At 39.5% G+C, this 72089-nt stretch overlaps 1 protein-coding gene across 1 annotated transcript; it reads right to left on the reverse strand.

Annotated features, from left to right (window-relative positions):
• Nucleotides 1-7071: 7071 nt before the first annotated feature.
• Nucleotides 7072-34853, reverse strand: LOC119865318 (beta-mannosyltransferase 2-like). The gene is made up of 3 exons (XM_038570200.1): nucleotides 34602-34853; nucleotides 17966-18098; nucleotides 7072-7235 (listed from the first exon to the last, which is right to left on the reverse strand). Exons 1-3 carry the CDS (start codon nucleotides 34677-34679, stop codon nucleotides 7111-7113), a joined length of 336 nt encoding a protein of 111 aa, XP_038426128.1. The 5' UTR covers nucleotides 34680-34853; the 3' UTR covers nucleotides 7072-7110.
• Between the last annotated feature and the right edge of the window lie 37236 nt (nucleotides 34854-72089).

A 72089-nucleotide genomic window follows, 5' to 3' on the forward strand; every position in this document is an offset into this window, starting at 1 on the left:
TTGCTTCCAGATCTGATGAATTCCAGGGCTTGTGAAAAATGCAGAAGTGAAAATCATTAACTAGCATCTGCAAAATTCATTATATATGAATGGATGAAAATTTTGTGTCAGTTCTCATTGGGTTCCAACCAAATTCTAGTTCTTAATGTGTAGTTTTTTACATTTATTTTGCACTTTTGCTTTGGGTTTCGTTCAGTTCTTCTGTTGACATTGGTGAGTTCCCTACAGCCTCATGAACAAACTTGTTCACATTGTACATTGAGAATGAAAAGTCGATTATGAAAGGACAAATAGGGCCTCAATTAGAAAAAGCTATTGTATGACTATTGTTTGTGATTAGTTGATTTTTGAAAGCTGCAAAAGATACCCTGTACATTCCTGTACATTGTTCCCTCAGTTCCAAAATAAACACATGATTCTCATCACAAGAAAAAATTGCCTAACTATGTATGGTGATGGATGTTAACTACACTCACTGTGATCATTTTGCAATATATACAAATATCAAATTATTGTGTTGTGCACCTGAAACTAATACATGTTGCAAGTCAACTATATCTAAATTTTAAAAATAAATTAACACATGAAAGCAAAATTCAAATATATAAAACATGCTCCAACAAGCCCTCAGTATGGAATATATAAAGGCATGAAGTCACTGGGCAGAATTTATAGGAAAATTTCACTACGAAAAATTTCATATTTATCCCCAAATTTGAAGCCTAAAGTTGAACTGAATACTTACTATAAGTGAAATTCAGTTTCACTATTGAATTCATTTACCAGTTTTTTGGGGGGTCACTTTGATAGGCTATGTTGAAAAAGCTGAGGCGACATAGACAAAAGCCATCAGCTTTCTTCTTGAGGCACAAATTAACTTTATAGCATGAGCCATGTTTCCTATCTATAATTTAATAAACTGGGAGAGTAATAAAAGATGTTTAAAGGGAAGAGACGTAATACATTAGCTAGCATTGTTCAAATTAAGTAAGCTGAAAGAAGATACTACCAGATAAAAGACAAAATAAGAAACCAGAATAAAAATAAACACATGGAGTGAAAACGAAAGTTATGAAAGAAAACTAAATGAACTGCATAAGTGAAGAGAAAATTAGATTAAAACAATTGTATATGTTAATAGGAAAAGATAGTGTAGATTTTGAATGATTAAACTGGAGGCTAAAAGATTTAAACAAATCAATACTATTAAGATATAATCAGTAATTTAATAGAGTAGGGTATGAGGAGACTCTAAACCCAATAGGGGAGTGTGTGTGTGTGTGTGTGTGCGCGCGCGTGTGTGTGTGTGTGTTTTATGTTTGCAACATTAAATTGATACAAATTCAAATGCTTATTGTAGTTACATGAAGCCATTTGCAGTTCTGGAAGTGAAAAAGCCATGAGGCTCAGCATTCGTTCTCTTTTCTACCGCTCTGTGCATGGTGTTGCTTCATGGGTCCCATGGCTTATAGGTCCCTTGGCCGGAGAGCTGAGGGGCTGCCAGAGGACACCCAGGCTGCTCCTCTGTGCTTCCCTTAACTGTCGCCTATCACTGCTGTTCTGGCCAGGAGACACCTTTGTCAGGGGAAAACACACTCCTCAATGGATATGGAGCCAAGAATTCCACTGCTTGGAATCCATGTGGATGGCGTGAGAGAGTCCTATGCTAAGTTAAATCAGTCGGTGAAAGATAAACACCATATCATTTCACTCATATGTGGAATTTAACAACAAAAACAAATGAATATAATGGGGATAAAAAAAAAAAGACAGTTAAACCAAGAAACAGACCCTTAACTCTAGAGAACAAACTGATGGTCACCAGAGAGGAGGGGTGGGGGGATGGGTGAAGGAGGGGATGGGGATTAGGAGGGCACTTGGGATGAGCATGGGGAGTTGTATGCAAGTGCTGAATCACTGTACTATACACCCGAAATTAATATTACACTGTGTGTTAACTGACTGGAATTTAAATAAAGACCCAGAAAAGAAAAGATCCATTGCTTTAGCCCCGTCCAGCAGGGACAAGCATAGTATGTGGCATAACTGATTTTACATCCTTTTGGCAGCAGACGCCAGTCATCACATTGATAAAGAAATTCATTATACAGACTCTATTACACCTGATTTGGACAAACCTTTTCTGTCTAATCATAGTCAAAGCCGTATTTTTTCCCCAAATCGTGTGGTTGCAAAGCCTTTGGAAAATGTTTACCTATCAGTTATTGATGATAAGAGTTAAAGTGTTCAAAGCTGTGTTAGACACGGTTCTTTTAACTCTACTTTGGAAGTCAGAATTAGCATCCAATAGCTCCTTAATTCCCATAAAAATATCAATGTTATCATTGATTAAAAACAGTTCTAACACACAGTAGTATATTGCAAGTATTTGTAGTTTAATTATGAAATCAATTGTGTTTTCATATTCTTCAGCCTGAAAATGTCTCATCATGTTATAACTCTAATCCAAATAAATTCTTGTTTCGACTTAATGTCTTTTTATTCTTTTATAATTGTAAATGTTTCTTACTTTTAACTGAATGAATGTTAGGGGATACTTGAAATTTCAAAACTCTAATTACGTATCACTATTTCAATGTGTTTTCGTTACCAGACACCTCAACATTCTTTCCGCATCTGAAATATCTCACCTTAAACCACTTATCTAGAAAGCTTTCAATTTCCTATGGTCTCTGGGGTGCAATCAGTTACTAGGGAGGGTGCCTCTCTACCTTTTTATTTTCCTTTAGATATTGCGATGTTACTAGGCCTCCCTTTAAAAATATTGCAATAGTTTGGTTTGGAAGAAAATGATATCATTTGTAGCTATTACTGGAAAAGTTTGTCATCACCTCAGTAATATTCCTCCTGGTTATTTCATATCTTGGCCGTGGTAATGCCCTTGAAAAAAAACATAATAAAGTAATGGAATTCAACTCTCCCCAAGTATCCCTCAAGAACCTTTTTGTCCTGAAGACCTTCTTCCATAAATTTTTTTCTTCCTTAGTTCAAAAACCCAATCTTGCCTATATTCTATCACAGATACACAGAAAATGTTTTCATAGTGCAAATGTATTTAAAGGTGATCATTGGTGTGGGAGAAACAGTTAAGGGTCTCACAGAGAAACACTCATCAGCTACTGTGCCCTAGGAGGATGACCCTGTAGAAATCACTGGAATACACAATATTGGAGAGATTTACAGCCAGTTCACCCACAGGATGTGTTGGACATCTAGCCAGAAACTAGGCACTTCCCCTGATTTGGAAAGTAGAATTCCATAACAATCATTCATAGGCAACAGTCTGAGGAGAAAACACCACCTCTTCCTAAGGAACTTAGATTTCTATGACTGGAGGTTTCATTCTCGAACTTGTATGAGAAAAAAAAAATGTTTGTGATATTTAAAGAGAGTCTCTCTAGTATCTCCTGACATTGCAGAACTTTAAAATGTATTATGGTAGTTCCATAGATGCTGATCTTTCCTAACAAAACTGTGATTTTTTTTTTTTTTAACTAACTGTCCTAGCACACAGAATGACTGCGCAAAATGCAAGTCAAGATACAAGGAAATAATTCAAAGTATATCAAGGGAAAAGATAAAACTGAATTCAAAGCTATGTAATAGTAAACATTTACATAGCATTTACTGTGAGTCAGCTACTGCTTTCAACACTTCATATATTTTAACACGTTTAATCTTCCCAAGAAGACTGTGAGCTGAGTTTTACTATAAATTCCATTTCTCAGATGTGGAAACCCAAATGTGGAAACGAGCTTACAGTTGGAGAGAATAGTCACTTCAACCCAAGGGAGTCCGACTCTGGAGCTAGACTCACAAGCACTAAGCTATAGTGTCTCTTAATTATCTTTGCTGTGTTTCCATGTTCAAGAGCACAAGATTCAGGGCTGAGATCTCCGAGTGGAGCTAAAACAAGACATTTCTTGTATCAATACTGATTCACTGGATGTACCAAAGCAAACAAGTAGAATTAATAAGCAGTGTTGGGGTGGGTAAAAAAAAATCAAAAGACAATGAGCATGACATCCTATTAAAATAAAAAGATGACAATTAAAATCAAAATATAATTTTTAAAAGTTTCATTGGGAACTAAACATTTAAATAAAGCCAGGAAAAAAAAAATACCCAACAAAATATTAAAATGTAATTCTTAGGGGACAAATATCACTGGAGAAAAAAAATGGTTTTAGCTCTTTTTTTTTTTTTTCTTTTTGGTTTTAGCTTTCTGAAGAAGGCCTGGGAAGCCAGAGTCCTTATCCCACATTTAAAAAATAAATAATTTACTAAAGGTGCCAATTGATGGGCTTTGTTTTTTTTTTTTTAATTTTTTATTTATTTATGATAGTCACACAGAGAGAGAGAGAGAGAGGCAGAGACACAGGCAGAGGGAGAAGCAGGCTCCATGCACCGGGAGCCCGACATGGGATTCGATCCCAGGTCTCCAGGATCGCGCCCTGGGCCAAAGGCAGGCGCTAAACCGCTGCGCCACCCAGGGATCCCGGATGGGCTTTGTTTAAAGATAGATTTTAAATATTTGACTTAGGCCTTCAGCACACAGACTCAATATCCTTCAGTCATTAGAGATATGTCTGTCCTAGCAAAAACATAATTTTCTGGCACATAAGATATACCTTAACAATAATATGCTTTAAAATATGTCAGGTTAGCAATGATACCAGCATAATAATTCTTATGTTTACTCATTGTATCCCTAAGTCCAATGCTGTCAGTTCCAACAGCAAAGATTGTTATAATAACTTGCTTTTATTCATGCAGCATGAGGTATTCTACTAAACACGGCCTTAGTCAAAATGTTGAACAAATGTATTTTTAAAAATCAACACATGAAGCCCATCTCACTCTATCTTAGCAGATTCGTTCTTAGGTAATCAATCCCCAAGGGAGTAGCTTCAGAGTTGGGAATCCAGCTCCCCTGAAAATGATTGATACACACAGTAGGTATTTGACCAATATTTCTTACATGAATGAATAAATAAATACATCTTGCCATATAAGCAAAAAAGCAGAGTGTGTTTCTTTGAATACGATAACATAAAAACTTGAATTTCTCTTTCAATTTCCTATTAAGGATAAAACATTATGCCACCCAAAATATGCCACTCTGGCATACAGATTATTGTGAGCTGAAGGCAATTGAAAAGAAGCAGATAGAAGAAAAGCTCTCTGTCCTCTTCCATTTGCCTAAAAGCAGAACATAAATTTGCAAAGATGCCCCTCTCCTGTCTGCCAGAGGATGGAAAGTTAATCCCCAAAGACTAGCTCTAGATGCTTATCAGCCCAGAGAGGGCACCAGAGGAACCTACATAAGGAATCCTACTAACTAGCCCTATTTTCCATTAGTTCTCTACACGTTTACCTTCCCACATGTGCCATTGTGAAAATACAGTCCTTTTCCTTTGTCATGTCATTTCTCTAAAAATTTATTTTTCTTTTGCTAAGAGGGTGTATGAGCTCAAATTCTAAGCACCCCTTTAAGTCACTCACTCACCCCTGAGTATTCCCATGTGTATGTGCAATGTACGTGTTCATCAGCCTCTGTTTTTCTCTTGTTTATCTGTCTTTTATCAGTCTTATTTGCTAGGCCTTGGTCAATGAATCTAAGATGGGTCAAGGGGAAGAAAGGTTTCTTCCCAATGCTATTAAAGTGAAATATAAAAATAATACAGGGCAGAGATCACATTCAGACCAGAAAATAAAAGTAAAATAAAATAAAATTTAATTTAAAAGGCCAATCATTTGCAAGAAACTAGTGTTTCTTACTCAGTTGAGGAATTGAGCTGATAAAAACACATGATGCATTCTGCTGCTGGCACATTCAACCCCTTGAACCAGGCTGAGACCCCTCCAGTTGTCCTCAACTCAGGGAAAACAGAAACACGTTGATTTGGAGGAAGGAAATAAATTGGCACTGTTGAAACCTTCATTCCTCAAATGTCTTTTTGCCTCTAACACCATGAGGCATCTGAATTGTACCTTCCATGGTCTGGGGCCATGGAGCTTCCTCCCAAAGTGGAGAGTGAAGCCAGGCTGAGGGTAGAAGCAGGAGGAAAGAGTGTGCTCTGGATGCTCCCAGTGGTGGACAGACGATGCATCTGAACAGAGGTAATTCCCTAAAGGGTCACAGTCTTTCCAACTCAAAAATTTTGAAATCTGGATGCCAGAACTTTCAATATCCTCCTAATGATATAGCAAACCTTAGAACATTTCTTATTCAAGATCCATTTGCCCTTTACAGCATGTGGTGATGCCAGGGTAGGAGAATTTTCTCATGGGCCTAGAACATGGGTTGGCCTTGGCCTTTTTACATTTTCTAAAGCAGGTATTTTCAAAAAGCGGTAGTACTGCTTCTTTGGGGACCAGTGAGGATGTGTGGAAACTTTGGAGGTTGTCACAGGTTATCAGAGGGGCACCATTGTTATTTTGTATGCTAAACGTCCTGCTGTGTGTAGAGCGGTCCATCATAATAAAAAATAATCTACCCAAAATACTGTTAAGGTAAGTGCTTCTATTGAGACCGTCCATGGAGCAGAAGTCATTAACTGAAATGTCACGCAGAGGATCAAAATGTAAAATGGATGAAAGCAAAATCACATGACGGATAAAATGACAAAATTTTGGCAGAATGCCCGTAAAAACCACAAAGAAAATGGGAGGTTCGCTATCACCCGTTTTTACTCAATGTTGTTCCTGAAATTCTTACTGTGCACAAGGATAGGAAACAGAAAAAAAGAATTCCTTAAAAATTATTATAAATAAATAACTAAGCAATTCAAATGCCTAGATACAGATATATACTCAGCTAATAATAACCCCATATGTTAATAATAGGAAAATCAAATAACAATATAATTTATAATAATAATAAAAATACAAAATGCCTTGATTAGAAAAGTCAGATCTATTTGAGGAAACGATTGGAGAAAAAAACTATCAGAGAGCGTGGCATAGAGACATCATTTTTCCGGTTGGAAAAATAAATAATTGGAAAGTCATGTATTCTTTATCAAGTTATTTATTAGTTTATTACAATGCCAATCTATAGTCTTTTCTTCCTTCTTCCCTTTCTTTCTATATTATTTTCTCCTCCTCCCCCTCCTTCCTCTTTTTCTTCTTCTTCTTCTTCTCCTTCTCCTCCTCCTCCTTCTTCTTCTTCTTTCTCTTCTTCTGCCTTACAAAATTATTGCAGTACGTATCTGGGAAAATAAGTAAGAAACTGTTATATAATGAAGAATTTATCTGATCTTTGATTCCTAGGAGAGAGCTGTAAATCCCTTGGAGTTTCCTGAGTGATAAAAATGTCTTTGTTATTCATGATGGACTCCGGATGACACTTGAGTTATGCAAAACAAGTGACTCAAGGAGGACTCCCTAGTTAGCTTCAGGATGGGAGCTGGTCATGCCAGAAAGACCAACCATGTAATTAGAGGGTTGGGGCTCTGAGCCACATGATACCAACTCAATCTGCCAACCTCTGAGAAAGGAGGAGTGATGGGTGATTCAATCAACCATTTTTGTCTAATGAAAACCCAGTAAAAAACAACTCTGGTCACCTGAAGCTTGGGTAAACATCCCTGGTTGGTTATTGTACACTGATGTGTCAAAAGAGTGACGTGTTCTAAAGACATGGAAGCTTCACATTTAGGAACCTGCCAGACTTTGCCCTATGCACTGCTCCCTTCGGCTGGTACTCATTTATATACTTTATCATAAAGCTGTAATCATAAGTATAGTGCTTGACTGTGTTCTGTGAGTCATTCTATTGAATTACTGCACTTGAGGGGACTGTGGGAACCCAGGAATTTGTAGTAGGTCAGAAGTGCAGGTAACCTAAGGACACTGGAGCCTGTGCCTGGTATGTAAATGAGGAGAGAACCATGGAGAACTCTGTCCTTAACCTGGGAATTCCATACTAACTCTGGGTAGTCAGTGTCAGAATTGCATTGCAAAAATAACAGCAAATAACATTTTCATTCAGGCAGTAAAAACCAACTCGATCCTTCCATAGGGAAGAATCTGTTTTTGTCCCATTGATCTGTCTGTTTATTCTATAAGACTTGATTTCTTTTTTTTTTTTTTTTTTTTTTTTAAGACTTGATTTCAAAGAAGAAATTTCAAACCAATATTCTCCCTGTTAAAGACAATTCACGGTCTCTCATGATTTTATACTCCCGTAAGCAAAGGTTTCCTTGGTTCTAGACTATCATGGATATATTTTTTTAATATTTTAGTTATTTATTTAAGAGAGACAGACAGAGTGCTTGAGGGAGAGAGCAGGAGTTGGGGACAGGGTTCCAGAGGGAGAGGGAATGAGAAGCAGACTCCCCACTGAGCAGGGAACCTGACACAGGGCTGGATCCCAGGACTCTGAGATCCTGACCTGAGCCGAAGGCAGACACTTAACCGACTGAGCTACCCAGGTGCCCTATCGTGGATATTTGCAGAGCAAATAGCCTTGGAAGATAGGGATAGTTTCCCTGTAGAGTTAAAAACAGGCATGCTTATTGCCCATTATATACGGTTTCTCTAAGCTCAAGATTTTTCTCGGACAATGCAATCCACTATGTGTGCAGTATCACTTGACCTTCTTCAAGTTATCCTGTGGGAATCGGGGCTCAGAGGACTGGCACAAAATAATTTTGATACTCTGGCTTCTGATACTACTGTAATAAAATCTTTTGTCTCAGACTTAGGAGTCTTGTGTCTTCTACTAGCATTTATGAAACTGTGAAGACTAATTTTTTACTTTGCAGGTGATAAAATCTTTGACCCTTCATTGTTTTTGACACCTTAGTCTTCTTGTATCTGCCTTAACAAAAAGATTTCTGGCAAAGCATTATAGCTACTCCAGCCTTATGCTCACCTCAAGAATAAATATGAACATGCTCTCAGGCGTATTAACTGGTCACATTTCAGGAAGCTAAAAGTAGTTAAGGATATTTCCTAAAGAGTGACACAGAAAACACTTCAAAAATTTAGTGAGAATTGAGTAAATGTAAACATGATTGGAAATGTTGGATTAATTTGTATTTCTAAACTGAGATTAAAAGGAACAGGGTATAAGTTATGTGATGTCGTGGTTTGGAGAAGTAAGAAATATTAAACAACTTGAGTTAACTTTACCATAAAAAATTTAAAAATGTATGAATGAATGAAGCGTTGATTAATATGTAGGCATTTCAGATAGATAGGGAGAGAGAAGTTTGAGAGATAATAGATATTTAGATGCATAGATAGATACACGGTTACATAGATATTGTATTTTAAAACCAAAGGGCAGCAATGTGAAGAGTCTTTTTCTCCACCCTTCTCAATACTGGCTTTCTCTACTCCATTCACATAACATACTGTGACCATGATACAGTTCCAGCCTCACACAGAGACTAACTGTCCCTCCTAGAACCTAATTCCTAACTCTCATAAGAAATGGACAAGTCCAGGGACGCCTGGGTGGCTCAGCGGTTGAGCAACTGCCTTTGGCTCAGGTTGTGACCCTGGGGTCCTGGGATCGAGTCCCACATCGGACTCCCTGTGGGGGGCCTGCTTCTCCCTCTGCCTGTGTCTCTGCCTCTCTCTCTCTCTCTGTGTGTGTGTGTGTGTGTGTGTCTTTCATGAATAAATAAATCTTAAAAAAAAAAAAAAAAGAAAAGAAAAGAAAAGAAAGAAAGAAATGGACAAGTCCAGGTTGGGTCAGATGCTCCCTTCTGATCTAATCAACTCTGCTAGAAATTACCATCATGTAGAACAAATGTAACTAGTAGGCACCTGCTGCTGCTGTGAGCATGAGTTCTAGGAAAAAAAGGCATTAGGCAGAAATTTCAAGAGATGTGTGGTAGAGTGAGTAATCTGACATATTGAAGGAGATGACTAATTATTCCAACAGACAGAACACAGGTGAAGCACATGCCATACACTGGAAAGCCCTGCACTAACTTATCCACATATTTCCCATGTGTTCAGGTTAGGATAAAAGGGAATTAATTACTGGTATTTATTTGATAAGAAATAAATAATCCAATAAATATGCTAGCTCAGGGTTTCCCACAGCTAGCCCTGTAAAATACTGAACTTAGGGCACATAGAGTTGTAGCCTATACTCACTGAGATATTTCAAAAATGCCAAGTTAAATAAATGCTTTTTAAAACAAGCTTCCTTTTATGCAGACATCTAAAATTCTTAATGTATAAATATTCACTAAGAATCTCCAAGAAAGATACTTAGTATGAAAAATTTCCCAAATATATTTAAGCATTTTTCAGTGGAGCAACTCAGGCTATATGAGCACTAACTACATGCTATCTGCAGAGGAACCTTCCACATAAAATATGAACATAAATGTATAAATCTCTGGACAATCGTGAATAAAATCCTGTTTTTTTGACATAATGGGTTGGGTCCTTCCCTTGTTCTATTTTTAACACCTCTGACCTCATGCAGAGGGGGAAATGCATGTCTCATATATTACAGTGCAGTGTCTATATACTAAAGATAGCTCAAATAAATTGGTGTAAACCCAGTTTCTTTTTTAGCATGAGTCATTATGTTAGGATTTTTAATGTAGTAGTTTGATAGGTACATGAGTTGAATCAGAAAACTATTCATATAAATGCAGAAGAACTGATTGTTAATGCTAAATTGAGAGCAAAAATGTCTAAATGTGTCAACTGATGTTGATGATAAATTTTAATGTATTCATAAATATTTTGGTTGTTACTAGGAGGTCTTTGTTTATGGGCTAGAGGTTATAGCTAGAAAACTAAAATTATGCCTAGAAAATCCAAAATGGTCACTTTATTATAATTCTTATCTATTCAATTTGTAAATATGCGTGCAAGCCTTGGTATGAATGCACATAACATTAATTTGGAACACCTAGAGCTAGAAAGGAATACTATTTCTAAAACTGGAAATTGAGGACATAATACAAGTGTCAATATTTCAGACTTCTGTCTTCCTCTCATGAAATTAATTTGGTAAGAGACCCAAGGGGGTCTAATATAGCCCATATTGTTACTAATAACACATCTTCATCTGCATGTGAAGAATGTTTCGGCCAAATGAGTGTCACAATCCCTGCTGGAAAGTTAGTCTCATTGCTTTTGAACAATTATAAGAATCATGAAAACCAAAAACTAGACCACGATTTTTGAAATTGCAATTTTTTCCCTCCAAAGCTCAATGCTCCTATTTGGAATGTGTATCTTTTGCTGGGGTTAGAGTTTAGGAAATTGGACTTTCTGGTACAACTCCTGACCTTGTTAATAAATTACTCTCACTTTCCCAAAGTTAATATATGTGCAGTTCAGTGTATTATTTAGTCCCTTGTTAATCAAGTCTTTTAAAAACACCTACAAAACTGAGAGGGGCAGAGAGCATAGGAGAGGATTGGTGCAGAGGGTATAAACAGTACAAATTACTCATTTTTCTCAAATAGCATTCATCAAATAGGCAAGATAAGACCATGAACAATAAAAAGCTGTACTATATAATTAAGAACAAAAAATTTTGATAGTCCAACAGCTGTAAAAAAAAGATTGTAAAGGGCACCTGGGTGGCTTAGTTGGTTAAGCATCCAACGCCTGATTTTGGCTCAGATCATGATCTCAAGGTCTTGAAATTGAGCCCTGCATTGGTCTTCATGCTCACTGAGGAGTCTCCTTGAGATTCTCTCTCTCTCTTTCCTTCTGTCCCTACCCCTTCATTTGTGCACACTTTTTCTCTCTCAAATAAATAAATCTTTAAAAAATATGTTGTGATAAAAAATAAATCAAAATAACTAGCAAAAAAAGGCTTCTTGGGGAAGGTAAGCCAAAGGTAAACTTTAGGTTTTTTTTTAAGAGAGTATGTGTGTATGTGCATGCACACATACATGTGCATGTGAGCAAGGGGGAAGGGCAAAGGAAGAGGGATTCTTTTTTTTAAGGAGGAGACTTTAAAATATGTTTATATAATTTATTTATTCATGAGAGCTACACAGAGAGGCAGAGACATAGACAGGAGGAGAAGTAGGCTCTCCACACGGAGTCTTATGCAGGACTTGATCCCAACATCCTGGGATCATGACCTGAGCCAAAGGCAGACACTCATCACTGAGCCACCCAGGTGCCCCCAAGAGGGAGAGAATCTTAAGCAGGCCCCATGCCCAACATGGAGCGCAATGCAAGGCTTGATCTCATGACCCTGAGATCATGACCTGAGCTGAAATCAAGAGTTAAACACTTAACCAACTGAGCCACCCAAGCACCCCAACTTTAAGCTTTTAATAGAACTTGAAGAATGATAAAGACAGAAACTTAAAATGGGCGTAATATGACAGAAAAGAGGAGGAGAATAAACATTGGACAAAGAAGGAAAATAGCATGCCTGGATTTGAAGATTATTTTTAAGCAATAGTGGGACAATCAATTAAGTTCATAAGATGAGCCTTAAAATTTAAGCATGGAAATTTGAATTGAAAAAAAAAAGAAGAAAATTTGAATTGGTGTGGTAGGAATTAAGAAGACACTATAGACTATAGAGAGTGAACTTTTTAAAAATCTGCCAATTTAAATTTTTTTACCCAAGAAAAATATCTTTCAAAACAAAAGTAAAATAAAGACTTTTTCAGACTTAAAAAGATGAAAGAATTTATTGCTAGTAGACTTTCTACTCTAAGACTATATTAAAAGTAGTCTTTTAAGTAGAAAGAAAATGACACCAGATGAAAATATGAGTCCATGCAAAGAAATGAAAAACACTAGAAAGAGTAAAAACAGAAAAAGTAATTGGAAAGACTTTCTATCTTATTATTTAAATGTCTTTAAAAGATAACAAACTATTCTTTTTAAGATTTTTTTTTCTTTTTAAGATTTTAATCATTTGAGGGAGAGTATGAGTATGTGGGGAGGAGCAGAGCGAGAAGAAGAAGCAGGTTCCCCCCTGAGCAGAGAGCCCAATGCAGGGCTCCAACCCAGGACCCTGGGATCATGATCTGAGCTGAAGGCAGATGCTTACCCGGATGAGTGTAAGTATCCCAATAACATGGGACTGCTTAAAGAAAGCTTAAGAAAAAATAATAGTGTATTGTGTGGGGTATATAACATATGTAGAAATAAACTGTATGACAACAATATCACAAAGGCCAGGAGGAGAGATATGAAAATATACTGTTGTGAGGCTCTTATAGTATATATGAAGTAGTATATAACTTAGGGCAAACTGTGGTAAGTTAAATATGTATACTTTGAACCTTAAACAACCCTAAATATGTATACATACACACATGCATACACACCAGAGTTATACCTAGCAAACCAATAAAAAAAAGGTAAAATGAAATAATAAAAAATACTAATCTGAAAGAAGTCAGAAAAGGCAATTAAGAAGAACAAAGAACATATGGGAATATAGAAAACAAATGACAAGATGGTAGTTACACTCAACAATATCAATAACCACATTAATTATTAGTTATCTGATATCTAATATCTATATCTATCTAATATCTAATAGTTAATTATTAGATATCTAATTAAAGGATAGAAATTGGATTTAAGAAAAATCTAGACACAAATATATGCTTCTTAGAAGACAACCACTTTAAATATAAAAACAGAACTAGACCAAAAGTTAAAAGATGGGAAAAAATATATACCAGCTTAGCACTGATCACTAAAATTAAATAATATCAGCTAATATAGGTTTTAGAGCAAAGAAGTTTACCAGGGATAAGAAGTGTTATTTAATAAATGATAAGGGACTCCATTCATTCAAAGAACCTTGAATTCTAATTTTTTTGCATCTCATAAAAGCTTTAAGTTACATGAAACAAGACTGATAAATATGCAAAGAAAAATAAACAAATCCACAATTATAGTTGGAGATCTCAACATATCAACCATAATAGTTGATATAATGAGAAGACATAAAACCAATAAGGATGCAGGAGATGAATAACACTATCAACCAATTTGATCTAATTGGAAATTATAGAACATTCCACCTATAAACAACAAAATGCACATTTTTCAAGTGCAAATTAAACATTTGCTAAAATAAACTATAGTCAAAGCCATAAAACAAGCTTTATTTATCCTGAAGAGATTCATGTTATACCAAAAAATGTTGTATAACCTTGATGGGATTAAATTAGATCAGTGTTAGTGTTAGTAGTAGTAGTAGTAGCAGTAGTAGAATTAGAAAGATATATTAAAAAATCCCAAATATTTGGAAAATAAATAATATACTTCTGGATAACCCAAGAGTCAAAGAAGAAATTTTGAAATCAGAAAATATTTTGAACTGAATGAAAATATGGGATACAGTACTTAGGGAAAAAATATAGCAGCAATGACTATATTTGAAAAGAAAAAAAGGCCTCAAATTAATAATTTCAATTTATACATTAAGAAACAAACAAACAAACAAAAAACTAGAAAAAAGCAAAGTAACTCAACTTAATCAAAATAAAGGAAATGATCAAAGCAAACATGGATAAAACGAACAACAGAAAAACAGTAGAGAAAATCAATGAAATTAAAAAAAAAACTAATTCTTTAAGAAGATCAACAAAACTGAAAAATTTGTAGCCAGACTAACTGATCAAGAGAAGCAAAGTGAAGACATCAGAAATGAGAGAGAGTGATCAAGAGAAGCAAAGTGAAGACATCAGAAATGAGAGAGAGTGATATCACTACACATCCTACAGACACTAAAAGGATAAAAAAGGAATATTATAAACAACTTTATGCCAATAAATTCACCTTAGATGAAAAAAATCATGAAATGTTTACTAACCCTCGCTCAAGAAGTAAATCACTAGAATAGCCCAATATCTATTTAAGATTAAATTTATAGTTAAAAACTTTCTCACAAAATGGAATTCTAACAAATATTGAAGGAAGGAATATTATCAATACCAAAGTCTCTGAGAAAGTTGAAGAGAAAGAAACACTCCTCAATTCATTATACGATGTCAGCACGACCCTCAAACCAAATTCTGAAAAGACACTCCGGAAAATTGCATACTAATATCCCTCATGAACACTGATGCAAAATTTCCAAGCAATATGAAGTCCTAGCCAATATATCCTTGATGGTTAAAAGTAATTGCTCTCTGTGTTCTCTTTATAGTCAAAATTGGTATATATACAAAGTTAGCCTTAATCTGCTCTTAGAACTTGTAAAGGGATACATTTTCCAGGTTTGAGGCCATTTTTTATTAATTTTTTAATGAAATTTACCAAAGATAAAGTAAGCTGTTCACACAGCTCAATAAATTCTCATGCACTAAACACACCCATGTACCCAAACCCAGATCAAGAAACAAAATCTCACCAGCACTAGAAGCCCCTCTTGCACCTTTCACTACCTACCCCCTCTAAGAGTGACCACTATTCTAAGTTCAAATAACAAAAATTAGTTTTAACATATTTGGTTTTACCAGTCAACTTTTTAAAATTAGTTTTAACATATTTGGTTTTACCAGTCAACTTTTTAAAAATAATCACTCCATTTGACAGTTATTTGGAATTATTCTCCAGACTTTTTGGAATAACCATCCATTTCATTAAAATATATTTTGTATGTATCCCCACTATTTATTTACAGACTATAGAAGTAATTTTTTAAAATCATGAATTATTATTTCCCAGCCTATATATACTTAGGGCAAGATTCATCATTAACGTAAATTCATTTTACAAATAGACTTCCTGATAATCGAACTTCTACAACAGGCTGGTTATATCTAATTGGATCAGGAAAAACAGAACCAACAGGATATAGATGTGTGTATGTGTGTGTGTCAGTGTGTGTACATGTGTAAATATCTAGCACATTAGCCTAGCCAAAAAAACACATAAAATTAACCATCATAGGGTGGAATTCATCCTTTGGGAAGAAAACGTCTCCCAACCTTAATACCTTGACCAAGTGAGGACTCAGACCAATAAAGTTTTCAAAAATTAATAAAGGGTAATGTCTTAATTTTTTATTTAAACATGATACATAATATGTATATATAAATTTAATTTGAATATTTTAAAATACAAATAAAAGTTGTAATATTATCTCTTAGCCAAAGTGGATAGTTTTCTAATTTCCCACTGTGTTGTTTTCTAAATGATACACGATTTAAAAAAAAAAAAAAAAAAGTAGTACCAACGTAAGTGAATTTGTGTCTTAGTTTAAACAAATTGGTAAAATAAAATCTTTGGTATTGATTTATGTCATCATTCCAATTTTTTAAATTCATTTTTAATTCAATTTTATTAATCTATACTTAGCCATTGCCTACCTTATCAAGTTTCTTGGAACCCAACCTCCTAATCAAACAATGATCTGGAAAGCCATTTAACTCATGGGAATCCAAATTTTCTGTGAAATATAACTGCTTCCTTTTAAAACATGTAAAATCCCTGTTGTTTAATTATGTTTATACACTGTATTTCTTAAATAAACACCTTCAGAGAAGTCTAAAATTCATTCATATTTAGCCAATGGATATTTTTATATGCTGTATTTTGGGTAAGGAAAAGTTTATTATTTAAATCCTCCAACAGGAGGAAATGGGTCTACTTCGACAACTGAGTTTTAACAAACTCAGTTTCGTTTTTATTAGAATTTCATCCTGAGAAATAGCTGGTATCATTACCTGCTTTGTTCTCCTTGGTGATTCAGTTTCACCTTTGTATTTACAATAGTGGAGAAACACTATAGCCTGAATAGTTTTGGCTTACATTGGGTCTCCTATAATTTCATTGTAATAGTTTTGCTTGGCATCCAAATTCTATGTAAGTCCCAGTTTATATTCCCCTTCAACTGAATAATTACTAGTCACCACATTTCCATAGTCTCTGCCAACATTTTTTCCTTCCAGTGGTACTGGAAAGTAGTTTTTGTTCTGATTGTGTTTGTTTGCCAAAGGCATTTATTAAGATTTGATAAAGGCTCTAAATGGACTACATTTTCTTCAACCGGTTCCACACATATTCAAGACCTTGTCAAGCGAGCCCAGTTGGTTGGTTTGTTTAAATTTAGAGTTGTTGTTTTTTCCCCCCCATTATGTGCTTTCAAGATCTGGAAAGTTTTAAGGGATTGTTTTGCGTGTTTTTTTTTTTTTTTTTTTTTTAATCAACTACAGGCTCTTTTGAGAACTACAGATATAGCCGAAATAACTTCACCTGTTGAGGTGTACAGTGTAATTTAAGAAAACCTCAGGCTTTGGACCTTTGAGCCAAATATACTACCTGTTTGAGTCCTGGCCCCACAATCTGCTTACCTGTCTGTGCCCTTGTTGACTATTCTTACAGAAAAGTGTAGCTGGGGAATGGGGAAACCAATACTTACCTAACTTCAAAGGTTGCTATGATTAATACCATACACACAATTAAGTGCTGAATGTTTGTTATGGAGTGCTAGACACACTCCATCTCTGGAGTAAATAACTCAGTAAACTAAACCACTTAGATATTTAGTAAACTCTGTAGTTGGCCAGTTGAAGTAGTCAATGGAATGTTGCAGTTGACATACAGATACTCCTTTAAATTCAAAGAATTTAATTTAGATGAGTTAAATATGCTTAGAGCTTCCCCTAGGAATATTAATTAGGAATTTATGTGTCTTTAAGTTATTCAGGTAAAATAACAGATCATTCTTAACAGTTATTAATTCCGAATTACCATATTTCATCAATTTAAAGACACATTGTTTTCACATCTTATCTTCTATGATATTAGGATGCATTTTACAATATATGACCATAAACCACAGTCAAGTCAGCCAGGTCTCCCCTGAGCATCTAGGGCTCAGCTTCAGCTTTCATATTCTCATCACTTCAGTTGACCTACATGCCTGGTTGATACCATATATGTTCAGTTTAACTGTCTTTTTGAATGTCTTTTAAAAGATTACAGTATAGCTCAGCATTAAAACCCCCAAGGTTACCGTGTGTACAGGAAGGCATGGAGACACAGCAGTTGAATATACATTTGGTACTAAAGAGGCAAATGTTCATCTTTGAAGGGATATTCACGATTCCATTTTTTCTTGCAATGCAACAATCAAATGCTTTATAAACCTAAGAAAAGATGACACAAGTATGAATCGTTATGATGGTTCCTTCCTGAAATACATGCAACTGTCTATTGACACTTTCTAATAAGATCAGTAGTTTAGGCATTTTTAAGAAAACCCTACCAAAAAAAAAAACCCTACAAATTATATTTTAAAAATCTTTAAAGAAATTCCATGTCCTCAACATTTCTGAAAACCCAGAGGGCAATATGGTGTAGAAAAACACAGACATCAGTAACTCTAAGTTGAAGAGTGAGTCAGAAACATTGGACTCTGAATGTGAAGAAGTTAAAAAAAATCTTCATTAATTTATTGCATTCATATTTTCCTTTTTATACCTAAATTAGAGTCATAAATGATTTTTTAAATTATGTTAAAAGTCTTAAAGAGATCTTCCAATAAATATAAAATAAAAAATCTAAGTGATCTAGAAAAATTGTGTACAGCTTAATTGGCTGCATTGTTTTCTTCTTTTGTGAGCTATAAAATAATAGCATGAATTAAATTGATGAAAATATGATAAGCATCAGTAACAGCAGAAACCAGTACTTCTTAAACTATCTGTGGCAAAGGGCCTAATTTTACTAATTTCTAAGCCATTATAAGTATTTTGTAAAGTTCAAAAAAATGAAATTAAGAAGAAAAAAATATAAACTAATTCTTTTATTTTTTTAAAGATTTTATTTATTTACTCATGAGAGACACAGAGAGAGAGGTAGAGACATAGGTAGAGGGAGAAGCAGGCTCCCCGTGGGGAGCCCGATGTGGGACTCAATTCCAGGACACCAGGATCATGATCTGAGCAAAAGGCAGATGCTCAACCACTGAGCCACCCATGTTCCCCTAAGCCTATTCTTTAAGTTATTAAATACAACAAATCGAAAATTACTTTGTCAAATGCTTTAAATGTTTCCCGGTGCTTACTGTCACTTTCTATAACTTTCTGAACTTATCTTGCCCTGGACCAGTAGCAGCTTGTGGACCAGCAGAGTTCATAAACCATGCTTTGAGTGTTACTGACCTTTCCTACTCTAAAAGTGATTTCATCATTGAACTGTCAAATACTCTCAGTGATGCCAGGTGGAGTTCAGAAAAAGATGAACTTAAGTTTTCTTTCTTAAACCCAACAATATGATGTCTTATAACTGACTGAACCTTATGTACAATTTATAAAACATTGGCACCAAGGAATGCTTCATTCCAGCCAAGTTGGCTGCATAATTTCAGGCTTTGGTGCACACTCTCTACTCCGAACACATACGCATATTGGTAACAGAGACAACAACAACAAAAACATAGCCCATCTCCAAAACAAGATAAGCATTTTTATTGGACAGAAAAATAAAGCAAAAAAGCAGGGACAAAGCCAACAGGCAACAGCAGCCATGGGTTTAGCCATGCTGAGAAGGGGGGCCCAACAATATTTCATGCAAGAAGCCAATGGAAATTCTCACTTCTCAAAGCCAGAGGCTGGAATGAGGCTCCTGCTCTCGTGAAAAGAGATAGAAATGGTTCAGACTCAAATTCCAAAAGAAGCTGTGAGTGTGACAAGGCAAGGGTGCAAAGGCAAGGGTGCAAAGACTCCATGTTCTTGCCAAGGCCTGGACCGTGCCTCCTGCTGGTTCCTCAGTGGAACTGCGATGTCCTCTGCTATGGAAGTGCTTCTGTGTCCATGCTCTCTCGGGAAACCTCTCCATTGACCTGAAAGGGAGCTGGGCGCACGCTATTACTCTTATTTGACAAATGAGAACACTGAGGCTTGGAGAAGTTACCAAGGATGGCGCAGCATTCAAGCAAGCATCAAAAGCAGAACCAGGACTCCTACCTGTGCTATATCCAACCTACAGTGCTTCTGGAAAACACAGCGTGAGATGTAGAGCATGGCTGGAGTTAGAACTGCTAGTAGAAAATGTCCTTTCTTTGCCAATTCCAGTATTTTTAAATTAGAACTGAACCAGACATTACAATTTGTGGCTGTGGGGATATTTCTCTCTCTCATACCAAAGGATGTCAGTATTTCCAATAAAGTTTCAATAATAGAGGGAGCGGATACACTTTGCCTGCTAGGTTCCTATATTGGTTCCTGGTTGATACTATCAAACTCTAAAAGGAGAGAAGGGACCTTCAAGAAAGGGAAGGAAGGATCTTCATATACCGTTAGGTGGAGAGAACCAGCAACGACATGATCGGAAGCCTGGACGAGAATTGTCAAAGGGTTGAGATAACATTTCACAAAATTTCCAGACGTCCTGGAATTTTCAAAATAGTCCCAACTTCATATAACCTTATTTCTTCTCATTGACATTGCTCGCCAGATTACGAATGAATGTGATTTAACACCGATGCTCTGTGTAAATCAAGTCACACACACACACACACACACACACACGTGCATACAAACCTGTCAGGTCTTTTGGCCTAATTTTTCTTTTAATTTAGAAGCCCTGGGAGAGCTCCGAAACCAGACTACTAAGTAAAGGTGATTTGTGCATCAGCGTTGAGCAGATACGCAAGTTAGCACAGGAAACCCAGGCCTATCCCAACATGGGAATCCTGTGCACTAAAACACCACTCTCACCTTGCCCAAGTTTCTAACAAAACTCCCTTTGAACTCTACCTCCAGCAAACTGTGAAGAACTTCAACAAAATATGGTTATGCTTTTTAATTTAAAAAGTAAATAAATAAATATATATTTTTATATAGAGAGAGTTGTTTTATTATTCAGTGTTTCTTCATTCCTGTTCTGACTAGACATTAAAAGCCATGTTGTATGAACTGTGAAACTTTATGTGTGTTTATTTTTTTTAAAGATTGTTATTTATTTATTTTTCAGAAAGAGAGAGAGAGAGAGTACTAGCAAGGGGAGAGGTAGAGGGAGAAGCAGGCTCCCCACTGAGCAGGGAGCCCGATGTGGGGCTCCATCCCAGGACCCTGGGATCATGACCTGAGGTGAAGGTAGACATTTAACCAACGGAGCCACCCAGGCGCCCTAATTATGTTTAAATGTACACGCTTCTTGCATATACGTACTACTTCACATGGCCTTATATGGCACTTGGCATATAATTCCTTGTTTGCACTTCAAGGGTAAGAGAGGCTATGTGGTTATTTCAGTGCAAAGAGTAGAAGGGTTGGAACTGAGCACGTCTTGATTCCCTGAACTGTGGATAAAACACTAGAAATGCTTATTGCCTCTTCTACAAGAGATCTGGAGCATCACCCTTAACCCTAAAATCCATTAAGGCAAAGATTCCACACATATCAACCCAACTAAAAATGCTCTGGGACAATCTGTTTCTTTCAAGGTTATAAACTAGGGTAAATAGTGAAGAGACTATTGAAATGTCCTAGTTTACATCTTAGCAATTAAAGAGTATCAAAAACAAACCATAAAATGCTTAGGAGACTTACATGTTTAGCCAAGCACTTATAAATTGAGGGGGTTTTTCTTTTTTTGATTTCTAAAATAGGAATTCCTCACATCATTTGAGAGATGGGAAAATGGTTTTATTTTTAAATTATAAATTTAAAATTTATATTCCTCTACTTGTGTGGCTTTTCACAGAATCTTGGTGAGTGGAGCCCCTTTTCAAATTCCATTTGCCTAGACTAGACTCTGGCAAGAAAAAAAGAAAAGGCAAGTTATAACACAGGCTTATTCCCAACTAATGGCTGACATTAATGTGTTTCTAACTATTTAAATATCCAAGTGATGCTTAAAATCCCTCTCCACGAAATAAAATAAAATAAATATATAAAAATATAAAATAAAATAGATAAATAAAATCCATCTCTACATGAAAAAGAAACCTCCCAGAACTCACTCAATATTAGTCCTTTCCTGAAAATGATGTCTCCATTCTTGCAGATTATCCAGCTCCAAATAAGCCATCAACTGCAGCATGCAGATACACAGTTCTCGTTTGGGAGTTGGCATACAAATTTAGATTCAGGATTCCTACTGCTTTGAAAACCATTGAGCAGTACCTGCCAGCTGACGTTTATAGGTATATCAGCTGGAGAGCTCAGGGTGTTTCACTGTGACGTGAGCACAAGAATTATGTCCAGTGACCTATGAAGCTGCAGAAGTGAGCATGACCGGAGTAGGGGGTCTTGTATCAGATTTTGGTGAACTCTGAAACCGAGCAGAATGGTGGTTGCTAGGGGCTGGAGGATGAGAGAATTAGGGAAGAATGGGTCAAAGAGTACAAACTTTCAGTTATTAGATGAATCAGTTCTGGGAATCTAATACGTGGCGCGGCGACTATAGTTAACGTACCGTGTTGGATACATGAAAGTTGCTGAGAAGCAGATCTTAGATGTTATCACCACACCCACACACAAAGAGGTAATCAGGTGAGGTGATGGAGGTGACAACTAACCTTCATTGTGGTAATCATATTGCAATGTACATGTGTGTCAGATCACTGGTTATTTTTCAAAATTAATCTTTTATTAATTGACAGTGATACATACATAGAGTTTCCATGAAATTTCTTTTGACAAGATATTGAAGTCATGATCAAAAGCTGAAGTTAAAGCTCCTTTCCTGATGCTAAACGTGGTCATTTCCTAACAAATTAAGATGTATTTTGTATTTTAAATGTGAAAGTAGAATTCAATCAACTGGAAATGAGTCTACACTGTTTATACCTTTCGTGTATGTGAATGTCTTTTGTTGGTACTTCTTTTGATTGGTTAAGCTTATTATTTTCTTTTTTATTGACCAAAATTGGAAAATAAAATTCACAATGTAATACCAAAAAAAAAAAAAATACTGTACACCTGACAAACACTGTTATATGTTAATAAAGTGTTAAAAACTTCAATTGGTAAAGGGCAGCGTTTGATAGTGTCTAAAAGAATAGGGACACCATCAGATTCGAATTTTACAGCTAACTGGAGGCAGCTTGAGAACAAACTTGGGAAGGGGTGGGGAGGGTAGATAAAGGATGGACTATTTAGCAAATCTAAGTGAGAGGTGGTGAAAATCTTGTAAAGAAACACACAGAGAGATTTTTAAGGAGACAGAATCTAAAAACTCGATCATAGATTAAACGAATTGTTGGATGGAGGAGGGAGGGATCAATGCTTTGCTGATTCATTCCCTAAACCCCATCATTATCAATGAAACCAATTTGCAGATGAAACACCTGAATTTGCAAGTGGATGCCTACAGGGAGGGGTAATATTTCTAAAATTTAACAACCCCAGATTGCACAGCCCAGGCACTCATTCTGGTTTCTGTACACCGAGCCAGAGCCAGGGATACCTTCGCTTTGCCAGGTACTAACCCCTTCACTGTTGGATCATTGAGAGATCCAGGGGATTCCTGGGGAAAAACTGGGGTTGCCCGGGTTGTGGTGGCAAAGGGTTAGGGGGTTCAGGACAGTCTCTACTAAACAAGCAAGAGGCCTTCCAGCACTTTAACAACCGATGTGGCTAAACATTAGCTTTGGCTACGGCAAAGAGCAACACTGGCAAGCCCGGAGAGAGGTTTATCCCATTTCTAAGGAAATCGATAAGCACACAAATTCACGGGAATTCTCATCTGTGCATCAACCCAGCATTTTCTACCAGTTGGAGTCACGGTGAAAAAGAAAAAAAAAAAAAAAAAAAGGGTTGAGCGCTGAGAGACCCAGGTTGGAGTTCTGGCTCTCCCCTTTAGTATTGTATGACCTCAGGCAAATATTTAACATTTCTGAACTTCATTATTTTCTTTTATAAAATGGAACTAAGAGCATTTACCCTGGTACCTCCCAGGGATGGAGCGTGGATCGAGTAACGTAATATATACAAAAGAGCTTTGTCAATCGTGAAGCTCTCAGTAGAAGCTGGTTATTGTTTCAATATTAATGCTGTAACCTGAGTTTCCCTGGGCTGGCGGGGGCTTAATGACATGGGAATGACATTCACTGAAGCTGCGATGGGTAGTCCTTGCTCCCACCTGCTCACTCAGGATCTCAGGCCCTGGAACATTCTCCTGCGGGCCCAGCTGAGCTCTGAAGCCAGTCTGGCCCTCACCTCCCCTGCTGCATGACAGCCCCTGGCTGCGATCTTGGGGGGCATGGCTATTGCTTCCCTTGATTCAAACCAACCCCTTCCCAGGACAGTGCAGTCACCAGAGACTATGCACATCGGTGCCTCCATCCTGTCCCCTCGGCCACTGCGGTGTCCCACCAGGCCCTGGGCTGGGAACCGCAGCCGCTTCCTGCTGGGAACATCCACTGAAGCCCACACAAGGAGAGGGGAGCTGCCCTGGGTCTCGGGTGGTAATTCTCACCCCCAGCTGTACACTGACTTCTCCTGGGAAGATTTATTTTGTCTTATTTATTGGACAGTGGCTTGTTTCTCCATTTCCTAAACCAGTTCTTTCTTATATACATTGTTTGTGTAAACTATGCTTCTCTTGACATCTTTTTTTTTAAGGTTTTATTTATTTATGAGACAGAGAGAAAGAGAGAGAGAGAGAGCCCACATGAGTGGAGGGGAGGGGCAGAGGGAGAAGGAGAAGCTGGGAGTCCCATGAGATGTGGGGATCCATCCCAGGACCCTGAGATCATGACCTCAACCGAAGGCAGAGGCTTAATGGACTGAGCCACCCACAGGCCCCTTTCTCTTACCTTCCTAACCATAAAGTAACTAGAAAGTTGTCTTTTTTTTATTTTCCCCTAATTGAAATATAGTTGACATGCAGCGTTACATTAGTTTCAGGTGCACTGCATAGTGATTCAACAACTCCAGACATACAAAAATCCTGGGGATATTTTTAAATAGCAAAACCTAGTCCTTTCCCCCATTAAACTAATTGAAGCCAAATCCCCAGAATTAGAACCAGGGTATCAGTATTTTTAAAAAACACACAAGGGACTCTGATTCGAGTGAGTGTGGAGGGCCCCCCTTTGGGTGGGGGAGCGCCTACCTGCCCCTGCCATGTTTCACCCGTTAAGCCACAAAAGCTGGGCAATGTGTGCCACCCCCCACCCCAACCTGCCTCGAGGGGCTTTCTGGAACTGTGCCAGAACTTCTACACTAAATTTCTCTTAACTTTTCCAATCTATAGTAATTGCATTCACTCAACTTTAAGAAAATGCTGTTTTATGTGTATATCATACTTTCACCTTACTTTATATGTATATTTTATAATGTACGTAAAGAAATAAATGTATAGTAATCCTGTGGGCTCAAAATATTTTATTGATTTGGGGTATGGGATCCAAATTTTGTAGACCTTCATCTTTCTGGTATCCGTGACACACCATAGTTTCTTAGTGTAGAGTTGACTTAATTTTTTCTAATCTAAAAAGAAAACTTAAAAAAAAAAAGAAAAAGAAAACCTACAACTCGATTAATAAATTAATAAATGGCTTCATATACAGATTTTTAAAATTCATAAAAGAGTTAAAGTTCCTACATAACAAAAGTACTGGTGAAAGCCACAAGCTTAAAAGGGATTTTGTTTGCTTGTTTGTTTGGGGGTTTTTTTGTTTGTTTTTGTTTTTTGTTTTTTTTCAAACTGGTCTCCTGATTCCAAGACCAAGGGTTTGTAACAAATATTTAAATAGGTTATATTTAAATATGAAATATTAATACACATATGTAGAAGACTTTTTAAAATTTCGCCTGTGAAATAAAGATAATAACTTTAAAAGTACACAGAGAGACTTTCTCAGACGTTTTCCAATATGGTAGTAAAATGCCAATGTGTGTTTTGCTAAGTGAAAGGTCGTCAACCACAGGACTTTTTTCCTGTCAGGATGATTTTGTAAACAGCTCCCTCCTTATTTAAGCAACATAAAAATGTTCAGCTAAGTGACTCATCTCTACTACATCACAGAGAGATTTTTAAAAGGCTATAATTACTAATACAAGTTCCTTGCAAATAGTTTTACACACGCACATTCCTTTTTCATTCTACACTGTGAATTATTTACACCACCATACAAAATAAGTTATTAAAGCAAAAACAGTTCTAGAAAGCCTGAATGGTCCTATTATAAAAACCTTGAATTTTATTGGAAGGTGGAAAAAACATTTCCTGTGATTCTCTAATCAAAACTCCCTTGGGCCCCATCACAGGGCCTTTCAAAGGCAGCCCTGAGCATTGAGAGGGGGAAGCTTTGCCCACAGGAGAACCTCAGCTCCCCTTTGTTTAGGAAGTGATGACTGAAGTTTAATTCATTGGATCACATGGCCCGGAAACGCCGTGCCAGCTTGGATCTTACTTTGAGTTTCCTTAATAAACTTGGTGTGTTTTAGTTCAAAGATGCGGAGACCTGTTGGTAACACTTTGGCAACAGTTAGCAAACTATATTAAGGCTTCCTTCAGGCACCTCAGGTATAACCTACAAGAATTCCAGCTGTTTTCCTTTAGTCTACTTTTCTAGAGCATACATTTCTCCCATTAAAATCTATGTCAAAAAAATAAAAAACAAAAAATAAAATCTATGTCAAAGAGAATTTTTGGGGGGGGTAAAACATGCTCATTAATTTTCTTTTATCTAAATATCTACTCAGAGAAGGTAGGTTGTCTAAACTCTTCAAGCAGCTCCTCATTTGAATGTCAAGTTCCTTTCTAGATTTAGCTAATGGGTCCGGAATGTAAACTTGATTTTGGTTGCTAAAAATTTTTCGTTGTAGATCTTTTCACTCTCATAATTTTGCCCTAAGCTAAGTTTTTTTTTTTTTTTTTCTTCTCATCCTATTTTCCCTGGTCATTTTAGAAGCTGGATTTTTTTGTTAAAGTCTTACTGTTTCTTCATTATGTATAGAGGGTATTTTATCTTACATTGGCCAACAAAGTCATTCCAAATCTCTCACATTTATGTATTCCCTTTTGATGAGAAGTTATAATAAACAAAAAGCATCAAAGATTGTGCTTTCATTAAGCGGGGAACTCAGTTTAAAATAAACTATGACTTAATGAAAAAGATAGACTTTTTTTTTTAGTTCTTTACAATAAATTCTGTTCCAGTCTGTCTCATTTTTACATAGATGGGACTTTTTCAAGGGTTAGTCCCATGAAAGTCAGTATTTTGAAAGTCCATAAATAAATAGCACCATAATTTTTTTTTAATCAGTCTAGGAACTGTTAACCTTCTTCACAGAATCTATTTTCCACATTGCTTAACATTTGAGCAAAAACAATTAGAGAAGAAAGTTTACTGGAAAGCAGGAAATAGGCATTGGCTCATAACAAATATTGCAAAATCAGAATGATGCCCAACATTTTAAAAACCTGCAATAGTTAATGACTATGGCAAAGGTGCCAACAATGGGCTTAAAGATGGAAAGATAAAGAAGAAAAAGCATCTTACAATAGTTAAGTCTAAAGAGTAGAGGGAAAAGCAAACAGGCAGGCTTCACAAATAGCATCCCATTACTCATTGAGCTAATTTTGAAAATTATACCTTTGAGCTAATTTTGTGAGGAGAAAATACTTTAAGGGATAATTTTATATTTTCACTGATCCTTTCTTCATATCAAGAACATACATACACATGATATAACAATGTATAACCTTGAGATTCATGAAAGTAGCATATATATAAAAGTTCTAAGCAAATAATTTAAGAAGAGGAAAATTACTGAAATACACATTAGGCAATTATAGAAGATATGTTGGACATCATTTATGAAAAAGCCAACTAAATTATATCCAACAGTGTAATTCTAAGACTGACATTGATTATTGGTGGTATTGGTTATTTGAATTACCAAAAGTAAGATATTACCATTGATGGGAATGTAGTAAATATAAAATAAAAGGGAAGATATTTTATACAGTTTCGCCAGATGAATGAATAGTATCAACAATAAAAGAAAGCACAAAATTAGAGCAGATTGAAGCAACAAAGAAAAAATGAAGGAAAATCCATAGCAATCTACAAATATTTGAAGGATAATGACAAGAAATTACTTTTAACCATTGTTTTAAAGAATTAGGTACATTACATTGGATTTAGTTTCAAGCAGAAGATATACAAATCATCGTTGTTGAGCATCTTTCACATTCTCCGTCTCAATTCAATCTCAAGAATTTCAAAAACGAAGGGCTATTATCTCTATTTATTTGATAAAACAGGACATTGATGGGCTAACAAGTTGTCCGAGCTTTAACATAGTTGGAAGCAAGCAAAGTATTTGAATTCAAGCTTATCTGGCTCACAGGTCACTTTTGGAGCTTCCAACTGCATTTGATAAAGCCCGGTAGATCCTTAAGTGTTAAGTGTGCCAAAGGGCAAGAGGGAGGGGTCTAGGGAATTTGGGTCTTAGATCATTGTTTCCTCTTTAAACCAAATAGTTCCACTATTGCCTGTTTTGTACTGGAGATCTGTGTGAGATTTTAATAAAAACAAACAGGCAAACAAAAACTCTCCAGAGAAAGCTTCAAAGATGCTCTACTACACAATGCTGCCTCTAGCTCAACTTTCTGAAGTTCTAGACTAAAAAAAAAAAAAAAAAAAAAAACCCTGCAAAAATGTCTATTTAACTCTTTCTCTAGAGGTGTTAAAGTGGAAAATAGATAATTGTATTTTGAGAACAGAGAACATTTCTTCCTTGATATAGAAGAATATAAAACATTATCCCTCAGGTACTTTCTAGAACAAGGATGACACATTTAGATCACCCAAATCTTTGGCTGTCCTGGCTAGTCAGTCACCACTGAGTCAAACCAGAGTCTCAGAATGCTTTCCTACAGAACATTCCCAGCAGTTTGATGAGTAAATTAGAGATACATGAACCATTTAATTTTATTTATATGCCATCCTTTTCCAAAAAAGGCCAATAAAAAACCCAGGGCGCCTGGGCTTGTGAAGTCAGTTAAGCCTTTGACTCTTGATTTGGGCTCAAGTAGTCATGGGATCCATTCCTGCATCAGACTCTGAGCTCTGCAGGGAGCCTGCTTCAGATTCTCTCTCTCCCTCTCCCTCTACTCCCCCCTCCCAGCTCATGCTCTCTCACTCTCTCAAATAAATAAATCTTTAAAAAAAAAAAAAAAAAAAAAAGACTGGTTTTCTGTAAAAAGCAATAGATTAAAAAATAATTTAAGAAGCTATAAAGGAAAAAATAATACATCCTGAAGAAATTTACTTTTCCCCAGAATCAGTGTTGTGTTTTTTTTTAAAGGCTTTCAACCCGAATTTTCATAATAAAAACATCTCAGTTGTCCCACTATAGCCATAGAAAGTATGAAACTGCAGATTGTGTACTGTTTTCTCCTTCATTCACTACCTGTGACCCAAGACCTACCCTTCCCTTCTACTCCTACACTTTCACTGGTCTCTATTGGACCACTAAGCTCAAGCTAAATAGAAGGAATAGAAGAATGAACATTTCTTAGTCCTCTTGTCAACTTGCAGATGTATAACCCCTCTAGAATCACAAGACTTGAAGGTTATCGCTCTCCAAATCTCATAAATGCAATCAGAACAGTCTCAATGTAACCACCAGTTCTAAGAGCAAATTTTTCTAAATCAGGGCATGAAGAAGGGCATGCTGGAAGAAGAAAATGTTAGGGAAACCATGTGTTGTGTCCTCATCCACATTTTGCTTAAGCGTTCTCCAGAATGAGGACATGGCAGGCAGCAAGATAAAGCAAACAATGACAGAAATGTAAAGACTGAGGGAAAGAGCAAGACTCTTTATTAAATCTAGGGGTCAGAAAAGATAGCAAATGCTATTCCCTCTTTTCCTTTTGCAAAAAGATATAAAACAGATTGAAGTATTAGAAACTTCATTTGGTGAAAAGAAAGAATTTTAAAAGATAAAAAGAAATGTGGTAGACATTAGGGGCAGATTTTTTTTCCTCCCATTCTACCTTTTGGGAGTGGAGGTTGTGTGACGGGAATTTACCTAAGGCATTTCCAAGCTTTCAGGAGCTTTATGGGTCTGGGGAAGTGGGTAGAGAGAGAAGCAGGAAGGATGTGTGTGTGTGCAAAAAAATTTATGGAAGGCCAAGATAAAAGCTCTAGATGTTGGCAAAAGAGACAGAGCTTCAGCTTTTCTTTTTGCTTGTCCAGTACAGTTTATCATTAGAAGAAAAGGTAGAGATTCCAGGAGAATGTCTCTCCAGAAATGGAGAGGTGTATCAAGCAGGAAAAGCCACATTACGCTGCAAAAACAACAAAATCTTATTGGTTTAAAATACTCAAGTTTTTGGTGCGTGTTCAATCTACATATGCACCTACTCTGCTCATAGTATGCAGTCATAGAGCACCCATCATACCACACATCCTGATGAGTGCCCTGCCCTCAAACGTGCCAGGGGGAAAGAGAATAGTAAAAGTTCTTGTGTTGGCAATTAAGTGATTTTCCCATAAGTAACATACATTACTTCTGCATAAAAATTATTAACCAAAATCAATCACATAGTCCCACCGAGCCACAGTGGAAATGAGAAGCAATAACCCCATGTACCCAGAACAGGAGATAACAGGAAACTTTAGGAGAATAGCACTAATAACTACTTTAAGAGGACATCCTTGGGTCTCTCAAAACCCTGAGCAAGTCCTGTGGAGTCTCATTGTAGGCCGGAGGAAGAAAACTCATAGTATTGTTTCTATTTGTATGTGGGGAGTTTAAAACAGAAGTAACATACAATATAAAAAAAAAACCCTCTTTAAACTTCCTCATTTATAATAAAGCTTATAAATACTTGCAGCATGTAAATATATATGTATATATACTTATATGCTATATGTATAAAGCAAAGATATAATAAATTCTAAATGGACTGGCTTGGGGAAAATCCACACGGATTTACTCAAAGATATATATTATTAAACATTTGCAAATTAATTCAATATTATTATTTTAAAATAAATATAAGAACTAATTAGAGCAATTATGTATTATTGGAAATAGGCTTCCAAGGAGCTTCCTCCAATAGAAAAAAAAAAAAAAAAGAATGTATTAAGGACTAAGTTCATGTATTAAAAAAATGAGTTACAATTTTCTCTTTCAAAAAGTCACAGAGGAAAAAAAAAGTCACAGAGATGTCAACTGTATAACAGTTGGTGAAAGGGAAACACTAAGTTGTTATACCTCTGAATGAATGTCAGTACTATCTTTCCAAGTCCTTAAGAAAATGACGTTACTGTCATTATTCAAAAAAAACTCAAGGGAAAATACTCCATACAAAATGCCAAATAATGAGATTTAGCTTGGATATATTGAACTTAAATAATCCGAATGTAATACATCCCAAACATCTAGCACGTCGTAGTCAGGAACGTCTAGACCCAATGATGTCTGTACTATTGAATTATTGGTTTCGTGGCAGCCCAACTTTTCCTTGGACCAAGAAAGGTTCAGATAGCTTACAATAAATCTATGTTTGGGATGTACTTCAAAGAAATAAAATCTAATCTTCATTTGAAAAGCAATGGAAGCTTTGTCAATGTATCTAAGGTCATAAAAGACACATTGATTGTAGTTATTCATTTTTGCTGTATTTATGCTTTAATTATTATTTTTCTATTGTGGGAAAAATAAATTAGGCAACCTGGGATATCATTTAGGGTTGTTAGGCTGCAAGCAATAGAAAACAACTCCAAATAAGAAAAGCAGAAAAAAGAATTTTTTGAAAAGGATCACAGATAGTTACAAAACCAAAGAAAAACATGCACTAGGCTTAAAAACAACAGGAATTAAGGCATTAGGAACTAGACCAAGATGTAGGAGTCAGTCAGCCATCACAGGATAAGGAAGCTTCAACCAATTTTTATAAAAGGTGATTTATTTATTTGAGAGAGAGCAGGAGCAGGGCAGAGAGAGAGAGAAGCAGACTCCCCAGTGCCCCAGTGAACAGGGATCCTGATGGAGGAGTCCCATGCAGGACTTGATCCCAGGACCCTGAGATCATGACCTGAGTTGAAAGCAGATGCTTAACTAACTGAGCTATACAGGCACCCCAAAGCCCTAACCAATTTTTAGAATTTTACTTCATTCTGCTCAATAGTCACCATCCTGGAGGTGACCACTGATTGGCCTTAGTTTAAGTCACACTCCCATCCCTTAGCTAGAGAGGGTCAAGATATCCTGATTGATTGCTGTATTAGTCGTGAACACTAGGGAAGAAAGGTAATTTTCTAAAAAGAATTTGGATTGTTTTTACCAAGTCAAGATAAAAATAGCACAATGAATATCTAATAAAACAAATATCTGCTATAATAGGATATATTCTGAAGAGTCATAAAGTTAATAAGTTTTAAGAGTGCCCACAAACTTCCACAAAAGTGAAAATGTTGGAATTTGAATTCCAATCTCACCCTATTTTCTATGTAAGTGCATGTGTGTAGTAATTATACATGTATATTTGTATATTTGTGCATAACTCCAAGATTTGTTATAAAAAAAAAAAGCAAGAATCTAGCAGGAAGCAATTAGCTGTATATATACATATATATATATGAAAGCCTTCAGAATACAGGTAGTAGAAAGCAGGATCTGAATTATTTGAAGTTAACTTTCAGGTACAAAAGCATGAAAAGATAAGACACGTTCCAGAGCGTGCAAATAGTGTTGACACTGACACAAGTTGTGTATGGGAGAGATGGGAAATCAGATTCGTAGCAGGGAGACCAGATGATGAAGGACTTTTCTGCCAGGAGTTTGGATTTGTACCATGTAGGCAATGAGGCACCAGTAAAGTTTATTTAAGGATGACATGATATGATCAGATTTGTGTTTGTATGTTTATTTGTTTAACTACTGGTGGAAATGTGTGGGATGGATTAAAGGAACAAACCACAGGAAGTAGGAGGCCTGATGAGGCAACTGGCAGTGATCTAGGCAAAGGTTATAGGGACCTGACCTAAGATAACGGCACTGGTACTAGAAAAATAGGGATTGTATTAGCTTTTCTTTTATTTTTTTAAATATTTTATTTATTTATTCATGAGAAACAGAGAGACAGAGAGGCAGAGACACAGGCAGAGGGAGAAGCAGGCTCCATGCTGGGAGCCCAACGCGGAACTCGATCCCAGGACTCCAGGATTACACCCTGGGCCGAAGGCAGGCACTAAAGTGCTGAGCCACCCAGGCTGCCCAATTAGCTTTTCTATATAACAAACTATCCCACAAAACTTCGAGGTTTAGAGCAACCACTATTGATTTAGCTCACTGTTTCTTAATTGTGGTGTGTGTGGGGGGGAGTGTGTCCCCCACCAGCACCATCAGGGGACATTTGGCAGTGTCTGGAGATATTTCTGGTTATCACAGTGCTACTGCTGTTGGTGAGTAGAGGCCCGGGATGCTGCTAACCATCCATCACAGAACACACCCCAAGAATCTGCCAGCCCAAAACATCAGTTGTGCTGAGGTTGAGAAATTAGTTTATGAGTCTGAAGGTCATCAGTTTGGTCTGATCTTAGCTGGGATTCTGCTGACTGGGGCCAGACTGCCATCTCGGTGGGCCTATGCATGCACGTGTCTCAGCCAGCTGGCAGCTGAGAGCTGGCTCATCCAAGGTGGCTCTGGTGACCTCCTCTCTGACCCCCCGTCATTTCCTATCCTCTAACAGGCTAGCTAAGAGTTGCGCATGTGGTGGAGGCAGGGTTCCAAGAAACTGAGAAGACATGTGTGAGTCCCCTCGAAACCCTGTGTCAGGATGCACACACTCTCTGCCTTGTTCTACGAGCTGAAGCAAGTCACAAGTCTGGCCCAATTCAAGGAATAGAGAAATAGACTGAGCCTCTTGATACGAGGGCCATAAAGAACCGTGATCATAGACGACTGTTGGGATAGTTAGGAGATGGAATCAAAACAAGTGGTGGTTGCTGGTAAAGAGAGACATGCTCACATTAAAATTATATTGACTTGGGATCCCTGGTGGCTCAGTAGTTTGGCGCCTGCCTTTGGCCCAGGGTGTGATCCTGGAGATCCAGGATCGAGTCCCATGTCGGGCTCCCGGTGCATGGAGCCTGCTTCTCCCTCTGCCTATGTCTCTGTCTCTCTGTCTCTCTCTCTCTCTGTGTTTCTCATGAATAAATAAATAAAATCTTTAAAAAAAATTATATTGACTAGAGGTCCATGGATAATTGGCTCCTGTTTTTGGCTACTTACCTCCCCACTATGATTCCTAGAAGAAAAAATATATATACACAGAGGATGAAGCAAGATAAAAATGACCCCCTTTATTTCTGTCTAGAGATGTTGACTCAAAAGCCAGCAGAGGTTTGATGAACCATCTGTTTCCCTGAGGAGTTCCTCTTACCAAGTAATTTCAATCTTAAAAATCTACAATAAAAACAGGATGAAAGACCTTCTATCTCTAGTCCATTCAAATATGCAATGTTTTCTCCAATGTGAAGAAAGTCACATGTATGGAGAGGGAAGGAGGCAAAGGAAGAAAAGGTACGATAGGGAGAAGGTATGAGAGTGAGACGGAGGAGATAGGAGAGGAGACATATGGCTATAAGGAGGCTTCCTGGGAGCTGTCACTCAGCCCTTGAAGGGAAGAACACATCCTGAAAAGACCTCACTCACGTACACTATGCTCACCAAGGCAAGGTCAAACATGGTGCTCCTGAACCCAATCTCTGGCCATGTTTCTTCCACAAGAGAGAAACTTCTCTTCATCCCGATCCCCTCTTTTCTCTTTTGGAGAAAGCAGGGAGAAAGAAGCTATTCGGCGTCAGCTTAGCTGTAGGACAACAAAAAAGGAAAAACTTGAGATGACTCCTGAGCTCCAGACTGGGCACCTGCTGAGTTTAATCTGGATGAGCATAGATATTTGAGAGTCCTTCAGCACAGCTGGGAGCAGATGTCATGTGTATGAAGAAATTACCCTTGGAGAATGTGCAAAGTGAGAAGAGAAGCAAGCCAAGAGCAGGGCCTTGGAAAATATCAGCGTTGAGGCAGCAAATGGAAAAAGAGTGGCTCAGAGAGTCAGCTCAAGGGACTGGCTGGAGATGTAAGTGAAAATCGGGAAGTTGGAAAAGCAGAAAGTTTCAGAAATTTGACTATGCTCCCTATAGTCAAATGCAGCAAGGATAAAAGTAAGATTGAAGACCAAAACGAGCCTTCACTTTGGCAATGACATTTGTCAGGAGTAAATGAAAACTGAGATTCGGATTGTGAGTAATGATTATTATTTTATTGAATAAAGATGAAGGAAGAACAGAGATATAAGAACATGTGCTTATGAGTTTTTTACTGAAAAAGACTTGCGTATATTTACATGCTGGCCAGAGCATTCACTGGAGTGGTCCAAGAGATACAGAAAAGAAGAGAAGCATGATGAAACAATCTCTCAGAGGACACACAACAAATGAAATGCAAAGTAGCATGGTGAAGAAGGAGTCTCATGTGGAAGAGGGAAGCAAAACCTAGCAAGTGAGAGAGGTCAGGAGGTGGAGGTTTTCAACCCGACCGATAGCTGCTCTTCTTCTGTCAAGCAGGGAACAGCCGTCAGGTTGACCAGAGGGCTGGAGGACAGTGATAAATACAGAATTAGACTTTATATATGTGGTTTCCATTTTATAAGGATTGTGAGGAACTCAGAGTGAAAAAAAAAAAAAGTAGTAATGACTAAAAAACCTACAAAAAAAAAATTAAAGGTATTGAAATGGAAGTTGATCCCGCAATGTTTATCATCTAATATAGGGCATAAACAAGTGGGGAAGCACACAAGAGCCGCACGGAAATGCATTTATTCTCCGTTTATTGACTAACTAGGCCAGGTCCTCCAGAGAAAAAAGGACCCTTCGTCTCAGCCATTGAAGAGCTCACAACCTGGAGAGAGAGAGAGAGAGAGAGAGAGAGAGAGAGAGAGAGAGAGAGGGAGAGAGAGAGAGAGAGAGAGAACCAAAAAATCCCTGTAAGAAAAGCTGACTGCAAGAGAGGCACACATTGTGCTGTGGAGGTAGAGGGGATGCACTTCAGGAATCAAGAGAGGAGGAAGGGAATCACTGTTGGAAAGAGTTCTGGAAACAAGCAGACTTGCAGACGGAGAGAATTCCATTAAGAGACTGGGTGGATCAGGCTCCCGGTGCATGGAGCCTGCTTCTCCCTCTGCCTATGTCTCTGCCTCTCTCTCTCTCTCTCTGTGACTATCATAAATAAATAAAAATTAAAAAAAAAAAAAAAAAGGGATCCCTGGGTGGCGCAGCGGTTTGGCGCCTGCCTTTGGCCCAGGGCGCGATCCTGGAGACCCGGGATCGAATCCCACGTCGGGCTCCCGGTGCATGGAGCCTGCTTCTCCCTTCTGCCTATGTCTCTGCCTCTCTCTCTCTCTCTGTGACTATCATAAATAAATAAAAAATTAAAAAAAAAAAGAGACTGGGTGGAGGTCGGAAAGGGCAAATCTGAAAAATGGAATGAGTGTGCAGAGATGGAAAGAGTTTCTGGAAGAATTGAGTCAAACAGGCACATGAGGAGCCCTCATCTCTCTGCCACTTACTTACACAATCCTTTTTTCCCTCTACAGCTCCCCAGTTCTTCACATACATTCTGGATTTTTAAAAAAGGGTAAGAAAATTAGGACTTGTATGTCCTCTACTGTTCTTTTCTTTTTTAAGATTTTATGTATTTATTCATGAGAGACACCGAGAGAGGGGGCAGAGACACAGGCAGAGGGAGAATCAGGCTCCCCACAGGGAGTCCAATCCCAGGACCCCAGGATCATGCCTTGAGCCAAAGGCAGATGCTCAACCACTGAGCTACCCAGGTGCCCCTGTCCTCTACTATTCTAATAAATAAAACACTTGCCAATGTGATCCCTCACCACCAAGTTCTTGCCAAGTAACATGAGGACTACATTTCCACAGAGAAGTCAGAGATTAATCATTGCTTTGCATTTAACTCTTTAACATAGGTATTTGCATTCTATTCTCATACTTCCAGGCCCAAAGTCCTTCTAATAGAGAAATTTGGGGCCCTGAGGAGAGAGAAAGGGGTAGGGAATGGAAAGGAGTGTCTCTTAGCATCTCTCTTCAAATTATATGTCACATCATTCACTCCACTTATGCTTTCATGCTGGCCCTGAATAACTGAAAAGGTTGCACAGTGTCTTGAATTTTAAAAAGTAATAGGTAATTCACTCACTGCATTAATTCAGGTGCAATCTTAAACAAATTGAGCAATTTCAGCCACTAAGCAGGGTTAACTGGAAAATGCTCCATCCTCCATGAAGGCAACCTCTGGGGAACGTGGTGTACTTGGAAGTTTAAAAGTAATTCAAATGTGTACCGAAAAGATAGAACGAGAAATACGGTTCCTAAAAAATTGGTTAAAAAACTGCTATCTGAGTTGAATTTAAAGTGCTATTATTGTAATCTTTCTATTAAAAGATAAAACATGAGAGAAAATATTACATGCTTTCCTAACCTTAGCTTATGCATAAGAATGTAATTTATTTTTTAAAGACCACAAACACTACCACAATTCTCGAAAATACCAAGCTTTGCAATCCTCTTAGTTAAAAATAAAGTTTTCGGGACGGGGGCGGGGTGGGGAGGGAGGGCTGCCCAGGGATGCAAGGAAGCATAGATGAATGCATAGATGAATGTATGTGTCAGGAATTATGAAACCTATTTCACAAAGCCCTCACCTGTGCATGTGTCAGGAATTATGAAACCTATTTCACAAAGCCCTCACCTGTGCTGGGCAGCTCGGGGTGGACAACACCAGCTTCATTGTTGGTCTCACTCAGAAAGGCAGGAATAGACTCAAGAGGGATTTTAAAACCCAGAATCACATTGTTCTCAGACTATGGAAGGGAGGTTTGAATGCATCAGATGGTTTAGGGTGAGCTAAAATGAGCTCCATTACATGTCATTTTTATCCATAAAGCCCCAGATGTGCTGAGAACCTGAAGAGGAATAGTAACATCCCGAGGTGATGGTGGTACTCAAACCCACGGGCACACCTGGATCATTTGTTGTCTTAAAATATTGGAATTCCCCCCACACACACACACAGACACACACACACACACACACACACACACACACTTCCATACAAATACTTCTGCTATTTAATCTTGTATTGCATTAAACCCCTTTTTATTTTTAAGCATTAATGTCATTAAATTTTTTCCAGCCACAAGGGAGATAGCATTTTTAGAAAACCCACAGTCCTTATCAAGAAGGACTAATCAAGGTGACTAAATTCACTATTTTTCTTTATCCCTAAATATCTCCGTTAAAAAGAAAAAAAAATAATACACAACATATACACACATGTTTTTTTAAAGATAGATTTTTTTTCATGATAAGAAAAAGCTTTTTTGGCGTAGATCGCAACTGCCTTGACAACACGGTATGACTGTATGAAGATTTCATTAGTGAAGACTTTCTAAGTTGGAATTTGTGATCACTCAGAAAAGGACAGAGCCAAAGTATATCTAATTACGGAAAATCATTAGAAAGCAGTATCTTTAGGCATGTAAGTTGTCTGGGACATTATCATTTATGGGAATGCATAAAATTTTAAGAAGCTTTCCGACTGTGTGGCCCCAGCTACCATGTTCCCTCTCCACCCAGCTCCCTACCCACTCATTGCTTCAATCTCCTCAGGCAAGAGTCCCAGAACTATCCCAGGTGAGCCACCACAGGCTCCCACCCTTAAAGAATTTGTGAAAGCCATCTCGCCTGTGAAGACTGCCGTGACCTCCTCAGTGTTAGGCAGGCCCGTCTTTCCGAGACCATCTATGCTATCTTAGCTCCTCCCACTACCTTATTGAGTCATGACTCTCCTGGACTTTGTTCTCTAGAACATATAGGGTTTCTCCTGGACTTCAAACCTTTCTACCACTGATTCTTTCCACCTGCCATGTTCTTCCTCCAGACCATTGCAAGACCTCGTCTTTCAAATCTCATTGTTATTATCACCTGGTAAGCAACGCCTTCTCTGACCACTCTGTCCCATTACCTTGTCTTAAAGTTTTTTTTGTTTGTTCCTTTGTTGTTGTTGTTATTTTTTTATGATTATTTTTTTACCCAATGTGATCTCATTTGTTCACTTTTTTATTGTCTGTCTCCTTCCTTCCCGTGCCCCCAGCCCCTGTCATTAAAATGTAAGCTCCTCGGTGCTTAGAACAGTGACTGGAACATGATAGAAATTCAATAATATTCTTGGAATGAATGAATGAATGAATGAATGAATGAAGAAACTAATGCCTACCTCCCCCCTCCCAGACAGTGTGTTCCATCAGGGGCGAGACCATGCCTCATTGGTTTTTGTGTTCCTTGTATCTAACATTGTGGGTACAGAATAACAAAAGTGCTCACTGAATAAATGATCCATTAATGAATGATTAAACAATGAATAATTATGTTTTTATTATACACCGCAGAAAATATTAAGCTTGAACATATCTTAATATTTGCTTAGAGTTCAGTTACACAGTTGGTTACACAGCTTGATTATATAGTTTTGGAAAAGATAATACAGACAGGAGACCTTCAGGAACTCAGATTTGAGGAATGGCTGTGAATTTTTAAGTCTTGATGGTCTGTTTTAAGTCATAAGAGGTGAAGCAATTTACTGATGATGCTTAAAAGTAATAAAAAAAGTTAAAAAACAGAATCTGTATTTTATTCCTTGCAACACTCTGGGCTAACCTTTCTGAACCCACACAAATTGTGGCTCATAGATGCGTGAGGCTCAGAAAGCTTCCCAAGTGTTTGATTCGGAGTCTGAAGGGCCTCAAGGAGAGTGGGGGTGTCAACATAGAAACTGGATCCAGGACAGGGGGGACAGACAGGATCCATCAGGGCAGAGAGAGACACTCTGGGGACAAGGAGATGTCAACCCCCAGAAAAGTGAACTTGCTAGTTATGTACTATATTTTCCAAACCAAAGCCAGTGACATGCAGTCTGAGAAGGAGGCCTGCTGTAAAAGATAGAGCGCTTGAATCTAACACCAGCTCAGAGAATCCAGAGCTAGGGGTTGCAAAAATAATAGTGGAACAAGTTTCTTCTCAGATTCTTCTACATTTGGGTGAAATGTTTCATAAAATCTCTCATCTCCTTCAGCAGTAACTGAGTCCATGCTTATCAAACTTCCTAGATGTCCTAATATGAGTCGGAACATCCCCAGATTTTGGATGTATAATGTTCTGATATAATTTTGGATGAAATGTTCTGATATCTAGCAAATGTTACCTTGGAGATAGATGGGTTGTAAACCTATCTCTTGTGAGTTTTATGAGTGAAGAAGCAGTCTCAGAGGAGAAAAAGCCTCGGATAACTCTTCAAGTTCTTCTCAACTCTAAGAGTCTGTGGTTCTGCAATGCAAATTCCCCAGAATATAACCTGTATGTGAAGCATGGGACAGAGGATGGGTCCTGGAATCCAACGACTAAAGTCTAACATCCTTCCTGGAGACTTTGCGTTGAGATTGAGAAACTGAGAGACCTCTACTTTCTTAATTCAAAGACCTCAGCTGGAGACATTAGGTCTATGGGAAATTGCCCCACACTGGAGCACTAGCTTCCAGCAAGTCCACTCTTTACTCCTAGAAAACGGTCACCAGGGGATCCCTGGGTGGCGCAGCGGTTTGGCGCCTGCCTTTGGCCCAGGGCGCGATCCTGGAGACCCGGGATCAAATCCCACGTCGGGCTCCCGGTGCATGGAGCCTGCTTCTCCCTCTGCCTATGTCTCTGCCTCTCTCTCTCACTGTGTGCCTACTAAAAAAAAAAAAAAAAAAAAAAAAAAAAAAAGAAAACGGTCACCATCAAGTATCTCCCTCTCTCCCTTTCACAGTCTTTAAATCTGTCTCCACCATCCTGCCTCTCCTAAGCAAGGAGAGAGAGACAGAGAGAGAGAGAGAGAGAGAGGAAGTAGCACACTTGTCTTGGGCTTTGTGTCTTAGGAGACCTTATTCTAAACCTTAGTTTCTAACCACATTCCATGTGGTCTCAAGGACCAAAAACATTCCATGCCCGGTTTCTGTTTGTTGACATATAGTTGAAAATCAATCAAAGTAGGCCTCAGCAATATTGGGAAGTGGCAAGAATGGGTCAAACTGAGTATGTTTCCTGCGTGAGAGGATCATGAGCCAAGTTATAGTAAAAGGCCTGGCAATCAGTTTCAAAACATTCTTTCACATTTAACAGAGAAACTGGGTGAAGTTCAAACATTCCTTTAATTACCTTTATCTTTTCATCAGAAACCTCCCAAACTGTCAGACAATTAAAATGTGCTATAGGTTGTATAGAAATTTGATTCCCTAAGTGTGATCGGCAAACCAGGCACATCAGCATTATCGGGGAGCTTGTCAAAATGCAGAATTTTGAGCCCCTGCTGTCTCTGAATCTGCATTTTAAAAAGATCCCTAGGTGATTCATATGTGACTTAAATTTTGTAAAAGGCTTGTCGAGAATAACAAACCTGAAAGTGTGACCAGGAGCATCAGCGTAATCTGACAATTTATTAGAAATGCAGAACCACGGTCCCGCTCTCTACTTATTGAGTGTAAAATTTGGGGGTGTGGCGCAGTAATCTGTGTTTTAACAAACCCTCCAGGTGATGTTGGTGTACACTCCCATTGGAGAATTTCTGGCTCTGGCCGTTTTCAATTTAAATTCAAGAAGAGCCAGTTTTTTGACAAAAGCTATTTTAATTCTAAATTTTTTTCCAGGGACTAAAAGAACCATCTATCTGTCTGGACAGTGTTTTCAAATATGTTGAAAGCCCACTAGTATTTTCCAAAGCTATATCCTTATGATTTTATTTAAGCACTAGTCAGAATTGATGAATGTGTGTATTGAATACCATTTGCTAATTCATCTGGCATCTGGCAAAACCATATCACATTGATATGATGGATGATCCTGCTTCTTTGGAATGAAAAAACTTCCACATGGAGGCACAGTAATTATTCCTGAAGGAATGAATATAATGTAAACTGTCATCATGGATAAGTTTTGTGGGCAAAGGACGCCCAAGGGAAAAAGGCATCATTTTAAGCCTCTATTCTCAGCGATGGTGCTCTGTGGCCTTGCTCACACCCAAAGCCATTGTCAGAGCTGCTTAGACACTTCCTCCCTTTGTGGCTTTGGGTTTCATTTATCAGGCGGTGGATTATATCAAACTCTTTCTCCCTAATGCATTTGAAAGACTTCCTACTTTGAAACTCTTTCTTCAAAGGCAAGGTAGCTGTGAATGTCAGGAAGCCAGAACAAGCTCAACCAATACGCTAGTGTCTTCCACAATGCAGCTTTGCCCAGAGAAAAGTTTTTAAGTATTTTACGAAGAATGTTAAAATACATGTAGTTTATGTCTGAAATTACCCAACCCAGCAATTTCATTTCTGGAAACGAATACTAAAATACAATGAGCATACAGACATATGTACAAGATAACTCATGGTAGCATTGTTTGTTGCAAACAAGCAAAATATCTATTCCTAGGGAGGGCACAGTTACATGGATTAACCAACCAGATCAAGTTCCCTTGGGAAGGCCCTCTGCTGGTTGCCGGGCATTGACTCTAGTCTCCAAATTATGAGCAGGACCAGTGTGTTAGTCTGCTCAAACTGCCATTAACACAATACACAGACTGGGTGCCTAAAACAAGAGTTGGTTATTTTCTCACAGTTCTGGGAGCTTGGAGATCAAGGTCAAGGTGTCAATGCATTTGATTGCTTCTGGGGCTTCCCTCCTTGCTTTGCAGATGGCAAGTCTTCTCACTGTGTCCTCACACGGCCTTTCCTTTGTGCATGCATGGAGCCGGAGAAAAGAGCCCTGGTATCTCTTCCTCTTCTCATAAAGACTTCCATTAGATGGGATTAGGGCCTTACTCTAATGACCCCATTTTAACTTAATCACCTCTTCAAAGACTTTATCTCCAAACATAGTTAAACACTCTGAGATCCTGGATAGGGGGTTGGGACTTCAACATATAAATTTGGGGGGAGGACACAAATCAGACCATAACAACCAGCATGTCTCAGGGAGTGGCTGGGTTCCTGTGGGATTATTTAGTGACCATTCAAAAATATTTTAATATTTTTAAAACTGGTACAGCCATACCAATGAGTAGCGGCTGATTATTAATTATGGCACAGATTCTGTGAGGATTTTAAATACATGTTCTGACAAATACCATATGTTCTCACTCATATGTGGAATTTAAGAAACAAAACAGATGAACATAACTGAAGGGGAGGAAAAATAAAATAAGGTGAAAATTGAGAGAGAGACAAACCATAAGAAATGCTGAACTCTAGGAAACAAACTGAGGTTTGCTAAGGGGAAGGAGGATGGAAGGGATAGTTGAGTGATGGCCATTAAGGAAGGCACGTGATATAACAGCACTGAGTGTTATATTCAATGGCTGAATCACTAAATTCTACCTCTGAAAGTAATAAAAAAATAATAATGAACAGTATTAGAAAAAAATGTTCTGAAAAATCCTTAAAGATTTGGAGGAGCCCTTTCGGGGAACTTCAAGGTTGAATTTGGGGGCTAAGTGGGTAGCCATGGAGACCATTTCTGGAATTGAGTCATTTTGTAGCTGGTAGACAAAATGGTGTGTGACTGTTATAAGCATAGGATTTAGAATCAGAATTTGCATTTCTGCCTCCCACCTATAAAATAAGTATGATAATGGTACCCCTCTCTAAGATTGTTGTGAGCAATAAGATAATGATGATGATGATGATGTTGTTCCAGGCCCAAAGCATGTGCTCAACAAACAATCATGATTTTGCCTCTGTATAAGCTTACTTTTTAAGAAAAATGTACACACACACATACACCCTCATTTCTTTAAAACCACAGTATTAAATCACCCCTAATATGATTCTTGTTTCTAAAACTCTGGGACTCTAAGTGATACTTGACCATAATGGTTAACAATAAAAAGAATGGAATTTTTTAAGTATTTTTATTTTTTTCAATATAAAAATAAACTGTACTTTTCTACTCTATTTTTATCATATTGTTTGATTTAACCTGCGTTCACGAAAATAACAGTCTCAAGCTCACCAGGTAAATAGCACAACCTCTGATGTTGGCGTACTTTTTGTGTTTATCATATTATTACACCTACCAGTTGTGTGTTACAAATAAGATGAAATTATATGCAATCATTAAAACAGTGAAGTCTGTATTTTTATGAACCAATATGGAATAATCTTGAAGATATATTATTCACTGACAAAAGCAAAGTATACAGAGATAAGCACAGTATGCTATCATGTGTTTAAAAAAAAGAAATGACTTTTTGTATTGCTTACATTTTTACCATAGACATGCATTACCTCTTGAAAAAAAATTTAAAAAATAGATTTTTTTCCATAATAAAATATAACAGGAAAGAACAGATGCCCAAGATTTCATTTTCAAATAGAAATCCCAATCAACAGCACAGTAGCAGCTGCTGTTTATCTTTATTTGATAAGAGCAAAGCAGCAGATAGAAATGAAAAATAAACTATATGAGAAAGCACCCACGAAGATCAAATTCCAGGTGGCCTTCATCCCGGTTACCATTGCTGCAAGTTCCAAAAGAGTTTCTCAGTGCTAAGAAATGCTGTGATTTAATGGAAAGAACAGAGCGCTTGGCATCAAACTGAGCTGAGTTCTAATTTTGGGCCTCCTACTTTCTGGGAGAGCAAACACTGTGACGACTCTCTGACCCTCATTGTCTGCAGAAGACAGGGATCAAAATACCATTACCTCTTGTCCCATAACATGGTCATAAGCCTTACAATTAAACTGCAGGTGTCCTAGCGCATGGCAACCAATATGGACCAAGTGTGCTCCCTTCTGGTCTCCTTTGCAAATGCCTCTTTAGCCAGCCTGTAAGGAAGGATACAGTCATTCATTCATTCATTCATTCATTCACTCGACAATGATAAATGGACTGTGTTAAACACTAAGGCTATAACACAAAGCAGAGCAGATACATGACCTGCCTTCCTAAAGCTTCGACTCCAGCAGAGAGATAGACGACAGATGAAACATCCGTCATGATAAATCATGGTAAGGGCTATGACAGAGGTAGTGCAGGGCCCATACAAATGCCTCCTGGGGGTGTAGAGCCACAGAGGATGTCAAGAAAGGCTTCTGGAGGAAGTCCTGTTAAAGGTCAGGCCTGATGTAAAAGTAGGAGTTCGTGAAGTGACTCCTGAGGAGATTGTCCGTGGCGGCCCCGTGGGTCGGCTGGTCCTGGAAGGTAGTACCTGGCAGGTGAACAGTGAGAAGCCAGAGCTCACAAAGCAGCTCCTCCTCTGCTCAGCTTGTCGCCTCCAGTCTTTTCCAATCTACTGGTAAATGTGAATGTTGTTGAGCACAGTTGAAGACTGTGACAACTGAAGTTCACAGAGAAGAGGTCTGTTGAAGGTCACAAAGCTACTGAGTGGCAGAGCCAGGATTAGGATGGTCCCTGCCGTGTTTGACAGATCAGTAGAATTTGTGTCATTAATACTGAAATCCTGACTCAGAATCACTATGTCTAGACTTTCAGCCACAGTGCTAGGTGTGTCATAGATGTTCAGTGAATCGGTCTTAAATGAACGAATAAATCCCAACTTTGAAGGACCACTTGAAGCGTCCACTGTCTTTTAAATAATTTAAATTAATGCATGCCCCAGTCCTTGAATTGAAATTTAAGCATCTTAAAGAACTTGCAGAATTTCAAACCCCTCCCAGACCAGGTGTGTTTAGAAACTGGATTGGATCTCTCTACAAAAAGTTAAAGGAGCATCGTGGCATCCAGAACCAGCTCCACCAAGAGGTCCACTGGACTCTCAGATGGGTAAGAAATGGCATTGCATGGCGGTTCAAATGAAAAGTTAGGAAAATAGGCCAAATAATCAGGAGGGATTATCTCAGGGCTAGCAGTTGAGCTTAGAACGTGGCTCCGTCATATGGAATCATTATGACTCATTCATTTGGAGCTGGTAAAAGAAATCCAAGACATATTTCAGAAAGATCATTTGATTTTCCTCTTACAGCATGAATTTGATCCTTGCAATAGTGAAACCAAACAATCTAATACAGGGAAGACTGCATCTGACAATGAAAAACAGAATCAGTATGACTTGCTTCATTTTCTTTTTAGCTGAAACCAAGGTGTGAGGTTCTTGAGAAATTAAAGCTTCAGTACATTGAACAAACTGTAGTGCCTTCTGAAGGACTCGGCCCTTTTAGCGTTGCACTGAGTATACTTCCTAGCTTTTTAAACATGGCTTCTGCATCTTAATTGCCCTATTTTAACTCTGAGTAATCTAATCCTGGGAGGTAAATTAGGCCCTTTTAGTGGTCTATTAACTTTCTCCTCCCCTTAAGGGGAAATTTATTAAATTCTCTTTATACGTTCCAAGAAAGCAAACCTTGGAACTAGCCAGTAAGCTTGTAAGACCCTAATGATGATCATGGAGTAAGTTTCCACCAGCTTTTATTGTTATTTTAATTCATTCCAAATGTAGACTTAAGCAATTAACTATCTAATGCTCCCCGGCCCCTTCTTTTCTCCTTTTCCTTCACGTACAAACACGTGCACACCCTGTCACTTGTCCTTTCCCAACAGTGCAAAACTCTGGATAACACCTCCTTGTGTTTTAGATCCCTTTTCCTCTCAAAATCTCTTTCCTGACCCCCAAATCTAGGTTCAGGGGTTTCTCCAATGTCTTATGGCAATTGCTTATTTGACCATCTCCACACTAGGCTGCAGGAACTGTTTCTCTGAATGTCACTGTGTCCCTGATTTCTGGCAAAGTACCTGGTACGTACTCAATACATTTTTGTTAAAGAAGTGAATGAATGAGTGCATTAATCTGGCTCTTGGATGTTTAGACAATAAAGAAGTATACTAATTCAATCAATTCCTTGACTATCTCCTATCAAGAAGGAAGCTATTAATTTCCTCAGGTAAAAAAAAAAAAAAAAAAAAAAAAAAAAAGTCATCTGTGGGAACATGAAAGCTTTCTCTCTGAGAACCTCTGGAATGTATAATTTTCGTCTCCAGACCAAAAAAGAAAAAAATATGTAGTCACACTGATGCTATTTCACGACATGTTTCCATAAGTATTAAAAAACACTTTAGGAGCAATAAGATTAACACAATAAGATTGTGTTGGGTAGAAGGTACATTATCCTATTTTTCAGAAATTACATATTTGCAATATATATTCATTTCACACACAAGAAGAAAAAAGATTTTCAACTCCTAGTTTGATGTTTCTTCAATATACCATGCAGCTAACAGAAAGGTATTAGAACCAAATAAAAAATTTGGAATTTGGAATTGGCACAAAGAGACTATCTTTGGTGTAAATAAGCAAATAAGAGAAGTTGGCATCTGTAAGTATGCCCTGAAAAATAAAGGAAAAAAATATAGGGAAAATACCATCCATTGTGATTGAGCCCCCAGCACCAATTCTGAAAAGCAAAACTTCATTTGACACCTCTGCGTTTCACAAAATCACACACCATGGAACAGATGAGGTCATCAATTCTTGGAAACTAAGTAAATCTGTGGTTTACCTCCCAAGGTCTCTCCCTGGTTTCTGTTATCACTGGCAACAGAGCCAGTGTTGGAAGGCCACTGTGAAATCAAGAATTCACACAATCCGAAACTGCTTATGTCAGGCCTTTCTTTGGGGTGAAAATAATATTCAACAACTTTTAGCATGTGCTTACCACATCTGCACCCATTTTGGGTCAATCAGAAAAAAAAAAAAAAAAAAAAAAAAACAGAACTGCTGGAAAGAAATAATCTACCCATTCAAAAGTAAAAACGGGGAAAGCCAGCTGTGTATAAATCCTACAGATTGTGCTGATGAGATCCATGGATGGGCAGAAAGAGCTGCTTCAGGAAAAGAAAAATCTAACTTCTGAGCAGAAAAGGCTCAGAACATAATGGACAAAAGCAACCCCTAGGAGTTAAGTGAAGGTATTTTTATTCTATTTCCCCAAATTCTCAAAACAGTATCCTTTTCCCACATGTATTATTGATTAATCTACTGACTCATTGACTACTCTCACCTCATTTTTCTTATGAAAATAGAAGCACAAAGAAGCAAAGATGAAAAATCACTCATAATCCAATCACTCAGTAATACCACCGTTGTAGTTCCACTGATGGTTGAAGGTTCACTGATAACTCCTCACATCATCAATAGCAAACAAGAGAGGATTTTCTATTAAACTTTATGTCCATTCTTTCTACAATCAGATCTGTGAGAGTTTTTAATCCACAAGACAATACTCAAGGTAGAATGTAATGAGTTCCAGGGCACCTGGATGGCTCAGTTGGTTAGTCGTCTGCCTTTGGCTCGGGTCATGATCTCAGGATCCTGGGATCAAGCCCCACATGGGGTGCCCTGCTCAGCGGGGAGTCTGCTTCTCACATTCCCTCTGCCTGCGACTACCCCTGCTTGTGCTCACTCTCTGTCAAATAAATAAATAAAATATTTTTTAAAAAAAAGAATCTAATGAGTTCCATAGTTGTTCAACTTGTTTAATGGCTTAAATTTGTTCCATTTGTACCAGGTGAGTGAACTGAGGCACAATTATGCCAGAATAGGGCTAGATCAGAATGTTAAGAGGGATTTCACTGCACTCCAGTTTCTCAGAGACATAAGAAAGAGTCCCAAGGTTTCCCTCAATGGTCAAACAATGAACTGTCCCGAGTCTGCAACCAATTAGCCTTCTTTACTGTTTGCTCACAAGGTCAGAGCTCCAGGTTTGATTGTGGCATAGACCAAATCATGAACACTTACTTTACCATTTTTTCAAAGCCATAGACAGAGTTGTTAACTAATTATCTCTCAAAGAGTGTCATTCATTAATACACGTATCGGGGAAGATAGTCTAGATGCATTGGTACAGATTCTGATAGGAAATTGATTCTACCGATGCTTATTACAACCCAGGCTCCTTGTCTATATTATTTCATGTAATCCTAACAGTAACTATGTAGAATAATTGCTATAATTATTAAATGGGAAAATGAGACTCTGTGAGATTAGTGTGTAAACCCAAGATCACACCATTAATATGTGATGGAACCAGGATTCAGGACAGCAGATTCATATCTTTCCCTCTGTAACACCCTGCCTGGTTGGAGAGAACAAAACTTTTTATGATAGACAAATAAGAATTCCTTTGCCTATGATATATATATATATATATATAGCAACTTTTACTAAATTTTAGCAACTTTTACTAAAACACATTTATCTCATATAATCTCATGTCTGTGTGGTCTTTATGCAAAAATAGCACCTTTCCTCTTATGGTTTTAGAGAAAAAGAATAAGTGGAGATGTAATATACAAAGTATAAAGCACGGTGAACATGTAAAGTATTATTGTCTGCAGAGTCCTAGATGCCATAGTTGATAAAAAGAAAAAATAACCCACTGGGGCGCCTGGGTGGCATAGTTGGGTAAGCATGGGACTGTGGGTTTCAGCTCTGGTCATGACCTTGGAGTCACGATCTTGAGGTCATATTCTTGGGGTCATGATCTCAGGGTCGTGAGATGGAGCCCTGCGTCCGGCTCTGTGCTCTGTGCAGTCTTCTGGAGATTATCTCTTCCTCTCCCTGTCCCTTGTACTTGCACTCTCTCTCTCTCTCTCTCTCTCAAATAAATAAATCTTTTAAAAAATTAGCTGCAAACAATAAACATTAAGAGTACAATCCAAAACATTTATATTTCTTCTAAACTATCTTTAAAATTAAGCTCTTAAATCCCTGGTCAGTCACTCAACTCACAATTATTTATTGAATTCTTGTATCTTGACCATGAGTTTGTACAAATACAAATCTCTCTTCGATCTGAGATTTCCACAAGTCATCTGTCTCTAAACCTACACAGGAATACGAGTAGAGTATATCCTAGCCCCTCATGCTGTCATCAGTCAGCGCTATGGAATATGAAATAATGCCTACGCTGACCTGTCCCAGAGCTAAGTAGAAAAAAGTTTTCTAGGGACGCCTGGGTGGCTCAGTGGTTGAGTGTCTGCCTTCAGCTCAGGGCGTGATCCTGGGACCTGCTTCTCCCTCTGCTTGTGTCTCTGCCTCTCTGTGTCTCTCATGAATAAATAAATAAAATAAAACAAAAAAGAAAGAAAGAAAAAAAAGTTTTCTACATTCTCCTCACTGGACCTCTGGATATGTAGCCAGAGAAGGGATGGAGCTGGCCTTGTCTACGCAACAGTTTACTTAGCTGACAGTGTGAAGTAGCCAAATGAGCTGAAAATTGGCCATGATAACTGTCCTATCAATAACACTCAGAAGGTTCTTGAATCAAAATCTTTACCTAAGGATTTATATAAAGTTTCTATGATTGTGTTACATAACTTTAAAATTTTTATAATGATTTATGTAAATATTTACATAGTTTCTATAAGGATTTGCAAAAAGCTGAGCTTTACAGGGGCTAAATGACATTTTCTTAAAAATTGCCCAATGTGACATGTACTACTGAGAAGCTGCTGAGAAAAAATCAAAAGAAACTAAATTTTCAGGTCATCGGCCATACGGCTTTGGTAAAATAATTCATTACTTTACAAAAGAGAAGTGAGGAGATGAAAAAAAGACCTGTGGAAAGACAGGGAGGGGAAAGGGGAAGGGGAAAGGGGAAAGAGAGGGAAGGAGCCCTATCCCAATGTCATTCAACCACCACCCTGGATATACCGTTCGGGCATGTAAGGACCCACAGGAGGTCCTTGGGAGGCGACAGAGGTAAATGAAATACATCCGTTCAACAAATCCACCAATAGTAAGCTGGGAGAAAAGTGGTTATTTTGAGATATCAGATCAACTGGAAATCTATCTAAGATTGCCTAAATGAGAAATAAATCAGAAGTGTGCTTCAAAAGGCTCGCGCTTATTTAAACAACTATTAGAAGATTATATTTTCTTGAAGAAGCGGTCTTGGTCTTTTCCTGGCACAGAATGGGGTGCCATTACCTGCCCCTGACAGGACTCAGCCCAGACCCACCGCGCGCAGCCAGCCAGTTCATCACCAGGCAGCAGCACCAACGTCACATTGAAAATGTAATGGGGATAGCAGTTCTCCACAGGTTCCCCAGGGAGAACACAGGATCAAGTGAACTGTAGTTTCAGACACTTGAGTTCTAAAATTAGCTATGTCACTGATTACCCTTGCCATAATTGGAGCAGCTGGTCCAGCCTGTTTCTGTTGTTGTTTGTTTACCCTAACAAATTCCGACTCAGTGTGTGTGCCTCAAATAAATACAAATATCATTTTGAAAGAAGTTTCTCGAATAACTATATGTGAAAACAAGACGAATGCTTAATTCCTAGATCATTCTACTTTGACTACACAAATGGGACTGTATTGCAATAGAAATCATGAGGGTGGAAGGGGCACTGCCTGACTAGCCTTCCTTAACTTGCTCCTCTATCTTCTTGGACACAACCAGGCACCTGCCAGCTAAGTCTTCAAACTTAAGGAGATCCATGATTTGAAAGAAGCGCTACTATAAAACTGGTAGAGAGGTATGAAAAAACAGCGAAGCTGCTCTAGTGCACTAGTTTCCAAATGAAGCAGGCAGCTATGTTTTGACTGAACAAAGTTCAAGTATTTATGCCTTTATTCTTGCCAAGATTTATTCAAAACATGTTTTCAGTGCCACTGAGAATGAAATCGTATCTGGAAAAGACAATAACTGGTACTATAAATAACGAACAAATTAGTACAAAATGCCAGGAAACACCTCAAATAATTCTCCATAAATCACAAAAACACGCAACTGAGTCTGTGGTGCATATATTTTAGCTGGCTTCATTAAAAAGCGTATTTTTCTCAAAAAATGCCATGCCAGCTTTAATCAGATGCTACTTGTGTCTAACTTCAGCTATGTGATAGTGGTTTATGTACTTCTAAATATAGAGGAGAAAAAAAATTCAAGGGTTAAAACAAGACAAAGACTGTAAACTACATATGATCCTTCTCCTACACGAAGAGAGAAGAGGGGTGAACTGTTGTGGGAAATGTCTCTGTCTATTGTTTCATGAAAACAATCAAAAGTATTAAACAAGCAGAAGAAGGCAACCCTTGCAATAAACACTTCGATAGCAAGCAACACAGCAGATGTCAATATTCCAGAGCGATAACCTTAGCGGGATGAGGACTGGAGGGAGCATTCGACCCCTTGCTCAGGCTTTCGCCTAGAGGTGACTTCACGCTCAGGCAAGACCCAGTTCCTCATCTCCTGGAAAAGGCCTCTGTCCAACAGATGCCATGACCTCCAGGCAGCCCGAGGGCCCTCTGATGGGGCTGCTCACCTAGAGATTTGAGCATCACTCCTAGTCCAGCAGCAAGTTTGCCCCAGAGGAAACCGATAATATGAAACACCAGCCTTTGTCACCTACACGTGCAAGGCCTATTTTTAATCTAGTTTTATCAGAAGTAATAGAGATAGATGGCTTTGGTGGATGATGATGATGATGACAGCGCAATGCTTCGTATGTATTTTGCTATTTTATCCTTGAATGAACTTCTTACTTTTAGTACAATTTAGTCCAAATATGTTCATGAAGCTTCTCCTTGCCCTAGCACCACAGTCATGGCCACTGACATAGCAGTGAGTTAACACGCCGTCTCTGTGAGTGTGTGGATGATGCTGCATGGGGGGCACAGGGAGGAACTAGTAGTGTTAGGGTGGAGAGGGAAAATAAAGAAGGAGACATCAAATCCAGGATTTCAGGGAAGGGAGGAAAGGGGCATGGAGCAGAGGGATGGGAAAGTACAGGCCCGTTGACGCGCTGGCAGATGGAAAGAGCTAGATTTAAAAATCAGTTGTGGGCCAGATTATGAAATGAAAAGCCCTTGAATCTCAAGCCAAGGGATTCAGACTTTATGTTACCTATAGTCAAAGGTGAGGGAACAGGGAAGAGGGGTGTGAGGAATGTATGAACCTAACATTCACCATTTTGGGGTGTTTTCTTTTTCTTTTTTTTACTTAAACTTCAACTTTTTAGAGAGCAATTTAAGGTTCACAGCAAAATTGAAAGGGAGGTGCAGAGATTTCCCATAGACTCCTTCCCCCACACATGCATAGCCTCCTCCACGGTTGATATCCCCCCACAGAATGGTGCATTTGTCACGACTGATTAGTCCACATGGACACATCATCATTCCAAGCCCGTACTTTACGTTACAGTTCACGTTTGATGTTGTATATTCTATGGGCTTGGAAAAATGTATTCATCATTATGGTATCGTACAGAGTGTTTCCATGGCCCTAAAAATCCTTTGAGCCCCACTTATTTATCTCTTCCCAACCCCACAACAACCACTGATCTTTTTACTGCCTCCAAAGTTTTGCCTTTTCCAGAGCGTCATGTAGTTGAAATCATACAGTATGTAGCCTTGTCAGATGGGCTTCTCTCACTTAGTGATTTACATTTAAGTTTCCTTCCATGTCTTTCCATGTCTTGATAGGCTCTTTTTTTTTTTTTTTTTTTTTTTTTTTTTGCAGTGACTAATATCCCATTGTCTGGATGTACCACAGTTTTTTTGTCCATTCACCTACTGAAAGATAATTTGGTTGCTTCCAAAGGTTGGTGATTATGAATAACCATAATTACGGGTTTTTGTGGGTTTTTGTACAGACACAAGTTTTTAACTTTTTTGAGTAAATGCCAAAAAATGCAACTGATGTATCGTATGGTAAGCATTCACCATATCTTACTGATTTTAAGATGTTTGTTTTTCACTTTTTGACAATTCTGACATTACATTATATCTTTCAGTGGATAGTGTCTCACAACAGGGAATTATGACATAATTGTCATTGAGCCTACCTGCGGCTTATGTTTTCCTTCCTATGCATTTTCAGGAGTGACATATCCAGAAACCTGACAAAATAAATCTAAAAGAGCTTATAGGTATAAAAAGAAAAAGTTTATAAGAAGAAAAAGTTTAAATGACAAGAAAGAATCATCTCATAGCATTTTTATATATTTGGTGATAAATAAATATGTACTAGTCACAATGTTAAGTGCTCAATAGGAAAGTGACATGATCAAAATTGGTTTTTAAAAAGTATCTCCAGTGAGCTGCTAAAGGACCTATCGAGGAGGGGAAAAGTAGAGTCCCGTGACAAAGCCGGGAGCTATTCTAACAGTACAGACAAGAAAAGATGGGCTGTGAACTGTGGCAGTGGCAGTAGGGATTCAAAAGCATCAAAATTCATTTTATTTTTATTTACTTTTTAAAAAGATTTTTATTTATTTATTCATGAGAGACACAGAGACACAGGCAGAGGGAGAAGCAGGCTCCATGCAGGAGACCCAATGTGGGACTCGATCCCAGGACCCCGGGGTCACACCCTGGGCCGAAGGCAGACTGCTGAGCCACCCAGACCTCCCTCTAAATTCATTTTAAAGAAATTCTTGATGAGCATTAAATGTGGTCTGATGAGGGAGAAGGTGTTAGAGGTAGTAACTCTTTTATATTTTTGTTGTGTCTGTTTGGTTTTAGTTTTTCTATTATCTGCATTTCTTATTCATGAAAATGAAAGCTCTGATGTAGGGGCACAGTCTTGACAGCCAGACTGTCAAAAAAGGAAGCAAATATCCTTCCCCTTTCAGTTTTGTGAGCAGGCTTTTTACACCTCTATTTTATAAAAGATGTCATTTTGGTCCATCTACATAGTCTTCACGACCTTGAGGGTGACTGAGAATCTGATACACAAAGCCACTCATCTAGACAACCAGCTGAGCTCATATTTCCCAGGTGATAACCGCTGCCCCCCAAAATACTAGGGAACATTGTGGAATATCTGTGTTATTTCCAGGACCATTCTATGTTTATTTGAAGAATTAAAGCATGGTCCAAAAAAGAAAAAGAATTAAAGCCACAGGCTTCATCATCTGTAACTTTCTGACACTAAGCCTCTTGATTGACCCACACGTAGGCTGAAAAGGAAGTACAATGTGTTCATAGTAAAACTTCCACAAATTTAATTTTGGAACGCTTCCACAGCCCTAGACATTTTAATGACCCTCTTTGATTATGGCACAATAAAGGAAAATAACCAAAGTGTGAGAGTTCCTCTTGTGTTTATTTACCCTTGGTGTAGTTTTAATTAAACCAAAAGGCAGGGCTGAGGCCTCTTAGAGAAGAGCTTGATTTTTCAGGAAAGTGACAGTGTTGACGAGGGATGAAATGACCCTTTAAAAGGCTTCAGTTACCTAATCTCATGGGTGATCACTTTTGGCAAAGAAATCATCTCATGACTTTCCTTTAGTAACTAGGACACTGGAACTCAGAACTCCCAAGAACAAAGTCTCTGTCACATGCCCAGAGCATGTTGAGTTTTGGGAATCAGAAGAGGAAAGTTAAACTATTCACTTTTTTTAAAAAGTTAACAAATACAAGTGAGAGTTCATTTGTTCATGAATTTTGTGTTTAGGTGGACATATTTCAAATTATACTGACAAATATAGAGTCTTGGCTTGGAATCCTCCCACTCTCCCCATTTGTTAGCTCTTTAACCAACAGACTTCTTAATGTAACGAAACTTTCGCTTCATTCTTTTAATTATCATTTGTCTATTTATAGTTTTGACAATGGACTTAATCTAAGAACGTTTTCAGTAATTTTCTTCCAGATTTTCACATGAGGCCCTAACGTTTGAGATTAACCCTTACCCTGGCTTCACTGTACCTCCCCAGAGAGAGACAGTCAGAGTCCTGTGCATATGACAGACTCATCAAATTTTTAGAGTGGCATGTAAGTAGGGTGGCCATATAACTTATCGTCTGTACCAAGACTTTTTTGAGAATGGAAGAGAACATTACATTACTAATAATTACACAGGAACAATGGGTGTGAACCTTGCTCTGAATGAATGGTCATATTATTTATAAGGCCCTGAGCACTCAGCTTCCTCTCTCTGCTCATTTTTTTTCTAAAATACTGTTTATATGGACACATTCCTTTGCTGACTTAATAATTTTGGAATTGAACATAGATAGTTCTTTGGAAGAGTCAAATTCTGACAGCTACTTCCAATGGGTCACCTTTTTTACTAAAAGCCACCCAAGTTGAAGAGGAAAATACTTGGTTAAATTAATTTAGTATTTTGATCCAATATTCCTAAAAGAGAGTCAGAAAGATAAGGTTAAAGTAGCATATCCTCCCACATGTTCTAGAGACCGGTAGTAGGATCCTAAAAAAATTCTGTCCCCCAAGAAGATTCAGGTTAAGTGACACCGAGGTAGTCTCCTTACTGAAGGCCTTCTCGGTACCACGAATTGTGAATCTCCAAGGGAAAGGTGAGGTATGTTGTGATTTCTCCAATTTAGGAGAGCCTGAGAAGGAGATAAATGTTTCTTCTGTTCCATGGAAGACTTTTTTGGAAATGCTGATCATGTAAGGCGCCAAGAGTTTTATTTGTTAGTTACTTTGCTTATTCCCATGGTTAATACTTCACTATCTGCCCCCTGAAGTAATGGTTCAGGCTGAGTTGAAGGTAATTACTTTCTTTGTCAATTTACCTTTGTCCCCTGGCATTATGATTAGGTTTGAGCTGATATGTAAGTGTAGTGGTAAGACTTAGGGATACAGAGATCATTGGTAGAGGGTGTTTGTGGGTAGGAATTTCTCCAATTTCATAAGCCACCTCTGAAGGTCTAAAGAATTTATAGCACTGCACTCAAACGGTCTTAATAACCAGCTTCCTCTTTCCCTCTAACAACATACTGTAAATGGACTGAAACCAACCTAAACGTTTCCTTTCTGGGTAATCAAGAGGCAGGCCATGCTCTCCCTTAATGTGGTAAGACAACCAGGATATGAAAAAGAAATCCTGGCAAAGTTGTTGAGATAAATCCTCAAACAAAACTCAGATAAAGTACATGTAAACTTAGTAACTGCATACCCTTTTGAAAAAAAAAAAAAAAAAAGAATTTGAAAGGATCCAATAAAGATTTTAAGACCAGCCATTAAAGACAACCTTAAAAAATGGAAATTTTGAAACAATGTCTCCCAGACTATGATTTCTGAGAAAGACATAATTTAAACAGGAAACTCTTTTGATAAGTGGGTAAGTTATTTCACTCTGCCTCGGAGTTTTAAAATAATGTTCCACATGTCATCTGATAAATAGTGAAACCTGACGAAGATCCCAGGGGAAGATTTCTTTAAAAAAAAAATCACGTTTAGGCTTTATTTTTTATTTTTTAAGATTATTTATTTATTCATGAGAGAGAGACACACACAGGCAGAGGGAGAAGCAGGCTCCATGCAGGGAGCCCTATGTGGGACTCGATCCTGGGACTCCAGGATCACGCCCTAAGCCGAAGACAGATGATCAACCACTGAGCCACCCAGGCATCCCCCTGGGGAAGATTTCTTACGTTCAGGTTTATTTTTTCCTTTGTTTTATGACCCCAAAACTTACCAAACTTTTATTATCATTCATCTTTGATTGTAGTTTTTTTTTTTTTTGAATGGACGTCTAAAAGAAAAGTTAAATACCGACCACTGAATATGATGATCATCCAAATAACAAATTAAAAACACTCAGTTTTATGCAGGAAAGATGCCAAATGTTGCCACCTTACGTAGAGAAGCCTTATATTAAAAGTACGTTCTTCATTTGTTTCTGGAAGGAAGTATTTTGCGGTGCCTAACACTCAGACCTCAACTCCGACAGGCCTGGACTTCAGTCCTAGCTCTATCGTGGGTTCTGTGACACCGGGCGAATTTCTATACATCTCTAGGCCTCATCTGCAAAACGGAATGCTAATAGTGACTCACTCCTCAGCATCTCATAAGGATTCAGTGAACAGAAATATGTAAAGTCTTGAGCCCATGTGCCGGCATATAGTAAGTTCTCAATGAACGTCACTATTACACGGAGATTTGGTAAATACAAATGCTTTCCGTTAAACGTAATTTGAGTTGGTTTAGTATTTATCAAGACTCTAGGTTTCCAGTCACTTAGCCTTTAACATGCCTACTATATGTAGCAGCCGTATATCTGTGCTGTCATACACCTTTGTACGTCACCATATAGCAAGAATTAAGCTTTTACTAGGTTTCCCTTTGCTTCTATCTTTCTCTAGCTTACACTTTCCTTCTTATCTTCTCCTCCCTGAGATAGCCGTTCTGAAAATTCTACGCCTGCTGCTGTTGAAAGAAAATCTGTAAAGAAGTCTAAATACAATGTGTGCCAGACTCTGCCCATCGGTGTTTCCAGGAATCAAAGATTGATGCCCTTCCAATCACCATGCCCTACCACCGCTCTCGAAAAGCAAACCCATGGAAGCCCCTACTACTAGTCAACAGGAACACCTACCTCCACAGGCCCTTGGATTAATCTGGTAGGGCTGCCTGTAACACAATACCACAGACTGGCACCTGAAACAACAGAGATCTACTTTCTCGCAGCGCTAGAGGCTGGAAGTCCAGGTCAAGGTGCCATCGGGGTTGGTTTCTGGTGAGAACTCTCTTCCTGCCTTGTACCCAGCTGCTTCCTCACTATGTCTTCACATGACCTTTCTTCTGTGTGCGTGTGGAGAGAGAGAGCTCTTTGGTAGCTCTTCTTAAAAGGACACCAGTCCTATTGGATTAGGACTCCACCCTGATGATCTCATCTAACCTTAAACACCTCCTTAAAAACCCTCTTTCCAAATGCAGTCACATTGCAGAGCAGGGCTTCAACATTGGAATTGGGAATGGGGAGACAATTCAGTCCGTAACAGCCCTGCTTTTTCTCATCACTGTGCAGATGCACAAGTCCCCTGAACCCCGTTTGTTTAGACATTATCTTTGCAGGAAAAGCGGGAGAGGAAAAGGGTCATCTGGGGAAGAAAAAATGGGATGGTAGATCTCTGAAGTGGTTCAAATAAAACCTTGATTTTTTTTCAAATAAAATATCAGGGTTTTTTGTTTTGTTTTGTTTTTTGAAATTCATACATAACATTTACTTCTCATCTGCCTTTTCTCACTAATGAACTTGTACAGCACCTTCCTGTCTCTCTCATAACACCAATCCCCTCCTACCTGGCAATATTCCCTTGTTTACATGTTTCATTTGTCTTACGAAACATGTAAATATCTTGAGAATGGGATCTGTGGTCCAGTTATTTCATCACTCATAGTAGTTAACAGAATGTGATTCCAGAAAGGAATTTATTTATTCAATAGATTTTGGGTCAGTATCCACCGTAAGCGAGGCTGCCACAACTTGATTAAAATTTCCTAATAAACACATTAATGAATTTATAGATTTAAAATATTAAATAAATATATAAAATAAATTACAGAATATGGAATAATTAAGAGAATTAATTCTTTTTAAAACTTATTTTTTAAATTTTTTTTTTAGAGAACAGGAAACAGAGAGTGGAGAAGGAGGGGCAGAGGGAGAGAGAGACTCTTAAGCAGGCTCCATGCACACTTCGGAGCTTGAGCTCACAACTCTTAGATTATGACCTGAGACGAAATCAGGAGTCTGGAACTTAACCCACTGAAGCACCCAGATGCCCCATTTATATTTATTTATTTATTTATTTATTTATTTATTTATTTATTTATTTATTTGTTTCTTTGTTTGTTTTTAAGTAGGCTCCATGCCCAGAGTTGGGCCTCAAGGCACGGCTTAAATTTATGACCCTGAGATCATGACCTGAGCTGAGATAAAGAGTTGGATGCTCAACCGATGAGCCACCTAGGTGCCCCCCAAAATTATTTATTTGTTATTAATTATTATATTATTCTAACCCAACCTTTTAGATATTTGTAAAGTACACTGAAAATTTGTCATCATTCCTGCCAAACACATGAGCAGAGCTATGGCTCAGAAATATTTTTCTTTTGGTTCTACATTATACAGAGTATGTACAAGGAAATATCTTCAAAAGTGATGTTTTTCACAATGAAGAAAGAATTAAATTCAAATTGCCCAGCACTATTACTGGCATGGATTCATCACATAGCAATGTTAAAACAATTTGTAGGAATTCTGCATACCGCTGGACAGCAGGTTCCTTAGGGGCAGGAATTAGCTTATTTCCCTTGATACATTTAGACCCTATGGCCCTGGAATGTTATCTTGAATTTAGCAGTTGTTCAAGAAATAGTTATAGAGTTAGAATCAAATAAAATTAAATGTATTAGAAATATTGTTCAATATAGAATGAGCTCTGAATAACTTCTCACTTTGTTTTAACAAATTACCTCTGCTATCAGCATCACCCTGCAGTGTCAATACAGTAGCCATGAGCAATATATGGGTATTTAGTCCTGAAATATGGCCACTCCAAACTGAGAGGGAGGTGCCGTAAGTGTAAAACATTCACTTAATTTCAAAAATTTAATACAAATAAAGTAAAATATTTTATTGGCATTTTAAAATATTCATTATATATTGAAATGATAGTATCTTTGACAAACCAGGTTAAGTAAAATATTGCTATAATTAATTCCATTTTTTAATGGGACTATTTAGAAAAAATTAAATCTTGTCAGAGCACTTGGGTGGCTCACATGGTTAAGCATCTGCCTTCGGTTCAGGTCATGATCCCAGCATCCTGGGATTGAACCCTGCCTTTTGAGGGTCTCCTTGATTAGCAGGGAGTCTGCTTCTCCCTTGCTCTGCTCTTGCACTCTTACTCTCTCTTTCTCTCTCTCTAAAAATAAATAATTAAAATCTTTAAAAAATAAAATAAAGCTTTTAAGTGATTACTATGATCTGATGAAATCTCTTTAAAACATTTTGTTTGTTTATTTGAGAGAGAGAGATAGTAAGAGAGAGCACAAGTGGGGTGTGAGGAGATGGAAAAGCAGGCTCCCCATTGAATGGGGACTCGATCCTAGGCCTCGAGGACCATGACCTGAGCTGAAGGCAGACAGACACTTACCTGAGCCACCCAGGCACCCCAGATCTGCTGGAATTTTTTAAACTTTATTTCTGTAGGAATCCTTGGACATTTAAAAGCTTATTCAGAGGGGGGAAAAAAAAGAGAGAGAGATGGAAATGACTGATGTGTTCCAAACAATTTTTTTTTTTTTTTTTTTTTGGTTAGCATCTGTTTAAAACAAGATGTTGAATACTTGAGAAATTCACAGTGTGACATAGAACAGTCCAATTATTGTCATGTGGCTTCGTGACAATTTGGTCCTTAAGCTGCACTCAGCTGTGGATAAGATAAGTTATAAATTATCGTGGTTTAGTGGACTTCATACAGCACGAAAAAACTAAAAGCTAGATATTTTATAATAGCCAATTCGAAGAAAAAAGAAATGCGGCCTCCTGGGGCAGCAGCAGTCTTGAGGAATCAAAAATAATAATAATAATGCCACAAATAAACAATTTTTATTTAGTGAGCTTTTAAATATTGTCTTATTAAACCGACATCCACATCAATGGCATTTCAAGGTCGGTGTAAGCACTCGGGGGGAGAATAATATTAGGATCCCATCTATTTGTTCGTGAGAGCTGGCACTCTTCAAACCTCCGAGTTATCTATGGATTAATCATGTTTCCGTATAGGTTAGCTTTCTTTGCGATTCCTGATGTCAACACTCGGAAAACCACCGACCTCAGTTAACCTCAATCACGAGCCAAGCCGCCCACATTCAAGAGTTCACACAGCACATTTTCACGCTGGATGCAAAAGTCATTCTCTTCCACCCTCGGTGCTAACAGGTCCAATGAAATGCAATCACCGAGAAGCATCTCCAACGTGGCCAGTGTCTTGCTTCAGTAGAGATGGACGGAAGTCTCTTCCGTGTCCTTTGAAACAGGTTAGATGGAGTGAGCTGGGGTCCTGTCAACCCTTGGGTCCCAGCCACGGGGCCTGGGTGCCGGCTTCCCCGGGCTGAAGATGCAGGAGGACACGTCGGCCTCGAGGCCATCCTTGCTGTCACTGTGGCCCACGGACTGTCAAACAGCAGAGCAGACGCTCTGACAAATCGAATGAACTGGATTAATAGGCACGGTGGGCGTGAGAAACAAGTGGACGGGCCAGACCCGGTGTCCACACGGCCTGGTGGAAGCCTCTGGGCCGTGGCCCAGCTCCGAGTCCCGACTCCCCAGGACGGCCTGCTGCCGGGCAACTCTATTAACTTCTGTGGACCTCGGCTTCCTCTTCTGTAAAACCCAAGGAATATGCTTAGGAGTTAGACAAATCACGCTGCTTCGCGCTGTTAGGTCCTTAACACAGGTTAGTGTCGCTCTACAAGATCAAACCACAGCCAGAGCTACACGGATGGGACACAAAAGGGATTGTTTTGCATTTCCCCTTTACAATCCTTGTATTTGATAGAAGAGCCATGTAATAATCTAGAAACGTCCCTGGCTCCTATTTTCCCTCCTGTGTTTCTTTTTTGTGCCCACCAGACAAGCCTCTGGGCCTGACAGAGCTAACCTTTGGGGGCCCCGGGCCCCCGAGTTACTACCAGTCGTGTCCTCTGCTTGGATGGCTCTTCTCCACTCTCCTGACCCGGAGTCCTGGTGTCGGCCCCTGTCACCCTCAGGGGGCGGGGAGCCACTATCCCATGTTTCCCTCTCCCTCTGGGGGCTGGATCACTCCCCGCACCCAAGGAAGGATCATCCAAATGACCCGACAGCCCGGGCTCCCCACTGGACTCCAGCCCCCAGGGGGGACCCCCGAGCGGTGTGGCCCCGATCGTGGACAGGCTCGGTCAGAAGCCCAGGCGCCCCCCCAACAATGTGTGTCATACAGGTTCTGGCGTCCCCGGGGCCACGCGGGCTCCTGCTCCCTCCCTGTCTCTCCAGCGGACAGCCAGGCTGAAAAACAAAGCTCCAAAATACAGAATCCGAAGAGCTGGTCGCTTTACCTGGATTTTTCCTCTAATTCTAAACTTAGGGTGGGCGAGCGGGGGGCGAGGACTCAGAAGCTTTGATGCAAGGCAAGCGAGAGCGAAGGCAGGAGCGGCCTGTGCTCAGCATCTCTGGGGGAGACCCCGGGAAAGCTCATTTTGAATCACTGAATAAGTGAAACGCAGGCCAGTTTCTCATCTCTCTTCCTGCTCCTCAGTTCCGAACTGTGCTTAAGCCTCCCTTTGGATAAACTTGCGTGATTCACCTGGATTTGCTCCATGTGGTACCAGTGAACAAAAAAAGGGAATTTTCATCCCTTCAACATAGCAAAAAAACCAAAAAACAAAAAAACAAAAACCAAAAAATGTGCTATTCTTTGTAACTCTGAGTAATACGTCTAATAAATTTGCCAGCAGTGAGGAATGAGCCTGTGAGCAAATAAAAACACGCATCTACTGGAATCTAGTGACATGGTACAAAGGCGTAATTGTAGCTAATTTATGAGTTCAATGTCCTTTCTCTTCTCAGTCCAGAGAAGGAGGCGCGCCTCATCCTGAGCTGCTCCCGTCCAGCATGACTCTCCTGCGTCTGCTTTGATGACATATGCTGGAGACTCTTTGCTCTCCGGAGCTACTGGGCAAGTCCGTGTGCTGGTTAATCCAAGAATCGGGGAGCCTGTCCTCTATGTGGAAATGACAAAGTGAGGACAAAACCAGCCCGAAGTACCCTGCACTTGCCTGGATCCCAACAGGCCTGTACAGTCTCTCAAAGCCCTACAACAGCTCTCGAGTATCCGCCCCACCTGGTGCTCCTGGGAGGTGCATGTATCAGTTGACCAAGAAGACTCGTTGCTGGACACCAAGAAAACAACAGCTATATTGTGGTTTTGTTTGCATTAAAAACAAAAACAAAAACAAAAAAGGAGAATGTCATTATCTTCACAAGACATACGGTAACGCTCCTGAAGCTACCCCAGGAGAACAAAGCGCGCAGCTGATTAAATACCAAAGTTCCTTTTAATTAATACTCATGGAAGGTGTGGATAAGCAAGACGCATGCTGCCTCCTATGAAAACAACAGCAACAATTTAAAAGAATTTTTGCCTTTTTTTTTTCTACTTTTATTTTTCCCATGGGCTAAATCCTGATTCACACTCCATCCTCCCCCCCCACTCCCCTTATGATTTCTTTCAGAAGAGATACGTGAACGACTGTGGCCAGAAGCTGGATGGGGTGGGGGCAGTGGTCCAAGAAGATGAAAGCAAACCCTATTGACTTGTTGCATTTTGAACTCCTGATCTGAAGCCTCAGAAGGGTATTCAATAGGACGCTGCAACTGCTTCCATGCTTTGCTAGAATGTTGTCTCCTGCCTCCCAAGAAAAGCATTACAGACATTCTGTCTCTCTGGAAGCCTCCTCCTCTGCCCAGCTGCTGCTAGCGCCTCGAAGGTTCTCCACCGAAGCCCTCAGGGGAAGCCTCCTCACCCTTCCTGGGCCTCACCTGCAGACCCCCCGCAAAGTCGGCTTCCTCCCAGCCTGGCCAGCCTCTTGGGAAAGCCAGGCCCTCCCTCCATCCCTCCCCCACGTTTCCTTCACTTCAAGCCTCTCCTTCCAGCAGCTTCTTATCGGCATAAGCACGCGTCCTAGTATCCCTCACTCAAGGGAGCAACACAAAACCCGTGCATTGCTCTGTTTCAAGCTCCTCACCCCTGCTCTCCTCCTCTGGCCCTCAGTTGCTGGTAAGCACCAGGGCCCCACCGCACGTCTCCTCTCCCTCCCAGCCCAGCGTTGCTTCTCTTTCTTTCTCTTTCTCCTCTTTCTCTTTCTCTTTCTCTTTCTCTTTCTCTTTCTCTTTCCTTTCTCTCTCTCTCTCTCTCTCTCTCTCTCTCTCTCTCTCATTCTCTTTCTCTTTCCTTTGGTTTCTTCATACTTCCATCAGTCCGCTTCCACACCACCACCCTGAACCCAGGCCAAGTCATTTCAGATGTCCTTGGCGCTAAGGCCAATGATGGTCATAATAAATCTCTGGTTTTGATCCTATTTCCTCTCCCTCCGACCCAGGCTCTTCCTGTCCTTTGAACACACTGGGAGTGTCCTACCTCTTTAAAGGGATTCACCCACGCTGTGCTCTCCTCAACCCCCTTACGGTGCTTCATTTTTCTTTATGATCCTCATGACATCGTTGCTTGTTGTCTGCCTCGTCTCTCTGTCCGGTCAGACAGGAGGTTCATCCACTCTCAGCTCTCCATGCCTAGCTCCGTGCCTGCCACCCAGTGCATGCGCAGAGGCTGAATGAAACCTATTGGGCCCACCTCGAAAGGCTTTGTTTGTCTAGAGCCCTTAATTCCTTACAAAACCCCCATGAGGTAAGGACGACTGCTATCCACATTTTAAGTCAGGAATCAGAGGCACCTCTCAGGTCCAAGGATATCTCTCTGTCTTCATCTCACTCATCTCCTGGCACCATTAGATGCCACTCTTCCTCAAAACAGCAGCTTCTGAGCTAGTTTCCTTCTTACTCTCTTTTTCTAAAAGATTTTATTTATTTATTTGAGAGAGAGAAAGCATGAGCAGGGGAGGAGCAGAGGGAGCAGCAGACTCCCAGCTGAGCAGGAAGCCAGCGTAGGGCTCCATCCCAGGACCCTGGGATCACGACCTGAGCTGCAAGGAGTTGCTTAACCAACTGAGTCACCCAGGCGGCTCTTAGTGTTTGACCTCTCTTTCTCTCTAGCCTGTTCCTCTCTGTTGCTGAGGTTATCGTTCCCGGGAATATGCTGACAAATGCTACTCTGTGCCTCCCACTATGACATTTCCTGTGAACTCTGCTCACAGCCCAAACTGCCAGCTCAACATCACGCACCACAGAGACCTCGATTCCAACAAGTTCAATGCCCCCTAAACTCTCTCACCTCATACATGGCTTCCCCATCCAGTGGGGTCCTCAGGCCAGGTCCCCGGGAGCAATCTTGATGTCTCCCTGTCTCTCATCCCCTTGCCACCATATCACTCATCTTTCCATCTCCTTGGCACCAAGTCACCTTCATCTTGGGTCCAAATTACCACACAACCTTCCATCTGTGTCCTGCTCCCACTCTTGTGCCTCTGAGCCATTCTCACTACTATAGGGAACCAGTGAGGGGTTTTCTTAAGGTGTAAATTGTATCCTGTTACTCTTCACCATAAAAGCCTTTCATGGAGTATAAAAATCTGAACCTGCATGCTTTGTCTTTGCTTCATAGAGCTCATTAAAAATTGAAATTATTTTATTTATCTTGATTTCCTTCTTAGTTGTTTGCTTAGTTCCCCACCGAAATATAAACCCATGAGGAAAAGAAACACGCTTTATTCATTATTGAGTACCCAGAAGTTCTCTCATTCATAGTAGGAAGGCTCAACAAATACCTCCCAATGGAATATAATACGATATTTTAGAATGCTACGTTTAGGCAGGAAGTACCTCCTACATTTGAATTTAAAAGTTTATACTGTATTTACTGAAAGGTCTGCTGTAATTATTGAGGCTATAGTTACTGTTGTTAGTGAGAAGAAAGGCAAGTGTGTGTGGTCACCCAGCCAGGGTAGCCTTGTGACATGTGACCTAGGATGCTCTGTACGGCACAAACAGCACATTTACTATCAAACAGGAAAATATTGATTATCAGAGTTTTGGTGATGTGTTTATCTGCCACTCTTATGTAGAAGGGATAATAAAAAGTGCAAAAAAGACCGATCAGGGTCAAATTAAATGCAGATGTCCTCACGGAGAGACAGCAGCAAACTATCAAAAAGTTCTAATGCCCACATGAATGAGTACATGTAGACATGCCCATAAAATTGAGGGAAAACTGCATTTGAATGAAATTCCAAATGTAGGGCAACAGATTCAATTTCATACAAGATCCCGGGATTCTGAAGAAAAAAGCATAATAGCAAAGAGTGAGCTGATTCCCAAAGTGGAGATTCCTGCTGCCCAGAAATTTTGATATGTCACGAAGAAGTGGGATGCGCCCCGGGTATCTCATGCCTGCTCCACTGTACGGACAATAGCATGACAAGGAACGTATCCTTGAGCAGAAAGACAATGTCAGTCGCTTCTTCGTAGGTAAGTGTGGATGAGTCCCTCACAAAACATTAAACTCTCTCGTGTCTTGGTCGTACCCCCAAAGTCATTCTAGCTCAATCTGATTGTTTTCACCTTTTCAAGAACCACATGGTAACATGGAATGACACCTCCACTCAAGACATAGTGGTGATTTCTTTCAAGAGTTGTCCCTCACTGGGTCAGTCGGGATTCATGGACAAGGGTCGCACATCTAAAAACTCTCTGAACACGGTAGACACTATTCCCGAGCCGTGGCCCACAGTGGATTCTAGTTCTTAATTTGTATTTGCTCGCAAATTACTTCTTCTGACAAAGGCTATATTTAGCTGAACTATGTGATTTGATTTGCAAATCCTTCACCCCCACACACATATATTTAAGTGATTGTTTCAAAGTTCACAATCATTACTTTGTGAGGGAGGACGGCAGAGGGTATAAGTAAAGTAGGTGTAGGTGCATTTGCTTCCACCACGAGTAAAAAAAGGCCCCTTAATACAAAGAGTGAAGCAGATTTCTGAAGGTGAAAAGGATTCCTATCATCTGGCCTGTGTGGATGGTGGAAACAGACAAAGCCCTTCGGAAAGCCACCCACGCGGAGTGAAACTGCTTTGCTAGGGTTCATTGCTTTTGTCACCGTTTCTGGGAAAACGATTCCAAATGATGGGCCTACACTTAATACAACTCCACAGTAAATAGGAGTGTGCCGTCTGTCATGTTAATTGGAACAAACTTGCAGTGGCAAGTTGAGCCTCGCAGAGAAGCCTTTCCTGAGAAAAGTTTGTTGTGGAATTGTAGGGTCACACTAAATACACTTCATTGCTCCATGTAGCTGTTTTTAAAATGCAGTAATCAAGACGTTGTTTTAATTTCATTTTCTCTTTATATACATGGATGTATGGGTATATATGTGCGTGCGTGTATGTGTGTGTGTACATGTGTATATTCCATTTGTTACCTTCGATATTCCTAAAGTCCTCTTAATTTCCTATCATCCAAGTGATTGTTTTGCCTTACTATAGTGTATTAGTTTGCATGGTTTGAACCATGACTGTGTAACAAACTACCACAGTCTGAGTGGCTGACAACAGAAATCTATTTTCTCGAAGTTCTGGAGAATGGAAGTCCAATATCAAAATGGCGGCAGGACTGGTTTCTGTTGAGGGGTCTCTCCTTGGCTTACAGATAGCAGACACCTTGCTGCCTCCTTGCATGGTCTTTCCTCGGTGTACACATGCCCCTGGTGTTTCTCTGTGGGTTTAAGCTTCCTCTTTTCATAAGGACACCAGGTTGCATGCAGGCCTTCCGCAGCAGACTTCTCTCTTGCATCTCTTCCCTGGAAGTGGGAGCACAGGATGAAAGAATTATAGAGTTGTTGAGTGTGGAGAAGATACACATCTGTAAGCTAGTGAAGAGTCTTGATGTGGAAGGAGACTAATCAAAGAAATTAATGAGCCTTGTTAACCACTGCTGTCTCCCTCCCGTCCCCCTCGCACCTAACTCAGTGCCTGGAATACAGTAAGGGGCCAACGGTGTATTAGTTGACATAAATTGAAGAGTCAAGGACTTTCTAAAGTCATAGCCTCTTAACTGGCCTCAGTGTTTCTATCTTTGCCCCACTGCAATCTCTTCAACTCCAGCAGCCGAGTGATCCTTGGAAAGTATAAACCAAGGCATATAATCATCAGAACTTTCCAGGGACTCCCATTCTCACAAAGACCAAAGCCAAGGTCCTTTTAATGCCCTGTGAGACCCTCTGAGATTAGCCTCTGTCCCTCTGAACTCATCTCCTGCTTTCAGCTCTGTTCACAAGCCTCTAACCACTGTGCCTTCTTTGCTGTTTGCCCAACACGCCACATGTATGGCCATCCCAAGACCTTGGTGCCTGAGCACTTCCCTACCTGGAATGCTGCTAACCCTAAGATTTTGTCACTGCTCACGGCCTGCAATGTGCAAGATTTTAAACGGAGACAACCCTCCCCTCCGCTGCCTATTCACCTCCCTTATTTACTTTTCTTTCTACTCTTTATGAATCTCTAACAAATAATTTACTCACTTATCGTGCTGACCATCTATTTTGCCTCACCCAAACGGGAGCGCCAGGGGGGCAAGGATGTTTGCTTTCCTAGGACTGAGAACACAATAAGTGTTCGGTAAACACGTATTTAAAAAAGCAAAAGTCCTGAATGGAAACACAGGGAAATGTTGTGAATTCAGGAAAATCAGTATTTTTGGAGACAATGGAAAAGTTGAAGGATCCATTAACAAAGAAGAGACCAAAAAATGTTCTCAGAATGAACCAGAGAGGATGTTTTAAGATTATTAAATGAAAAGTAGAGCCTTCTGGACACAAGAAAGAATGGGGAGGGAAGGAAGGAGGAAAGAAGGAAGAAAGGAGATTGATGTTGATTTGATCAGGTGTTTGCCAAGCTGTCCCTCTTCAGAGTGTCTTCACTCCTTGGTGGAGGATTCCTGGTCAGAGGAGGAGCCAGATAAGGACTTCAGCTCTCAGCGTCCAAATCTGCCCTCAATATTATATCTTTAACTTTTTGAATCTCTCAGTAAGATTTAGTTTTGAGGGGAAGTGGGCTTGAGGATGGGGTCACTGGGCAACAGGCACTAAGGAGGGCACATGACGAGATGAGCACTGGGAGTGATCCTATGTGCTGGCAGATTGAATTTAAATAAAACCAAAACTTACAAATTTAAAAAAATTAAAAATAAAAAGATTTTGTTTTGGAAAAAAAAAAAAAGACAGACTGAAAACAACAATCAAAAAGTGAAAGTACCGTCATGAAGTGCATTGGGGGGGGGGTAAAGCCTCCTGGGGCCAAAGGTCTGAGTCACGGAAGGGTACTGTGGGGCATCCCTGTGTCAGTGGCCAGGCCCGAGTTCTGGGCAAGGCCGGACGGGAGGGCAGGGCTGCAGCAAAGGAGAGGCCCAGGCTGGCCTCAGGCAAGGGCACCCCGGACCTCAGAGATCAGGGGCCAGGTGGGCGCGTGCCAAGAAAGTAGAAGTCTGCTCCGGAGACGGCTGAGCTGTGTGTGGACACGGGGGTAAGTGTGCAGGGCACTGACTTTCCAGCTTCGCAGGCCCCTGAGATAAGAGCACAAAGGCCTCCTTAGAAGTGAGTCAGCGTGGAATGCGGTGGGAATATAAAGGCCGCGGGCTTTGTGGTGTGAGGAACAATGATGCCGCCCCCACGCTGGCCGTGAACTGGGGACACCGATTGTGGCGGCTGGACCTTGAGGAGTGGGCTTCCTTGTTCAGCAGGAATTCGGGCGGCCGTGGAGGATCTGTGACCCGTTGCAAACCACGAGGCCTATACAAGGATATATTGTCCATGAACTTGAAGGAGCTTATCTACTACCCCGGCTCTTGACTGTGAGTAGTTCAGTTGTTTTGTTTAAAGATTGGCCGTCACATGCCTCCCAACAGAGAGGACACATACAGCTGGGACACATGACAGAAAGCCTCTGCTTAGCTGCTAAAGGGTGATGGCGCGTGATTGGTTCTTCTGAGTCTTGGCCCCAGGTGCACAGTAAGTCAGCAACTGGGAGCAATGCATAGGTCAAAGGAGAGGCAACGTAGACACCGGGTGGCGTCAGATGTTTGTAGAGATTAGTAGTCACCAGGTGTCAGATTCTTGCAACCTGTAGAGACAGTGGCAATGCCAAAGAGGAGGCTGCGTGAAGAGGACGGGCACATTCTGCTCCTCCGGCCAGGGCAGCCCCGGACACTTAAATTTTAGGGGCCCCTCCGTGGACTTGGTCTACTGCTTCCGGGCCCCGAGCTTCTCTCTGGGGGGTGGAAATTGCTACTATAAGATCTGAACACCTAGGGTTTAGAGGTGATTGTTTCCTGTTGCCCTCAAAAGGGGCACGATCCCAGCCCAGTGTCTGTTTATGGAGGCCCTTGCAGCTCAGCCGTCAGAAGAATCAAGGGGCTGAAGGAACTGAAGACCCTGTCACTCCAGAATGTAGCATGGGCCGGGGTTCAAGGGCATGCCACAGAGTCTGACGGGCGCTGCAATATGCTGCAGGATGGGCCTGAGAGGGGAACGGTTGGCCTGGGCCAGGGTGCTAGGTTTCAAGTCCCACTTGGACCACTGCTTGGCTGCATGACTTGGGCCAGTCCCTCTTTGTCTGCCTTCATCTCTTCTGTAAAAGGACAGGACAAGGATCGGACCCACGGCACAAAGTGAGTTGATTCGTGGAAAGAGCTCATCCTATAGTCAGCAATTAATAAATGATCACTATTTGAGGATCAAACTGTTCCTGTCGTCGCTGTGCTCAAGGGCAACAACGGAATCAGACTCCTGCTCTTCCCAGTAAAATAATTAATAATAATAATAATAATAATAAGCCTCTTGAGTAACAACCTAATTAGTTACTCAGTGTCTGGGTGTGATGCTCGATAAATAAAGTCATAAAAACACGTAGGCCCAGGCACGTCGATGACGCATCCTCCTCTTTCCTCCTTTATGTCCCCAAACGAAACAGGTTCACGACAGACTCACTACTTTATTCCGTCCGTCTGACCACCCCCTCCCCAATTTGAACTTTAACAACCATTCATTCAAACATTAAGCTTCTCAACAGGTCTGTAAGCCTAGACACCTCAGAGGCACCTCACTAGCAACATCCCAAAAATCGAGGCCTAGCTCTTCCCTTTGCCTTCCTGGTGTTTGTCAATATATTCAGCTATTTCAGACTCCTCTTTGCTTTGGCGGAGATCTTTTGAATTTCCCTCAAATTCATCTCTTTCTTTGATGCTTTACTACTGAACTTCCCTGAATCAGGGCTTCCTGCCTGGACTACTAGACGGGATTCCTGCTCTAATCTCTCACTGTCTCTGGTCTCTTTCCTTTTCTAGAAACCCTCTCCTCCTCAACACAGTCGTCGTGATGACCTTCCTAAAATGCAGATCTGATTCAGCTTATACTTTCATTACCTACAGTTTGAAGTCTAAGCCCTGGGCAAGATATTTATGGTTCTTCATGGTTTCAATTTACCTTTCTAGTCTTGCCATCCACCACCAGCGGTGCCCCCTGCCCCCCCGCCCCACACATGTTCAGCCTTTTAGGCTACTGGCTGATTCCTGCCCACTACCTCCCTATCCCCAGCACACAGGAGGAGGAGGATCCTTCTGGGTTTTGGCTCAC

This window comes from Canis lupus, chromosome 23 (genome assembly GCF_011100685.1).
Source record: "Canis lupus familiaris isolate Mischka breed German Shepherd chromosome 23, alternate assembly UU_Cfam_GSD_1.0, whole genome shotgun sequence".
In the NCBI taxonomy this organism is placed as follows: Eukaryota; Metazoa; Chordata; class Mammalia; order Carnivora; family Canidae; genus Canis; species Canis lupus.

Excerpts from the sequence above, each read along its gene's own strand:
- LOC119865318 (XM_038570200.1), bottom strand. The coding sequence starts at position 34,679 with ATGAAGAGAAGTTTCTCTCTTGTGGAAGAAACATGGCCAGAGATTGGG. Across the intron at positions 18,099-34,601 it reads CCATGTTTGACCTTGCCTTG|GTTTATAAAGCATTTGATTG; the intron begins GTGAGCATAGTG and ends ATCTTTTCTTAG. Across the intron at positions 7,236-17,965 it reads CATGCCTTCCTGTACACACG|ATACGTACTGCAATAATTTT; the intron begins GTAACCTTGGGG and ends TTATTTTCCCAG.